This window comes from Sorex fumeus, unplaced genomic scaffold (assembly GCF_029834395.1).
Source record: "Sorex fumeus unplaced genomic scaffold, SorFum_2.1 ptg000041l, whole genome shotgun sequence".
NCBI lineage: Eukaryota > Metazoa > Chordata > Mammalia > Eulipotyphla > Soricidae > Sorex > Sorex fumeus.
This window is the reverse complement of record NW_026606098.1, coordinates 691,169-763,257: the sequence shown is the minus strand read 5'-3', so window position 1 is coordinate 763,257 and position 72,089 is coordinate 691,169. Positions and strand designations below refer to the sequence as shown.

The window sequence follows — 72,089 nt, the reverse complement described above, 5'->3', positions numbered from 1 at the left end:
TTTTTTGGGTATTTTGGGCGGGGGGGGGGGGAGAGTCAAACCTGGCAGTGTCCAGGGATTACTCCTAGTTATGTGCTCAGGGGTCACTCCTGGAGGGGCTCACGGACCACACGGGCTGCCGGGGAGTCAACCCTGGTCAACCTTGTGCAAGGCAAGCGGCCCCTATGCATTATACTGTCTCTTCAGCCCCTCACAGTTATGTTTTTTTTTTTTTTTAAAAAAAGGCACCGTCCCCGCTGTCCTCTCTCTCCAGCCCCGTGTTTTGCTTTCCTTTCCCTTTTCCGTCATGTCGCCATGATGGGCAGCACTCGCTAGACTGCAGATGACACTCACTCGCCAGGGACCCACAGCGCAGTGGTGCCCAGAAGCACTCAGCAACTCATGCATGCCAGCCATTGTTGTCCCCTAAGACTGCTGCTGCTGTACCCCGTGAAGGCCCTGCTCCCAGCCCCATACCTCAGGGTTTTTATCACTGTCCAGTTCTCCTTGTTGAGTTGGGCGTCGTCGTCATCCGGGAAGGCAACCTGGTCTGGCTCTTTGCTGTCGTTCAGCTTCCACAGCAAGATGACGGCATCTGCGGGGGGGAAAGCGGCCAGCCGGGGAGAGTCGAGGCGCCACTTGGAGTTCAGGCGGGGCTGGAGGCCCCAGGGCCACCCCTGACTTCTGAGCATCGGGATAGGAAGTCAGGTCTGCAGCCCAGTTGGCACCCGCTAAGTCACATCCCACGGGAGAGTGCCCAGGCCGGCCAAGCCACTGCATGCACAAATCTAGTTTTCCCTCTGACTGGCGGAGAAGGAAAGTGACTTCCAGGACGGGCAAGTGGGGTCATTTGGTCTTGATGCTGGGTGGGCAGCACATTCCCGGGGACTGCAGGAACGCTGGGCCAAGAGGCAGGAGGTACCCAGTCTCAGCACGTGGCACAGGGGACATGTGAGTGCAGGTTGGTAGCAATGCAGATGCAGCAGATACCCCAGCCCGTGGTCAGGATCCTCTGACTCCTCCCAAACCCCCAAAACACACACACACACACACACACACACACACACACACACACACACACACACAGAGGCACTAGGGATTGCACACACACAAATACACACAAAGGTACTAGGGATCACATACACACACACACACAGACACAGAGGCATTAGGGATTGCACACACAGAAATACACACAAAGGTACTAGGGATCACACACATACACACACACACACACACACACACACACACACACACACACACACACAGTGCCAGGGATTGAACCCAGGTCAGCGGCATGCCCTACCTGCTACTCTATCTCTATCTCTCCAGCCCTTTTTGTTTGTTTGTTTTTTCCTGGAGGGAGAGGGGTCAAGCCCAGCAGGAGTAGGGGCTCCTCCCAGCTCTTCTCAGGAGGGATTCATGCAGTGTCAGGGACCCAACCGGGGCCTCCGACATGCGAAGCACATGCTCAGCCCACTGAGCTTTCTCTCCAGCCCTGAAGTGCACTTTCCTCGGGGGACACAAGGAATCTTAAGGAAAGGCCACAAATACTCACCGTCGCCCCCCGAGGCGAGAATGTCCCCATTTGGAGAGAAGCGCACCACATTGACGGCTTTGGTGTGGCGGGCGAGATTGGAGAGAAATTCCACAATGGCCTTCCCGTCGGGCCCTTTCTCGACCTTCCAGATCTGTGAGTGCCACAACAGAAACACATTCGGTCAGCACTACCAAAACAGCGCTGGGCAGTTTCCGGAAGAAAGACTGGCTTTCCTTCTGGAATGAAAACGAAGGAAATAACTTCTGTCCGAAACATAGACCGATTCCCAGCTGAGGTCGACCTCCCCCCACCCTCTTACTGGGGCAAACTGTTTCCCAGTAGGAACCTAGCCCAGGAGTCTGGGTAAACGCGCCCCTGGTTCCATCAGTCTCGGGAGCACTGACCCCTTGCCAGCTCTCTGCTGCTTTCATGGCAGGCAGGGGATTTATTCTGGTTTGAGTTGCTGAGATTCACACTGCACTTTCTATTTCTCTCTTTCTTTCTGCAATATTGCAATTGCTATTGACATGAGCTTGCTTTATTTTTGGTAGAAAGCTCAGTGTGGGGAGCTGGAGCGATAGCACAGCGGGTAGGGCGTTTGCCTTGCATGCGCCTGGCCCGGGTTCGATTTCCAGCATCCCATATGATCCCCTGAGCACCGCCAGGAGTGATTCCTGAGTGCAGAGCCAGGAGTAACCCCTGTGCATCACTGAGTATGACCCAAAAAGCCAAAAAAAAAAAAATGCTCAGTGTGTACTTTAGGGGAGCAAACTCCACCCCACAACAGTGATCAGCAATGATTCCAGCAATGCTCAGGAGAACAGGCACAGTGCTGGGGACGGGACCCAGGCCTCCTGCACGCAAAGTCTGTGCTCAGCCCAGAGCACTCTCTGTCTCTGGCCCAGTTTGAAATCGGGGAAAGGGAAAGCAGCTTCCAGGCCTTCCTCTGGCCCTAGCCCCCACTTTACCCTCACGGTGCTGTCGACCCCGGCTGAGGCCAGGCGGTGGATCGTCCCGGCTGTTTCATGTTGGAAGTCCAGGCTGTAGATGGGCTCCTTATTGTGCCAGGCGATCTCACAGGTGATGACTTTCATCCTGGGCACGGAGGGGCTGTGGGGGCCAAAAAACAAAAGCCCAGGAGCCCTTCTTTTTCCAAAGTTAGAAGAAACCTACAAAGGGGGGAGGGAGTTAAATTAACTTTGCTGCAGGTAAGTCTGGTGACTGTTTAAAGGCGCCCCCCCCCCCCCACACACACACAAACATACAACCCCACCAGGCATGAAAGATACCCAAGGTGGAGCTGGACAGATGGGTCGGGAGACTTGGCTATGTATGCCACTGTTCAGGTCCCATTCCTGGTACCACACAGGGATGCCAGGAGTGATGGCTGAGCAGCAAGCAAGGAGTGAGCCCTGAGTGTGTGGCCCAAACTCCCAGATAAGCAGGTCAACCAGATGTGCTCCTGCAAGCACTTTACACTTGGGGTGGGTGTGTGTCTGACCCCCCCCAGGCATCACAATAACAACAAACAGAAGGGGATGGGGTGGGAGATGCAAGGAGGAACAAGAAAGTTAACGTGGGTCCTGAGCACCAAGCACCGCCAGGAGTGATTCCTGTGTGCAGAGCCAGGAACAAGCCGGGTGTGGTTAAAAAAAAACGAATTAAGAAGACAGGTTTAGTTCCCCAAAGGCCGCTGGGAACACCCAGACCCGCTTAGGGGATGGGGCGCGGGTGCACCGGGCGGGGAGGGGTCACGGCACGGGTCCAGGGGACACGACGGGGGCACTGCCCAGGGGCGGGGGGGGGGGTGGTCAGGGCCGCGGCTCCCGCGTCCCCGAGCTCGGCCCCGGAAGCAGGACGACCCGGGAGGGGAGGCCGCACGGGGCCGGGTCCTGCGGCGGGCACCGGCCTCGGAACGCGCGCCGCCCCGGAGCCACCCCAGGTCCCCGCCCGCAGCGACGGCCTCTCGCCACGAGCAGTCTTACCCGGAGAGCCCCGGGGAGACGACGGGTCCCGCGCCCAGGAGGCAGAACCTGCAGAGCCGCGGCCGATCACCCGCACCGCCCGCTCCTGCCGCCGCGTACAGTTTCCCGCGCTCCGTAGGCCCCGCCCCGGATGGGCGTGACCTCCGCTGCACCGCACCTCCGTGGGGGCGGAAGTCTCTAGAGCTCCGCCTCCACATGGGCGGGAATAGCCATCTCCCCGCCTCCTTGTGGGCGTAAGTCGCGGTGACTCCACCTTCTTGTGGGCGGGGTTTTTTTACGCCACGCCCCGCCTCCGGCGGTTGTAAAGGGACCTCAGAGAAGTGTGGTCCAGAGCTGATGGGTGGTCCAGAACTGATCCATGAGAGAACGGATTCATTCATTTCATCACTTCTCTCTGGAATTGCTTTGAGGTGTAGCTAAGAGTCTTTTCATTGGAATGGTTAGGGAGGAGAGGACAGTGGGCAGACCCAAACTTTGCATGTGCAGTACCCTATTTCATACCCGCCACCACAGGACCCCAAGGAGCACAGACGCGCCCCGCCTGGATGGTAGGTAGGCAGGTCAAATTTAGCGTGGCACAACCCACCCTCTGGACACCGCTTCAGAGGACCCCCACGCCCAATTTCTTGTGAAATCTGTATGGACTGAGCCCAGCAATATAGTAGACCCTATGCTTGCGAGGCATAGATTAGTGGACAGTGAGGTGGCCTTGGACTTGTCTTCAGGGCATTTAAAAGAAATGGATGATGGCCTTCCAGAGTCTGAGCCCCCAGCACCGCCCAGAAGAAGGTGCAACTCTAAGACACGCAACAGCAGTTCTTTGAGATCTGGAACCTGTTTCAGAATGACTATAGTTTCAAAGCAGTGGAATATGATGCAAACCTGATCAGGCATACGATAATATATATAGATATATAAAATATACTTATATATTTATAATATATAAAAAATAAATATATATAAAAACAGTAAAATAAATAAGTTTTGGCCGAAGGGTTGAGAAGCTTGCCTTGCATGCACTGGCCAGCTTAGATCCCCAGAACACCATATGGTCCTAAGAACCACTAGGAATGACTAGGAACGACTCCTGAGCACTGTAGGGTGTTACTCAGAAGTTAAAAATATATAAGGTTAGGGGGCTGGAGCAATAGCACAGCAGGTAGGGCGTTTGCCTTGCACACGGCAGACCTGAGTTCGATTCCCAGCATCCCATATGGTCCCCTGAGCGCCGCCAGGAGTAATTCCTGAGTGCAGAGGCAGGAATAACCCCTGTGCATTGCCGGGTGTGACCCAAAAAGCAAATATGTATATATATATATATATATATATATATATTTTATGAGAAACAGCCTCGTTCCTGATGCCCCATTCGCTCTCAACGGAATGACCATCTCCGAATGCAACAGCTATGTGTACCTAGGTCAAGAAGTCAACATGACAAATTACCTGGCACCCAAGCTGCGCAGAAGGGAGAGAGCAGCTTGGAATGCCTTCAAGAGTGTTGAAGAAATAGCGAAGAGGACAAAGAACCTCCAGCTCCGGGCACATCTCTTTGATTCCACTGTTCTTCCTGCATTAACATATGCCTCAGAGACCTGGGCCCTACGTAAACAGGATGAGAATGCTACTCGGGTCTCCCAAAGAGGAATTGAAAGAGCTATGCTTGGAATATCACGTTTCACTCAAATGAGAGAAAGAATCCGGAGTTCCGACATCCATCGAAGATCAAGAATCAGGGACGCTACACGAATAGCTAAAGCAATTCTTGGGAAAAAGAAAATGGGAGGAATCAACCTCCCGAACTTCAAACTGTACTACAAAGCAGTAATAATTAAAACAGCATGGTACTGGAACAAAGGCAGAACTGCAGACCAATGGAACAGGGTTGAATACACTGACATCTCCCCTCAATCATATGATCATCTAATCTTTGATAAAGGTGCAAGTAATGTGAAGTGGAGTAAGGAAAGCCTCTTTAATAAATTGTGCTGGCATCACTGGATGGCTACATGCAAAAAAATGGGCTCAGAACTCTGCCTAACACCATGTACAAAAGTAAGATCAAAATGGATTAAAGACCTCAACATCAGACCAGAAACCATAAGGTACATTGAAGATAAAGTTGGCAAAACCCTCCATGACATTGAGGCTAATGGTATGTTCAAAGATGCCACACCACTGGCCAAGCAAGTGAAAACAGAGATAGATAAATGGGACTATCTTAAACTAAGAAGCTTCTGCACCTCCAAAGAAACAGTGACCAAAATACAAAGACAGTCTACAGAATGGGAAAGGATATTCACCGAATACACATCTGACTAGGGGTTGATACCAAGGATATACAAAATACTGGTTAAACTCCACAAGAAGAAAACATCCAACCCCATCCAAAAATGGGGCAATGAAATGAACAGAAACTTTCTCAAAGAAGAAATCCGAATGGCAAAAAAGCACATGAGAAAATGCTCTACATCATTAATCATCAGGGAGATGCAGATCAAAACCACAATGAGATACCATCTCACACCTCAGAGACTGGCCCACATTCAAAAGAGCAAAAGCAACCGATGCTGGCGCGGATGTGGCGAGAAAGGGACACTCCTTCACTGTTGGTGGGAATGTCGACTGGTTCAGCCCTTCTGGAAAACAGTATGGACGATTCTCAAAAAATTAGAAATTGAGCTCCCATTTGACCCAGCAATACCACTCCTAGGAATATATCCAAGAGAGGCAAAAATGTATAGTCGAAGTGACATCTGCACTTGTTTGTTCATTGCAGCACTCTTTACAATAGCCAGAAACTGGAAGAAACCTGAATGCCCAAGAACAGATGACTGGTTAAAGAAACTTTGGTACATCTACACAATGGAGTACTATGTAGCTGTTAGAAAAGATGAAGTCATGAAATTTACATACAAGTGGTACAATATGGAAAGTATCATGCTAAGTGAAATGAGTCAGAAAGAGAGGGATAGACATAGAAAGATTGCATTCATCTGGGGGATATAAAGTAACAAAGTATGAGATTAATACCCAAGAATAGCTGAGATCAGCACCAGGAGGATTACTCCATAACTTAGAGGCCAGCCGGGTATCCTAGAGGAAAGGGCAGTTCAGATAGAGAAGGGAGCACCAAATAAAGGGTGTTTGGAGGATCCTCCCAGGAGGGGAGATGCATGTCGAAAGTAGACTATGGACTGAACATATTTGCCACTCAATGCCTCTTTTGCAGACCACAACACCCAAAAGGAGAGAGAGAACACAGGGGATTGCCCTGCCACAGAGGCAGGGGGGATAGGGGGATGGGGGTGGGGGGATATTATTCATGGTGGTGGAAGATGGGCACTGGTGGAGGGATGGGTATCTGATAATTGTATAATCGAAACCCAAGCACAAAAAATTGTAAATCTACAACTGTACCTCGTGGTGTTTCACTAATAAAAAAAAAGGGGGGGGGGGAAAGAATCAGGGACGCTGTCTCATTTGCCAAAGTCTCAAAAATCAGATGGGCTGGTCACGTAATGAGATTTAAAGACGACCGCTGGACTAGAGCTGTTACTGACTGGATTCCACGCGATGTCAAAAGACCGCGTGGCCGCCCACCTACCAGATGGTCAGACTTCTTCATCAAGATCATGAACGATCGGTTTGAGGCTCTTTATGTTCCTAGAGCGAACAGACGCCATTGGGCTACACTAGCATGCGACAGGGACGAATGGAGACGTTACTGGCGCCCATTCGAGCAAATCGATGATTAACGGGAAGTCAAGTGATCAAGTGATCAAGTGATATATAAGGTTAAAAGGAGCTTTTTAAAAGGGGCCAGGGACTGGAGTGATAGCACAGCAGGTAGGGCGTTTGCCTTGCATGCAGCCGACCCAGGTTCAATTCCCAGCATCCCATATGGTCCCCTGAGCACCGTCAGGGATAATTCCTGAGTGCAGATCCAGGAGTAACCCCTGTGCATCGCCGGGTGTGACCCAAAAAGCAAAAATAAAAAAAAAATAAATAAATATAAGGGGCCAGAGAAGGGCCAGAGCGATAGCACAGCAGGTAGGGCGTTTGCCTTGCACGTGGTCGACCCGGGTTCGATCCCCAGCATCCCATATGGTCCCCCAAGTACTGCCAGGAGTAGTTCCTGAGTGCACAGTCAGGAGAAAGCCCTGAGCATCGCTGGGTGTGACCCAAAAGGCAAATAAATAAATAAACATATAAATGAGGCCAGAGAGATAGTACAGGGGGATTAGGACCAGCCTGATAGGATTCAATCCAGCCTGCTAGGAGCCCTCCCCCATCCCCCCCAAAAAAAATTACTCAGTGCTTCTACATAGCTTTGAGGGAGAGGATATTTTGTATTTGAAGGCGTAAAGGAAGTCTGGAAAAGAGTGAGTGTTCAGCCAGGCTTTGAAGGAGCAGCTCCAGAAAATGGGGTTATGCAAACTCTAAAACTCAGGGGTGACGTTCAGTAGAGAGCACACACCTTGTATGTGTGAGGCTCTGGGTGCAATGCCTGACTCTGCAAACAACAAAAACCCTCCCTATTGGCAACAGGAGCCCACGAAGATGAGTGAACCATGAGCCAAAAGCCTGGGGGTGTGGGTGAGCAGTTCAGGTGATATGAGCATGTGAAGAGGAGAGAGGAGGTATTTGGTGGAGACTTCAGACTTTGCAACTGAACAAGCTGAACAAGGAAGTTCTATTTCAGTGACTAATTACAATCTTCAGGGCTTGGAATGATTCAGTTGACTAGAGCACATGCTTTGCATGTAGAAGGTCAAGGTTCAATCCCTAGCTCAGCTGGCTATGGTCCAAAAACCAATTCTTTTAAAAATTTTTTTTGTGGGGTTTGAGGGAGTTCTTGCACCACTCCCAGCAGTAGTCAGGGACCTCTTCTGGTGTCCTGGTGAGGTTTGGGGGACCACATGAGGTGCTGGGGATCGAACCTGGATTGGCCACATGCAAGGCTGATACCTAACCCATGCCATATCTCTCCAGCCCCTAAGTACAATTCTCAACCAAGCTTCAATGTGCACTAAACTAGTTTGGATCCCAACATTAGCTTTAGCAGGATTACATTAAGAGGATGAATGTGGGGCTGGAGCAATAGCATAGCGGGTAGGGCATTTGCCTTGCATGTGGCCGACCTGGGTTCGATTCCAGCATCCCATATGGTCCCTCAAGCACCACCAGGAGTGATTCCTGACTACAGAGCCAGGAGTAATCCCTGAGCATTGACTGGGTGTGAATCAAAAAGCAAAAAGCAAAAAAAAAAAAAAAAAAAAGAGGATGAATGTTATTTGGTTGCCCAGGAACTTTTTGTTTTTTTGGGAGCCACTCCCCCACACCCCAGTGTTCAGGGATCACTATGGTGGTGGTAGGGAACCATATAGGAGATTAAACCAGGGTCAGTTCCCTGCAAGGTAAGTGCCTTAACTCTTGTACGTCCTCTCCAACTATTCCCAAGAACTTTTATTAATTTTGTTGTATTTACTGTTGGGGACTATTCCTGGTGGTGTTCAGTGGATCATGTAGTGCCAGGGGTTCAAAGCAAGTTCAGCAAGATGCAAATCAAGTTCCCTAGCCCTAAAAGATGACTGGCCTCAAGAGCTTTCATAAAGTGAAAAGTAACAAATAGTAAATGGGGAATAAAAATACAGGGAGATAGCTCAAAGCACTGAGCACATACTTTGCATAAAGCCCTCGTTCCAACCCCAGTATTCTGAGCACGCAAGGAGCAACCTGTATCCCAGCAAAATACACCAAGAGTAGGGCCTGAGAGCCAGTGGGTGTGGCCCGGAAGCCAAAATAAACAAACAAACCAATAAAAATAGGGAATATATTGTAATCTGATCCAGGATACAGCTCAGGGATACAGCACAAGCTTTCTATGATAAGGTTCTGGGTTTGATTCCTGGAGTGTACGCATGCACAAACACATATGCACATTTTTTGAACCGCATTTTCTATAATTTCCTATGTGTGAAAGCTCTGGAAGAAACAGCTGAAGTTGGCCAAAGCAATAGAACTAATGGGATGTTTGCCTTGCATCTGGATGGCCCGGGTTTGATCCCTGGTATCCCATATGATCCCCCAAGCACCAAGATTAATTCCTGTGTACAGAGCCATCAGTAAGCCCTGAGCACTGTCAGGAGTAGCCCAAACCTCCCAAAAAACCAACCAAACACCATGGAGAGTAACACGCTGAGTGAAATGAGTCAGAGAGGGAGAGACAGAGGATGACTCTACTTATTTGTGGAATATAAAATAATGTAATATGAGACTAACACCCAAGGACAGTAGGGACAAGGGTCAGGGGAATTGCTCCAGGTTTAGAAGCCTGCCTCATGTGCTGGGGGAGAAGGCAACTGGAATAGAGAAGGTATCACTAAGTCAATAATGGTTGGAAGGATCACTCGGGATGGAAGAAGTGTGCTGAAAGTAGATAAAAGATCAAACATGATGGTCTCTCAGTATCTGTATTGCAAATCATAATACCCAAAGTAGAGAGAAAGAAGGAAAGTGCCTGCCATAGAGGCAGGGGGCAGGGGGTAGGGTGGGGTGGGGGTGCGGAGGGATACTGGGGACATTGGTGGTGGAAACTGTAACTGATGGAGGGATGGGTGTTTGATCACTGTATGACTGAAATTCAATCATGAAAGCTTTTTAACTATCTCATGGTGACTCAATAAAATTTAAAAAACAAACAAGAAAAATAACACCAGCAAGACATTTACAAAATAAAGTCACTGTCACTGTCCTCCTGTTGTTCATCGATTTGTTCGAGCGGGCCCAGTAACGTCTCCACTGGAGACTTTGTTGTTACTGTGTTTGGCATATCGAATACATCACGGGTAGCTTGCCAGGCTCTGCCGTGTGGGCGAGATACTCTCGGTAGCTTGCCGGGCTCTCCTAGAGGGGCGGAGGAATTGAACTCGTCGGCCATGTTGGCTGCATGCAAGGAAAACGCCCTACCGCTGTGCTATTGCTCCAGCCCGGACACGGACAGGATTGACAGATTGACAGCTCTTTCTCGATTCCGTGGGTGGTGGTGCATGGCCATTCTTAGTTGGTGGAGCGATTTGTCTGGTTAATTCCGATAATGAACGAGACTCTGGCATGCTAACTAGTTACGCGACCCCTGAGCGCTCGGCGTCCCCCAACTTCTTAGAGGGACAAGTGGCGTTCCGCCACCCGAGATTGAGCAATAACAGGTCTGTGATGCCCTTAGATGTCCGGGGCTGCACACACGCTACACAAAATAAAGTGCATGAAAAAAATAGCCAGGAGATGGTTTAGTGGCTAGTGCCTGCCTTTCTGGGGTTGGAGTGATAATACAGTAGGGTAAGGTGCTTGCCTTGCACGTGGCAGACCTGGGTTCAATCCCTGGCACCTCATATGGTCCCCAGAGCATGATGGCCAGGAGTGATCCCTGAGCAGAATCAAGAGTAAGCTCTGAGTATCTCCAGGTGTGGCCTTAAATAAAAGTGCTTGCCTTTCATACCCATGAGACCATGAGATCAATTCCCGGAGCAGCTCAGATGAGAAGACCAACAGTGCCAGCACCATTTGATGTTTTTGGCCTCACCAACAGCCAGGTGTGTGCAAGCACCCTAACTAAAGGATGTGAACCCAGCAAGCTCCACCTAACAACTACCACAACCCAGCAAGTGTGCAACTTCTGGTTGATTTCAGCATCCTCCAAGGATGTAAGGGAAGTGGGAAAACTGACAACAGAAATCAGAAGTTTAGGGGTCAGAGTGAAAGCACAGTGGGTAGGAATTTGTCTTGCATGCAACTAACTCGGGTTTGATCGCCAGCGTCCCATTATAGTGCCCCAAGGACCACCAGGGGTAATTCCTGAGCATAGTGAAGTGTGACCCAAAAAAGAAAAAAAGAAGACATCAATAGACGGTTGGAAAAATAAATGTTCAATTTTATCAGACTGGGATGGAGAAATGGGAGAAAAGGACATGAGCCCTGGGGCGCAAAGTGAACTACTGCAGCCTGAGTGTGCCCCTGCACCTTCACTGTCCATGGAAGCCTAATCCGCAGTGCCTGATTTACATGGGGGCTTTTGAGAGGGTAAGTTAGGTGATGGGGAGACGACCCCTGAGGAGGGGATGAAGAGGCCTTCCCACTCTTCCAGGGTGGGACCGATCACTGGGTGCCTTGCTCTTGGACTTCCAAGACTCCATACTGGGAAGAATAAAATGTTTCTATAGCCATCCTTGTCTATGACATTTTTCATACAAAAGCTCCAAGTCACAGATACTTCAGGGAAATTATATTTATTCACAATTTATTCTTAGGGGCGGAGTGATAGCACAATGGGTAGGGCATTTGCCTTGCAGGCAGTCAACCTGGGTTCAATTCCTCCGTCCCTCTAGCAGAGCCCGGCAAACTGCAGAGAGTATCCTGCCCGCACTGCAGAGCCTGGCAAGCTCCCCGTGGAGTATTCGATATGCCAAAAACAGTAACAACAAGTCTCACAATGAAGATGTTACTGGTGCCCGCTCGAGCAAATCGATGAATAACTGGAGGACAGTGCTACAGAATGCACATAAACTAACTTGTGATTCCCTTTATTATTTTGCGGGGTGCGGAAGGCAGGGTTTGGGGCCATACCAGACATGGCTCAGGGACCATGACGTGCCACCAGGATCAAACGGCTCTCCTGGCATCTCCTTTCTTTTTAAATGGTGACTCCAAACTCCATGACTGCACGCATGGAGTAACTTCATGGAGTTACATGGATGGTCTGAATTTACTGAGACCGTCTCCTTTGGTCTTGATTTTCTCCCTATGGGACTGTAGATGGAAATTAACTTTGTGACCAAGTCATTTAACTCTTCAAAGCAATGCATGTATTCCCTCCCTGCCCCCACCAAGCACACTCCTAAGCATTGAGCTTTGACCAGTTTCCACAAGAAAAATACGCAAATACATGAATTCAGTGGGACACTCATTCAAGTTTTTTTTCTTGTACTGAAGCTTTTATGTTGTATTAGTGTTTTCTTCATTACTCATTCAATTTGGTCTGTTGACAAACCACCCTACCAATACTTAACCTATGAATTTTCTGAAAGGTAGGGAATGTTTAGATAGTGCTTGTGGTCAGATTCACACAGATTTATAGCTTCTAATGGCAACAAGATAAAGAAAATAGAAAACAGGCAAAGGATGTTATAGACAGAAATTAAAAATGGTTAAGATATATGAAAACAAGTTTGCCCTGAGTGAAAGAAATGGAATCTGCCATTCTCTCGTTTATCAGCTAGCAAAAGTATAGAATGGAAAAACTGTACTCTTTTAATTTTTTGGTTTGAGGCCACACTGGGAGCTTCCCACATGGGGCCACAGCAGGGAGGACTCTTGCTCTGCATGCATGTACAGTCCCCAAAGCTGGCCAGAAGTGATTCCTGAGCAGAGTCAGAAGTAAGGCCCTGAGTACCACCAAGTGTAGAACACCCCCCACGAGGCCCCCTGGGGAAAAAAAAAAAGCAAACAAAAAACCATAAATCTGTAAGTGCATCCAAATAATCTATTTAGCAAGCAAGTTCTCTTATTAATCCTGAAAATTTTCACAAAGTCATAAACTTGGGGGCGGCAGGAGCTTATAGCTGAGGGTCCAGAGAGATAATACGGGTGTTAGGGCACTTGCCTCAAAGCACCACCAGATGTGGTCCAAAAAAAAACAAGAATATAGATAAGCAAAAGAACAAAATTCCAGAAAGAACTAAATACTAACTGAATTTAGACATGCTCTACATAACTAACCATTAAGATTTTCCTTAATGAAAACACTTATACAAAGAAAAACGATGAAGTGTAAAACTGAATACCCATACACCCTGAAGATGATTTCAATGCTGTTTCCCAATGGAACTAGTCTTAATCTTCTAAATGAAATCTGTAATAACTATCGTAAAATGAGCTCAACCTTAAGGTATAACAGTGTATAACAGTTTTAGGTTTCAAAATATAATTCTTTGGTGGTGCCAGGAATTGAACCAAAGTCCTCATACACGCAAATCAAGCACTCTATCACTGAGCTACATCCCCCAAGTATAATTTGAGCACAGAATTCTTTAAGAGCAATATCTGAAGAGATAGCCATACTTATCTTTATTTTATTACAAGAAACTTTAAAATTTGGGCAGATACAATTATGACAGAAAACCAGCTTCTTTCCAAAAATACACTTTCAATTACTTTATCAAGCAAATAAAAACAATCTTCATTTATTTGCTTTTTTTAGACATTAATGTGCAGTAAAAATTTAATATTGTATATGACAGACATGAAATTAGGCATACATACAAAAGAAACATGTACTGAATGTTCAGGAACAAAAGTAAAAATAAATAGCAATGATAAAACTTTGAAAAAATAATGCACATTTTAGTTGTGGAAAATATGGTTCTTAAGTATATATACAGTTATACTTAATAAAAAGCCATCTCTTTAAAATTGCACAAAACATGGGACCAATAAAGCATACTTTTTATGGCATGTAATACTTATAATCCTAGGACGGTTTGTTGCTTAATTCCAGGATATAAAACACTTAGATCTGTAATATAATAAAAGGTATGCAGTATTGTTCGAGAAAGATTGTCTTCCTCAACTCACGTTAAATTATCCTGTAGTAATCCTACAAAAGGCTGTACAGGAAATTTCACAAAAAGAAATATTAAACAATTACTGTGCCCACTCCACGCTGACTCAGCAGCCAAAAATGGGTTTCAAAGCAAATGTGGTGGGGCAACTATTATGATGCCTTTATTATTATTATATTATTTTTGCAGTGCCAGGGATCAAGCCCAGGGCCTCACACATGCAAGGCATGAACTCCACCAGTGACCCACCTGTCCCTGCCCTTATACTGCTTCTAAATACCGAAAATCCTGTATTTATTCGATAAAACACTTTGTATTCAAACATGATTGGCAACCTCAGCACAAGAAAAACCCTGGCAAAATTAATGGGAGTCAATTTCAGCTTACCATATTTTCATGAATAAAGTATTTCAGGAGATAGGAATTTATAGAAATCAAACATCAATGCTTAATCCAATTAAAACCTGTCTCATCAGGAGTTAATACATTTTTTAAAAATCCTGCTTAAAACATCTCTGTAAGAAAATCAAAAGTAACATTTCCATTTGCATTTATGGCACAGCCCTCAAGTCGGAGAAAAATACACTTTGGGGAACCAGAAAAGATTGCACATAGGTTACAGGCAACCTGGAAAGTTCTTGGTGAAAAACACAAGTCCTCTAGGGTAATAAAAAAATATGTGCAAACTTATTTACAAATATTTACATTTTTAAACAGAATGAGTTAGCGCTTTAGCTGCTCAATACCAATGATTCATAGATATTTCAAAGGGTGTGGTGATAATACGCCCACTACACTCGTGGACATATTAGAGTGCATAGAATTGTAGAGATCGTGGTTCTTCAGCCTGATACCTACCAGAACTGTGTAGAAAAAAATCTTTCTTTACATTCTGAAAGCTGTACAACCAAAAAGTATCGAGCAAATGTTTTTATTATCTTGCATAAAACAGATGTTAAGTACTACTTATTTCACTCATTTGTTCTACAACTTGTCCTAAAATCTCATCAACAACATCAACATCGTAGTTCACTTGCTGAAGGTCGAGATCGGGTACAATCATGGCCAGCAGTTGTCCTACATTAACTCGAAGAGATCGAAGTTTGAGGCTGTAAATACAAACAGTACACATGTTAGATAAGCATGATGGTTCGATCTTCATGTAACCTTGAAAATTTAAGTGGACCATCAAGATCAAATCTCTATAGAATGACACCATTAAAGTAAACTTCTAGAATATAGTAATTCATCTAATAATCTAAAGCATAAGAAAAATCAGTAATATTTATCTATTAAAGTAAAAAAAATTATTCTAAAACTAGTGCTCTATTTGGTTCCAACTAATAAAATTTTAACTTGAGACAAGAGAAATTTAGGAACCGGTAAAATACAACTATTTACTTTTTCTTGACTGGTCCTTGGGATCCAGGAACTCATCAATCAAGACTGCACTATACACACTCCAACACTAAGTGACTTCCTAAGCTCCAGTCTGAAATAGTTCTCACTTAGAAAAGAGTAGTGAAATAGGGTGTAGAGCAACAGTACAGCAGACAGGGCGTTTGCCTTGCATGGGGCTAACCCGGGGTTCAATTCTCAGCACCCCATATGGTCCCCCTACTCCATCAGGAGTAAGCCCTGAGACCGAAACAATGGTCTATAAATATCTCTTGAATTGGGCTTTCTTTTGAAAAAAAAAAAAAATACTGATTTCTGAAAATGTTATTTGAGATATCTACAAAAGTATTAACAGGAGGGGAAGGTTCTGTATTCAAGTCCACGTAAAAAAAAGACTGAGTTAAGAGTTGAAGATAGTCCCACTGTCCTCTCTCCACTCTACTTCAAGCTTTATACGCAGATTCTAATCTACAAATTAGGAGGTTTAGCCTGGTCAGAGAGATAATTCAGAGTAGGAAGCTTGCACAGAGCTAGCAGTAAGACCTGAGCACTGATGGTACGGCTCCAAAACCAAAACAAATAAAAATAATTAAAATGGTTCGGCCATACTGGAAAGTAAAGAAAGGTTCATGAGACAGCTCAAAGGGTAAGAGCATGTGGGAGCCAGGTTCAAATGTAGCTAAAATACCACAATTTCATACTACAGGGGTTAAAGGTGCTTGCCTGGCATATGGCCAACCCTGGCTCAGTCCCTGGCAGTCTCTTGATCACTGCTGTGACACAACTTTCCCTCCCAAAATATTGGGGGCTCGAGGATGCATGCTTCGTAGGCGGCCAACCCGTTTGGTCCCTACCAAACTTCATCCTTTGAGCATCACTGGCTATATTCCTGGAGGCCTCCTGAGTACTGCCTAGGTGACCCAGGCAATAGCCAGAGCCACAGGGCCCTTGCACTGAACTGCCAGCCCAGCTTGACCAGGGGCAGGGACCAGCTGGCAGGGGCCCCTGGTCTCTCGAGCACCACAGCATTTGGGAAGCCCCACCAGAATAAAAAAAAAAAAACCATCATAATTGAGTACTTTACATTCTTGCTTTTCATGTAGAAATTAAAAATCTAGCACGTATTTTGCACCTTAAGCATACTTCAATTCAGACCAGATTTCAAGTTTCATAGTCACAAATGGCTCCTGGCCATTTGGAAGGCAGAGGTCTAATTGATCATTAGGGGTTGGGTACAGATCTCTGTGGTAGAGCACATATTTCATATGGATGAGGTGCTGAGTTTACTCCCTGGCATCAAAAACATATAGTAAGTGAAAACAAACAGCATCACAAACTCAAAGCTCAGTGTGCAAGAAAACCATCTGGAAGACTCCTCAGGAAAGCTTCTGATTCAGTAATCGCCACTGGAAGTCCAAAAATCTGCATTTCTATAAGAAACATATTCTAGTGGTTCCCATTATTCCAGAAGGAAGGGCACTTCTCTGACCTTCTACCCCGCATAGGTGCTCTTTTACTCTATTTCCATCCAGAGACACAAAGAAGTCCTTTAAACACTTGAGTTAAACTGCAAAGCAATGATCAAAGTGAGGAGGGTAGCTTCTATCTGAAGGGTACCTAAATACAATGTATTAGGAAGCAGAGCCGCAGTAGTTCAGCCCTTACTGGCCAATTTTGAGTTGTAAGCCATCTATACACAACCAACACTTAATCGCCTTCCTATCAAAAATTAAAATCAGGCCCACCAGACCAGTCTTTCCACCCAGCCTAAAGCTACTGCAGTCTGGCAGTGCTTCCTGAGCCCCGAGCTAGGGTCGCCAGTGACTCTCTGGCCACCTTAGCCGAAAAAAAGGGCAAAATTAAAATATGACTTTAAATTTTACAATAGCGACGTGATGGGCAAGTCTAGAACAGCCACCACTGCAGCCACCAAAGAGCAAACAGATGCCATCACCACCTTCAGCCAGGAAGGAATGGTTTGGATGTCTTCTGGTTTTGGGGCCACACCAGGCTCTGCACTCTGGGATCACGCCTGGCAGTGCTTGGGGAAATACACAGGGTGCTATGGACCGGGGATCCAACCCATCGGCTGCATTAAACTACTGCACCAGCCCCAGGAGGGAAAGTATTTTTCAAAGACTCTTGTAAAAAAATGAATTCCAGGGCCAGAGAGAGCTAATATAGGGGGTAAGATGCTTGTCTTGGCACGCAGCTGGCTCACTTTGATTCCCCCAAAATAATACTAGAAATAACTGTAATAATTTCTTTTAAAGTGAATTCCTGATGCAGTGCAACGCGTGCGGGGTTGGTTGCTGATTGCCACTCAGCCAATCCAGACCCTGCCCCCGCAGGTGACCTCCACTGAGAATCTGAGCACCAGGCCAGCAGCGGCAGCCTGTCCACGCCTTGTCCACCTCCGCCGGGTGGTTTGTGCCAGGGGATCCACAGAATGGTGACCAGAAAGCTAGTACCTGACCCACACCCCACAGTCCGCCGTGAACAACGGCCCAGCTTTACCGCTTCCCCACCAACCTGGAAGGAGATGCCAGCCAAACTGCGGACATGCAAGGACAGGATCTTCAGACCATGTCCCCACCCTGCACAAACACCAGCAGCCACACCCACGCCCCACAGCTGCCACCATGCAAACTTCTCGACCTTACAACTATGCAGAGAGGATGAGCCTAGGAGAATCCCAGGGCCATGAACTTTCAGGCTGAAACTTCTGGGGTCCTGAAGGAGTGGGGGAGCAGCCTCTGCTCACCTGCACTCCTAGACTGAGTGAAGCCCCTCCCCCTGCCCCTGCAGTCCTTGCAGTGGCTGTAAAAACAACTGCCCGGCCTCACAGCTTCACCCAGGCCTCAAAGGAGATGTAAGCCACACCAACCACTGACACTCATTGCACCCACCCTACACATCTCGCCTTACCAGAGCCACCGAAGCCTCCCAATTCCACAGTACTGACAGCCCCCGAGGGAAGGGAGCATAGGGGGCTTACTAGCGACAAACCAAGCAACAAACAACTGAGGAACTTCAATGAGTTAGATGACCCCATTGTGAGATGTAACAATTTTCATTATGTAATGGTCCTGAAGAAAGAATATTTTAGTAAAAGAAACATTTTCAAGGCAGGAAGATAGCATAAGAATTAAGGCCCTCTGGCAGGCAGCAACCCTTCTTTTTAAAAATAAACATTTTAACAGACCCCGGTCTGTTGAGTACAAAGCAAGCACCCTACCCACTGTACTATCTTTGGCCTCCAGACTTTGTTATTTGTTGGGGGCCACATCCAGTGAGGTTTGGGGGTGACTCCTGGCTCTGCACTCAGGAATCACTCTGGGTGGGGCTGGGGTATCAGAAGGGATTTTGCAGTTCATGAATGGAAACTGGGTGAGCCGTGTGCAAGGCCAAGAGCCCTACCTGCTGCACTATCTCTCCCAGCCTGGAATCAATTAGAGTTGAATAGAATATCCATTTGTTGTGTGCTATGAAATATCACACAATGGGGAACTGTAACTGCAACTCCCCAAGGACAGCCATGGGGAGCCCTTACCTTTCCCCATCCACAAAATTTACAGACTCTTCAATGTTACTTGAAGTTGAAACATCTGCTCCAGTTTGTTGACTTGTGGATTTCAATTGCTGAATTTCCGTTTTCAGTTCTTCACACTGTGAATGGATTTGTGATTTTTCTACTTCCAGCAATTCAACCTGACCAAAAAAGAAAATTTGAGCAGAATTAAAACATTCTAATGCCAATTTATGCTAAGAAATATAGTTTATAATAAAAATTAGCATCAAGCTATTGACCAAAAACACCTAACAAAATAATCCCAACAGCTTTCTACAAATAATGCTGTTTGATTTGTTCCATCTCTACATCTTTAAATTTTTTTTTATTTTTTTAATAAAAAACAGCACCCGGCCCAGACAAGGTCAGACCCGAACACCTGAAGAACCTGCCGTCAGTACTCATCAATACACTGGCTCGGCTCTTCACACACTACCTGTCTGAATGCAAGGTTCCATCCCAATGGAAAACCAGCAGCACCGTACTACTGTTCAAGAAGGGAGACATCCATGACATTGGCAACTATCACCTGATCTGCCTATTGTCTGTCATCTACAAGTTGTTCAGTCGAGTCATCATGAATAGGATTGTCAGAACACTAGATGAAGGACAACCATGCGAGCAAGCCGGGTTCCGCAAAGGATTCAGCACCATCGACCATATCCACACGATAACCAAGCTCACTGAGGTTTCTCGGGAGTTCAAGATGCTGCTCTGTTTAACGTTCATTGATTTAAAGAAGGCCTTTGATTCTGTTGAGACGGAAGCGGTCATTGAAGCCCTAGCCAATCAGGGCATTCAAGCCCAATACATCAGGATCCTCCGTGAGCTGTATTGCGGATTCACTACCAGGATCTCACCATTCTACAAAGAAGTAATCATTGATATCAAGAGAGGGGTTCGGCAGGGTGATACCATTTCACCGAAACTCTTCAGTGCCACCCTCGAGAACATCATGCGACGACTGGAATGGGAAGAATGGGAGTGAAGATAGATGGTCGGCAACTACACCACCTCCGCTTTGCTGATGACATTGTTTTAATAACACCAAACATCAGCCAAGCGGCACAAATGTTGGCCGACTTTGACTGTGAGTGTGGAAAGGTAGGACTACAGCTGAATCTTACGAAGACAATGTTTAGGAGAAACAGCCTTGTTCCTGATGCCCCATTTGCTCTCAACGGAACGACCATCTCCGAATGCAACAGCTACGTGTACCTGGATCGAGAAGTCAACATGACAAATGACCTGGCACCCGAGCTGCTCAGGAGGAAGAGAGCGGCTTGGAATGCCTTCAAGAGCGTTGAAGAAATAGCTAAGAGGACAAAGAACCTCCGGCTCTGGGCACATCTCTTTGATTCCACTGTTCTTCCTGCATTAACATAAGTCTCAGAGACCTGGGCCCTACACAAACAGGGTGAGAATGCTATTCGCTATCCGGGTCTCCCAAAGAGGAATTGAAAGAGCTATGCTTGGAATATCACGTTTCACTCAAATGAGAGAAAGAATCCGGAGTTCCGACATCCATCGAAGATCAAGAATCAGGGACGCTGTCTCGTTGGCCAAGGTGTCAAAAATCAGATGGGCTGGTCACGTAATGAGATTTAGAGATGACCGCTGGACTAGAGCTGTTACTGACTGGATTCCATGGGATGTCAAAAGACCGCGTGGCCGCCCACCTACCAGATGGTCAGACTTCTTCATCAAGATCATGAACGATCGGTTTGAGGCTCTTCGCGTTCCTAGAGCGAACAGATGCCATTGGGCTACACTAGCACGCGACAGGGACAAATGCAGACGTTACTGGCGTCCACTCGAGCAAATCGATGATTAGCGGGAAGTCAGGTGATCAAGTGATTTTTTTAATGAATCACCCTGAGGTACAGTTACAGACTTACAAACTTTCGTGCTTATGTTTCAGTCATACAATGATGAGTACCCATCCCTCCACCAGTGCCAATTCTCCACCACCGAAGTTCCCAGTATCCCTCCCACCACCCTCTACATCTTTCTTACACTAGAAAAACATAAAAATGTTAATTGCAACATAACATTCTGGTATCCAAAACTTAAAGGGTATCTAAACACTAAAAGTAATTAATATTAAAAAGATTTTTTAAAAATGCACCAACTACGTTGACATTCGAGTGTACCGCATTTCATGTATTTTAACCTGCTATAGGTTAAAAGTTATCTTAGCACTGTAGCACTGTCCTCCCGTTGTTCATCAATTTGCTTGAGCAGGCCCACTAACATCTCCATTGTGAGACTGGTTGTTAGTTTTTGGCATATCGAATACTCCACGGGGAGCTTGCCAGGCTCTGCCGTGTGGGCGGGATACTCTCGGTAGCTTGCCAGGCTCTTCGAGAGGGACGGAGGAATTGAACCCAGGTCGGCTGTGTCGGCTGCATGCAAGGCAAATGCCCTACCCACTGTGCTATCGCTCCAGCCCGAAAGTTATCTTAGGTTTTTAAATGTAGTTTATCATCTAGCTTTTAAACCAACACATCAAAATAAATGTTTGAATAAGCACTGAGAGCAGCAACATTTCCAGGAAGGGTAGTAATAAAGCCATCTGTTATTTCCAAATTCCTTTGTGATTTTTTTTTGGGGGGGGAGGGAGTACTGGAGAAATTGGGGGCCATAGCCAGCTTGCAATTTCTTTTGGGTAGCACAAAGCTGGCTGTGCTGCCAGGAGACCATTGGCTGTGCCAGGGTCAGCCTAGAATTAGCTGAGCGCAAGGGAAGTGCCTAACCCCTGTAGTTCCCCTGCAGCCCCACAACTTGAGAATTGTTTTTTCAAAAACAAAGTTACTGAAAGCTTGCTCTTCAAGCCCAATTTCTCCCTTGAACATATATATACCTTGCTTGCTTGCTTTTCCCACTCTGGATAAGCCCATGCTCTCTCTTGAACGTGTACTTCCTCTTTCTCTCCCTCACATCTTTCTAAGTAAATTTAAATAAAAACTATCATGCTTCACTAAAAAGATTTCATAAAAAGCTACTGAAGAGTCAGACAGATAGTGCACAGGGCACTTGCCTGGATGTGGCTCATCCTGGTGCAAGCCCAAGCACTACTCATGGAGCCCTGAGCGCTCGAGTAGTGATTCCTGAGCACTGAGACAGGAGCAAGTCCCAAGCACCTAGGGCTGTGATCCAAATGTCCCCCCCTCCATCCAAATGAAAAAGCTGCTCAGGGGGCCAGAGAGACGACTCAAGGGCTAGAAGGTCTGGGGTCGGTCCCTGGCATTGCTGGGAGCCCAGCATGGCTCTGTGCACTCTCAAACCCAAAGCAAAAACCTCTGCAAGGAAAAGGAGAAGCATCAGGAGCTGAGGCCACTGCCTGCCTCCCGAGCCTTCTGGAGCCAGGGGAGTAGTTTCTGACAAGCAGCTCTCCAACCCACAGCCCCGCCCTACCCTGCAGCTTGGCTGGACCTGAAGCACTGAAGCAGTATCTCAAATCACTACTGCATGCAGAGAAGCAAAGCCACGGCACAGGAGGGCTGTGTGTGACCACTGCGCGGCTGCCACCTGCAAAGGAACCCAACATGACTGATGCGCGAGGCCAGCAGTTCCTCCGGGGACCATGGGAACCTGGCTAGGGCGGATGCAAAGTCCCTGCTCCCTTGAGTGTCTCAATAGCACTATCATTGCTGAACAGGAAACTGAGTCTGGAGTGTCTGGCAGTGCCCCGTGCGCTACAGGACACTCATGCATCCATTCACCCTCAAGTTCCCCAACACCCATATTATTAGGGCGCTCTTAAGAAGCAACACCTGTCACTATTCGTGTCTACACACTACCAGGCAGGCCACCACTGCCCAGGGAAGGAATAGCCAGGAAGTGGCAGCTGAGGAAGGAGTCCCCGCCACCGCCTCCTGTGACTACCCTTCTGTGGCGCCCCACGACTCACCTCGCTTTTATACTGGTCCCTCTCTGTGGTGCATTTGTCCAGCTGTCTGAACACATCGTCAAGCTGCACCACCATTTCGTCCACCTCGCTTTTGCTCTCGCTACCGGAACACTGACTGCACTCGGTCTTCAGGCGCTGCAACGTGCTACACTGCTTCTTCAGCCTTTCGATCTCTTCCAGCGCCTGCTGATACTGAGATACCATGTGGTCTGGACTTTCAGATTTGCCATTAACACTTTCAAGCAGAAATACCACATCGGTTTCAGTTGACTGGTGGCACATTTCCTTCTTGACGTACCTGGCGTTCATTTCTGCTATTTTCTGCTGTAACACTCTGATCTGCTCAGTCAACGCGTGACACTGCCTTTCATAATTCTCTTTCTCTTGGGTGGCCAGGGAGAGCTGCTTTCGCAGTTCGCTTAACTGGCAGCTGGCATCCCCCTTGGACTTGTCACAGGTCTCCTGAGCTTCCGGTTTCTTTCCTTCCCCTTCCACACAGGGTGGCAGGAGGGTCGTCTCGTTTCTCGAATCAATGGCATCTTCGATGGTCTCTTCCTTCTTGACGATTAGACCGGGCACTTCGGTCTGAGTGGCGGCAGAAGTTCCCTGATCACAGCTGGTCGCGGAGGTGCCCGCTGAACGAGTCTGCGTACAGGCTTCATTAGTCCCCACAGGCTCCGCCCGAGCCCCACTTTGCTCCGCGTGACTCGTTTCCGGTTTTACTTCGATCTCAAGATCCACAGAGGGCTTGGGGGTACTGTTTTCTTCTAAGATGATGACATCCTCATCGTCATCCTCTTTGTAAGTTGAATTTTCAAATGTTTGATTAGCCAATCTCCGATGTTTTGCATTCAAAACTGAGGGACTATGAGTAGGAGCAAGTCTCCGTTTCATGCTGAAAAAAAAAAAACCGTTTTCAGTAATATAAGGTTATAAAATACAGATGCAAGCAAAATAGATGACACTAAATATAAAAGTTTTTATGGTCAGTCACAGTCCTCCCGTTGTTCATCGATTTGCTCGAGTGGGCCCAGTAACATCTCCATCATTAGACTTGTTACTGTGTTTGGCATATCAAATACGTCACAAGGAGCTTGCCAGGCTTTGCCGTGCCAGCAGATACTCTCGGTAGCTTGCTGGGCTCTCTGAGAGGGGCGGAGGAATCGAACTCGGGTTGGCCATGTTGGCTGCGTGCAAGGCAAATGCCCTACCCGCTGTGCTATCACTCCAGTCCAACTATACTAATTTGTATGACTATACAAATGCCCATGCTCATTTATAAACTGATGCATTATATCAATGATTTGATTTAATGACGTTAAAGGACAAACTTGGTCGTCTTTTTGCTGGTTTTGTGCCACACCCAGCAGTGCCTAGGCATCACTCCTGGTAATGCTGGGGGACCCTGTGGGGTGATGGGGATGGAACCCAGATCGGCTGTATGCAAGGCAAGTGACCTCCCAGCTTCAGTACTATCGCTCCTGCCCCATGCTCCTGCCCCTTTACTTCTTTCTCCTTTTACAGATAAGGAAACAATGAGGCTGTTGGGACTTCTTTAAATGACCAGATTAGAATTTTCTTTAAAGATCAGATTTAGTCCCAGGCCAAGGAGACCATTCCACAGCCTGGAGCTGGGTCTGACCCCTCACTCTCGCACCACACACTGAACAGATTTACTTTTTAGATTTTTGTCTGAAACCATCTTTATGAAGAAAAGCCAAAATAAGTTTAGCTTTAAAACTTCACACAAGGGGCTGGAGTGATAGCACAGCAGGTAGAGCGTTTGCCTTGCATGCGGCCGACCCGGGTTCAATTCCCAGCATCCCATATGGTCCCCTGAGCAATGACAGGAGTAATTCCTGAGTGCATGAGCCAGGAGTAACCCCTGAGCATCGCTAGGTGTGATCCAAAAAGAAAAAAAATATTCACACAAGCACTTAAACAGCAAATTATTCCCAAGTTAATTTAGTTCCCCCAAATAAATTATAAACAGCAAACTTTTTAGAATATGCCTTCCTTGACATAAATGTACATAAAGGTAGAAATTCCCATTCTTTTCTGAGGCCATAAACTCCCCTGATGAAACAGGCTGGAGCAATAGTATAGCAGCTAAGATGTTTGCCGTGCACAGAGTTGCCCCCGTTAAGATCCCCAGCAGCCCAGATGGCCCCCAAAGTCTTGCCAGGATAGATGCCTCAGTGCAGAGCCAGGGTAAGCCCTGAGCACCATCACTTGTGGTTCAAAAGTCAAAATAATAAGATTCTGATAAAGTTCTACACAATCTCAGAAATCTGGCCCCACCTCTCTTGCAGAATCTGGTCTCCTAGTGTCTCTCAATATTTATGGGGTGTAACATTATCTGGTCTACTAGCAACTGACTTCCCATTCTTTCTTCCTCACCCGTGATCATTCCATTCCTTATGAATGGGTCTCAGTGGGACCCTACTTAGAACACTGCTTTCAGATTCCCAGGAGTCATCCAAAGTACAACTCGTCACAAAGTCATCCCTGACCATTCCGGTCAGAACTCTCAGCTATTAAAGTATCACTCATGCGTTTCTCTTTCGTGTTCATCTGTTCTTCCAAAATATACAGTGTGCCACTAAGCCATGTAAAGAATGTAGGCCTTCCACTTCTCAATATAGCGCTACACTGCTAAATGCTTCACATTTTTCTGTAGATTCAGATAATTTTAAAAGTCACTTTCAGGGGTCAGAGAGCTATTAGAGGAGGGAAGGTATTCGCCTTGTATGCAGCCTACACTGTCCCCCAAGACCAATAGGAGTAATCTCTGAGCCGAGTCAGGATTAAGCACTGAGCGCTACCAGATGTGGACACAAAACGAGCAAAAAAACTCAATAACAGTCATTTTCATACTGATTCTGAGACATAGCAGCTTGATCAAATTCTACAATATATGTTTGGGGTCATTCCCTGCGGGGCTGCTCAGGAGAAACTCCTGGCTTGGCTCTAGGGGACCACTGTTCTTGGCCCCATGAACCTACTGAGTTTTTTCTTGTGTGTGTGTGTGGTGGGGAGAGGAGGGGGTGTGCCAGGGAGGGGGGTTGGACACACCCAGCGGTGCTCAGGGCTTATTCTTAGCTCTGCATTCAGGGATCACCCCCGGTGGGCTTGGGGGATCACTTCGGTTGCCGGGGATCAAACCCGGTTGGATGCATGCGAGTCAAGTGCTCTGCTCACTGTACTACCACTCTCTAGCCTCTATAAAGGTAAAAAGGTAAAGGCCCTCCCGTTGATAGTCGATTTGCTCGAGCGGGCCCATTGGAGATTTTGTTGTTACTGTGTTTGGCATATCGAATACTCTCGGCAGCTTGCCGGGTTCTCCAAGAGGGGTGGAGGAATCGAACTCGGGTCAGCCATGTTGGCCGCTTATAAGGCGAACGCCCTACCGCTGTGCGATCGAGCTCGAGCTAGCCTCTATAATTTTTAAAAATTAATCAAGGGGCAGGCCAGAGCAATAATAAAGGAGGTAAGGCATTTGCCTTGCACGCTGCCAACCTAGGTTCTATCCCCGACATCCCATATGGTCCCCTGACCACTGCCAGGAATGACTCCTGAACGCAGAACCAGAAGTAAACCCTAAGCATAAGTGGACACAAAACGCAAAAGCATAAGTGGGTGTGGACTCAAAACAAAAAAATTAATACAGGGGCCACACCCAGGAGTGCTTAGGAGGCCCTGTGGTGCTAAGAATCATACTCAGGACCTCACAGAGGTGAGGAAGGTGCTCTTCCACTCGCGTTATCTTCCGAGCACCATCATATTCTTCCCCTGCAGTGCTGGGATCTGAACCCATCACCTCACACAGGAAAAGCAAGGTCTCTACTGCTGAGTTATACCTCTAGCCTACAATTAAAATCTGAAAATGACTGAAATTAGTGGCATCAGTAGACGATGTCTTGAAGGCTTTGTGCCTGCACCACAATTTCAGGGAAGCACATTACAGTCAGGAATTCTCAAGACTAATAATCCCCAAATGGGAAAACACATTTTACTCACAGACCTGCTGCTCTCAGGCTCAACCTGGGGAGAGACTCGGTGGTTATTTAAAATCCTTGTTGTGTAAGTATTTGAGACTTCTGAATGATGTCCTCTTGGCACACTTTCCTGCACAGACGAAAAGCCTGCACTCGACAGAGGAGGTGTACGAAACAATTCAGCATTAATCTGTTAGGGGGGGGAAAAAAAAACAAAGCTGATTTTTTTTTTTTAAATATCACACACCCTAAACCTAAGATATTACTCTTCCTTTCCCCTTATCCTGTACAGTCCTTGCGCCACACCAGGGAGTTACAAACAGCAAGCCAGGGAGTTGGTTAAAGCCTGTAGGTGAGGGAAGAAAGGTCTTAAATTTTATAGATATAAACAAAACAAAGAATCTGTGGGCAGGAGAGAGTTTGACTGGCTAGCACAACAGGTATGCACGGAGCCACCCAGGAGCAGTGCCGAAAGCTGGCCCTGAACGTGTGTGCCCTCACCCCCAAACGGAACACATCCCAAATCTGCAAGACAGACGCTGTAGTCCACAGTGCCTCAAAACTGACGGTCACCACTCAGATTTGCTGGCTTTGTCCTATACGTGGGACTTAACAAACTGAAATAAAAGAAAACCTTCAAATCTTTGAGAAAGTGCAAAATAAAGTCTCAAAGACAGTCTTCGATTTTTTTCTGTTCATTTTGTTTTGGGGCCACACTGCAGTGCTCAGGACTGACTCCTGGCTAGCTCATGAAGACCATATGGGGTGCTGGGAACTGAAGCCGGTAGGCTGCCCCACTAAAGAAAAACACACTGTACCCCTGGCTGCAGTATCTGCTCAGACAGAAGACACTACCTTAAAAAAAAAAAAGGGGGGGGGGCGGGAGCAATAGCACAGTGGGGGAGGACATTTGCCTTGCATCCCATGTGGTGTGTGTGTGTGTGTGTGTGTGTGTGTGTGTGTGTGTGTGTGTCCGTCCATCCCGTCCCGTGTCCCCCCCCCCCCACACACACACCACCAGGAGTAATTCCTGAGTGCATGAGCCAGGAGTAACCCCTGTGTATTGCTGGGTGTGACCCAAAAAGAAAAAAAAAAGGGTATGACCCAAAAAACAAACAAGGGTGTGACCCAACTTAAATAACAAAAACAAAAGCCCTACCCCTGAGCACCTCCAGGTGTAGCCCCAAAACAAACAAAAAAATAAAAAGAAAGCTACGGTTTTTTCTCCCCAATCTCATTCTTACCTCAAAACCTTCAGCCACTATATAAGAAAAAATTTCATTATAAGCCAATATCTGCAGCAGACCAAAACCTCTTTTGACTCTGGGCTCAAGGCATACTGCTGTTCTGTGCTGAGGAATCATTCCTGGTGGATCTTGGGGACCAGATGGGGTGCTGGACTGAACCCAAGTTGGGTGCTTGTACTGCAGGCACCCTACCATCTATATTATCTCTTTGACCCCAAAGACCAAAACTTCTATAAGAAGTACGGTTAGAATAAGTTTCTTAGCACTACTAAGTATTAAGAATGAAATAGAAGGGACAGGAACAGGAATTAACAAAGAGGAAGAAAATTGGTTTCTCTGGACCCTGGTTAGTAGTAGAATCAAATGTTTCTGGACAGTTTTCTGTCTACCCATCAATAACTTTCTTTAAGAACGTCTGTGTTTATATTGAAGATGCTCAACTGAACGGGAATACTCAACAGTGTGAGGCTGTTAGGCTCAGAAGTCAGGGTAGGAGAGAAGGCAAGGAGAGGAACAAGATGAAAATGATACCTCATGAATAAGAAAACTTCAATTTGTTATGCAACTCCTACATTCTAAACCTTAGCTACTGCAAAAATAAAATAAAATTCAGTTGTTTACTCAATTAACCATGACCAGATAAGGCAGTAGGTCCTCATCATTTTTTTAAAGACATTTAGTAGAGGTTGGAGAGATACTACAATGGGTACGGTAGACCCAGGTTCAATCCCCAGCATCCCACATGGTTCCTCAAGAACCACCAGGAGCAACTCCTGAGTGCATAGCCGAGAGTAATTCCTGAGAACTGCTGGGCATGACACCAAAACAAAGTCATTCAGTGAAAACACTAATGAGAAAAATCAATCTAGACACCTCTGGACAAAATTACATTCTTCATCTATATTCTTTTGGGGGGTTGAGGGGCGGTACCTACTGACATTGCTGAGGATAACTCCTGGCAGTGCTCGCTCAGACCATGCAATACTAGGGATCACACCCAGGGCTTCCGCATGCAACGCCCATGTGCTCCAGCCCTTGAGTGCTCCCCAGTCTCTCACTGGGCCTCTTTAACACATCTTTTTATTCAAAGTGGCAGTTTCCCAGAATTCAGCAGTGGTGTGACTGAGGACTTACAGCATAAAACAGCTATGAAATCAAAGGTTTAATTACCCGAGGGATCATATCCAGTTGTCTGATCCTGAATCTTTCCTTGTCTCTTGAAAAATAAAAGATTACAAAAATGAATATATTGAAACTTAGTCCATTATTACTTCTCAATGCTGTCTTTTCTGACACACCATTTCACAAACCAGTTCTATACAAATAATCTGTTTTTTTTTTTCCCTTCCCCATTATAATCAATGCTAGGTCTCAGGCAAAGTAATGTTGCCCCTACATCTCAGTAAATAGCTTTGTGCCTTCCATTCCCCTTGGGCCTCTAATACTCAATTCATCACCAACTGCTTTATGTTCTGTTGCTAGACTCTTTGTTTCTTAATAAGGGCCACTCCTGGCAATGCTCAGCTCAGAAGTGTAAGCCTGATAGCTCAGTGCTGAGACCTGGTGATGCAGTGCTGCTCAGGTCTGAGATGCTTGCTCAGGGAACACCGGGGCTAAGGCCACGAGTGCAAGGGTCAACCTCAGGCCCTCACACGTGCTGGGATGTGCTCTACCACTTCACCTGTTTCCCTGGCACCAGGTTGCTGGGTTTATCTTCCAAAACCGAACACTATCATAAACCAAAAGCACCTGGAAGCTTCTTCCTGTATACTTTCATCCTACCCCTCCCTCATTACAGAAACCTCCGCCTTTCCTGCTCCACCTCAACCTCTGGCCGAAGCTGTCTTCCTCTGCATTTCCCAACACCTTTGGACCACACTCTCTGTGGGAATTGGCAGCTTCTAATTAGGCACACACACAAGTCTCACAGTTCCTCTCAGACATTAAGTTCTTAAAGATAGTATTCACTGTGACTCGTCTGTGTGTGGTCCAAAAAGACAAACAACTCCTAGAACAGTCATTAGCCTGAGGTAGAAACCAACTAGACAGTGTTCTCCATCCTGACCATCCATCCCCTTGCAGAGTACATCTCTTGGGAGAAGCACCGCCCGAGGCTCAGGCGACACTGGTCAGGACCAGGCCACTATTCTCCCAATACACCCTCAACCATCACTCACTTCTTTTTGTAGGTTTTTTCATAGGTGGGATGAACCAAATCCTCATCTTCAGGTTCTTCAGGAACTTCACAATTTCTAGTCAGAAAGATCACATGGAAAGAACATGTCACTAGCGCCTTTTCACAGAACTTTAACCGTGCTTTCTGCCTTTCCCAAAAGGGTACTACCAACTATATGGTACCTGAACTGTGGGTCAGGGTTATTGGAGCAATACCATTTTTCTGGAAGTTGATCTATCCCATCTGGTAATTTTCGCCACTTTAGACAGGCATCACACTGTACCCATGTTTGATCAGGACGTTTCCTGTAACAGAACAAAAGCAAGTATTAGTATTAACAGGATAACTGCATGTGAAACACCTACAACAGTTCTACTCACTAACGGCCCTTACTATTATTAACTTAATCCCTGAAAATTTTGTGATTACTTCTGTTGCACATCAATTTGAGGTTTTTTCTTTTCCAGGTTTTGTCTTATTTGGGGGCCACATACAGCAGTGGTGCTTGGGGGTTATTTTTGGCTCTGTGCTCAGAAGTGTCGACTGGTGGTGTCCAGGAAACCATGCTGGGGATTTGAAGCAGGAATGGAAGGATGCAAAGCAAGTGACTTAAGTCCTGTACTACCCAGCCTTCAACGAAAAACTGTTAAGATGGTTTTAAGAAACTATCTACTAGCATCTCCCTCCAGGCAGCACTCAAATCAAACTCTGAAAATTCAAGTTTCTTTTCTTTCCCAAAAGGTTTAAAAACTAAAAAGACAACTTTGCTTACTCTGACAATATCCACAGTAACTGGCCATTTTCAGGTAAGTTTAAAGGCTGGAGCAGAGAGACGGTTCAGTGTATAAGGAGCTTGCTTCCCGCAGCCAACCAACCCGGGTTCAATACCTGGCACCACATTTACTGCCAGGAGTGATCCTTGAGCACTGCGGAGTGTGGCCCAAAAGACAAAAAGTATGTTTCAGGGGCAGAGAGCACAGGGATTGAGGTTTTGCTTGCAGCAGTGTGCTCCTTACACCCCAGGGAGTGACCTCTGAGCCAAGCTGAAAGCAGCCACCCCAGACCGCCAGGCATGGTCAAATCCCTCCTGCCCCACTCCACAAAAAAAGTGTTTTATTTTTGGTTTTTAGCCATACTCAGAGGTACTCAAGTGCTAGTTAGTGCGCTGAAGGTGAATCCTGACAGTGCTCAGTGAACAAATAATGCTGGGAATAGAACTCAGACTTCCTACGTTTGAAACCTGAATGCAGCACACCGGGCCACCTCAACAGTGCCTTTATTTTATTTTATCTATTTATTTTTTTCTTTCTGGGTCACACCTGGCGATGCACAGGGGTTACTCCTGGCTCTGCACTCAGGAGTTACTCCTGGCGGTGTTCAGGGGACCATATAGGGTGCTGGGAATCAAACCTGGGTCAGCCACGTGCAAGGCAAACGCCGTACCCACTATGCTATCGTTCCAGCCCCTCAACAGTGCCTTTAAACAGCATACTCTTAGGGGCTGGAGCCAGAGTACAGTGGGGGAAGATGCTGGGCTTGGACAAGGCCAACCCATGTTCGATCCACCACATCCCTCATAGACCCAAGCACCACCAGGAGAAATTCCTGAGCAAAGAGCCAGGAGTAACCCCGGATCATTGCTGGATACAGCTCAAATCTGTTCCCTGACACCCCTGCTCCCGGAAATACTACAACTAAATCTGTTCTGTAACAATATACATAAAAACTAAATATTTCAAACACTCTGCTCTAATATACAACAGCCCGCTATGTCAAATCTAGAATATGTGTTAATACAACACACCAATCCAACTATAGTAAACAGACAAGCTAAATCACTATGATTTAAGCAGTTATTTATATTATACTGCTATCACATACAATAACGTCTCTAAATAATAGAAGTTTTCATATCCCTTAGTTTTACCGTGTTTTCTACTGTATTTTGAAATGATAATGGTCCTATAAAGATCTCATTTAGGCTCATTTTACATAGGAAGAGTTCCCCTTGAAGGCAATGACTTCTGGGTGGGTGGATCTGGGCCACCCCTGGCAGTGACTGAGGGACAAAGGGGTACCAAAGATTTGTAACTGGTATCGGCGGCAGTCAAAGCAGGCATCTTTACTCCGGGACTATTCTCCAGCCTGGCTTTTTAATCTAGCTTGAAAAAAGTAAACCTTCAAACAACAGAAAAGTCTGAAGTAAATATAACCCCCTTGTTTCAGGGTATCCAGTTAATTTTTAAAATAGGGGTATACATTTCTGTGCGCATACACACACACACACACACACACACACATATATCTACACTTAACAGATTAGTAGCAAGGTACATCATTTTTATTTACTTTCATGTATCTCAAATATCTGTCTTTTTGGTTTTTTTTAGCCACGCCCAGCGACGTCAAGGAGTCTCACTCCTGGCAGTGCTCGGGAGTCCATAAGGGAGGCAGCCGACCAAAGCCGGGAGTCACACACCAGGCCTACACCTTAGCCCTGGCACAGCCACTCTGCCCTGACCTTAGACAGCTCCGTCAACCGACACGACCGGAGTTACTCAGAGCTGCTGCTCTCTGTGAGGTTACCGAGTGTTTGTCAGGTAGCACGTCTTTAGTTTTTCTAACTCCAAGAGGCAAATGCTGTTAATGTTCGTCATTTTATGTAAGAAGAAATGGATGCTAGTTGACAGTCCAATTTTTAGTGGTGAAATATTTTTTTGTTTTGGGGCCACTCCTGGCAGCGCTAAGGGCTTACTCCTAGCTTCTCTCCTGGAGTGCTCAAGAGGACCATAGGGGGTTGCCAGGGATCAACCTCGGGCTGGCCGCACACAAGTGCCCTACCTGCTGTACTACCGCTGTGGCCCCGGAACTAGCATTTAAGTGAAAGAAACGATCATGATGTGATAGACAGGTAAATGACAGTATAACCACCATACCCTCCAACAGCACGACTGAGGTACCAGTTTCTTTGTGAACACACTTACTGTATATCTTCAACAGGCAAATTTAGAGGGTATTCTGAGTTTTTCTTTACTTTCATTTCATTCCAGTAATCATTCAGTTTATCCCCAAGTGCTGCTATTGTAAGCCTTAAAAGACAAAGGATTAAATTCAAAATACCGAAAGATTAAGTCTTTTTCAAACACACAAAAAAGGGCATGAATAACCTAGTACTGATCCTATGGGCCCTGGGGACGAGAGGAATGACCAATGGCAACAGTCTTGGGCAGAGACTGAGCGTACAGCACTCCAGTCTGCTCAAAGCTATGAGCATAGGAACTCTCTTCTGTCTCTGCGGCTCCTGCACCGCTGAGATAAGTCGTTCTGACCGAGGTATGTAGGACTCATTAAATCATATTCAAGTTCCCACCTAAGCGTAAAGTTTCGGGATCTGTTTCCTATGAACTTTAGACTTCATGAATAAAGACTAGGGAAATTATATTTCTAGTTGTGATGGAATACACAAGGTGAAATGATCTAGGTCATCCCACAGACATGAATCAGACATGTGTAAGACAGAAAAACTTTCAGTAAAGGTGATAATTCAAGTATTTCTAAAATAACAAAGTCCAGAATTTAAAATACGCAATTTACCTGTACTCATTTGTATAGTCAAAATCTTGTTTATTATGAGTTGGCTTTAAAAAATTACACTCTATAATTCCAACGACTCCAACACCCATGTTGTTTGCCTGAAAAAGAAAATAAACTGGTATGTCAAGCGTAAGACATGATGTTCAAAATAATTACCCATACACAGAATTCTGCATATCGGCCTATAATTTATCTGTTAAAATTATAAAAGTTAGACTATAGTATCTGATAATAATTCATTTTTCTGGAAGTTTAATTCTTAAGTATTTTATTTTTTTGTTTGTTGGTTGTTGTTTTTTGGGACACACCTGGCGATGCTCAGGGGACCATATGGGATGCCACGGATTGAACCCAGGTCAGCCACATGCAAGGCAGATGCCCTTACCCACTGTACTATTGCTCTGGTCCCTCCTAAGTATGTTAGAAGTGTCTTTCACTTGTTCAAAATCATTTCAACTGCTGCCAAGTATCCCTCTGAAAAATCCTGTGATCATATTTTTACTCAAGGGAGTAAAAACCACTGTCTTCTAGGACACGATTTCTCAGTGGAAAATCACAATGAATTTATGTATCCACAGTTGCTACCAAAGGCTCTGCTACTTAATTCTCTGTATAAAGATCAAAGGTTTTTTTATCCAAACTTATACTACTAATGGTGCTAATAGCAATGGAATAAAAACTGAGGTAACTTGAATTTAAGCTTTTTAAAATCCATTGACTAAAATAGCTCAAAATATGAGTTATATTGTTTTTCTGAATGTGATTAAATATATATGTGCTCACAAAGTATAATTTTGGGTGTATACTCAATGACAAAGTGAAATATGTAATTTATAAAATCAACATTTTCATCAACACAATTCTAGGGGGAAAACAAGCAAGTCTAACCAAAGCTTTGCCCTATTAAACCCATCACTGGCTTCTCTCACACCATTTGGGAGGAGGCGGGTTTGGGTCACAGGGGTGACTCCCAGCTTGGTGCTCAGGACCACGTGCAATGCTTGGAACCCACTCCAGGTACCCCACATGCGAGCAGCAATTTGAGCAATCTGAGCCATCATCCCAGCCCAGCCCTCCCACCATCCCTCCCACCGCCCTTCTGACTTTCCTTTGACTTCCTCTGCGGGTCTTTTTCTTTCCTTTTCTAAAGGAAAAACCTTTGGGCTTGGAGGGACAGGTTTGACTTGGGGACCCTCATCCCATGAGTCACTCATGGACCACTGCCAGCTCTGCACTCAGGGAGTGTTTCCGGGGGTGCTCGTGGGAGCATGCAGCTCCCGGGATCAAACTCAGACCTCTCGATGCACACAAAGCTCACACTCTGAAGGGTTTGGTCACTTCTCCAGCCTTGCATATCTTTTTATTTTTATTTCATTTACTTATTGATTTTTTTGGCCACACCCAGTGGTTGCTCCTACTGGGTTGCTCCTCAGGGGCTGCTCCTACTGGGCTCGGGGAACCACTTGGATGCTGAGGATCAAACCAGGGTGGTGTGCACAAGGCAAGGGCCCTCCCTCTGTACTATCGCTCTGATCTCTGCATATCTCTTTTGCCACACTATGCAACACAGTGAAATGAGATTGCCATCAAACACCACTTCTCCAAGAAATCTTTTTGTGTTTCAGGAATGTACCCCATTCCTCTTCCAAACTGAGCTGAGGGCATGCTCTAAATCTTATTCGTTTATACTTAGCATCTATCCAGCATGACAAATAAAAATCAAGTATTGGACATATATTTAATAAATATTTATAGAGTTCACGAAATGCAAATGTTAAGCCCAGTCTGTTATCTGATAAAAGAAAATATTGAAAGTTTGATGTAATCAAGACTTCCCTTTTAAATAAATAAATAAATGAATAAGGCCAAATCTACGTAGAAACTACATGCCAGGTAAATTTAACTGGACTGGAAATGTGGACACCAAGTCTTACAAATCATAGGCATAGATGATAGCAGAAAACTTACATTTGACAGAGGCTACACTCTTTCTTTTGAACCCCAAATCACCTGAGAAAATCTACTGGTAAAAGTGTAGTTGCAAAATCGAATGAAATTCATTACGTTTAATAACAAGACTTTTGGTAGTGAAATATTACTATTTAAAGTGCAGTACTGCAGTCCATACTGTAAATTGCAATGTCTACTTTCTGATATCTCTTACACTTTTTCTAAATAAAACAATAATTAAAAAAAAAGAAAACCCAGGCCAGAGGTAGGGTGCTTGTCTTGCTTGCGGCCAACCCAGGTTCAATGAATGCCTGGCACCCCATATGGTCCACCGGAGCACCGAGCCCCAACAGGAGTGATCCCTGAGTGCAGAGCTAGGAGTAAGCCCTGAGTATTGACAGGTATGGCCCCCAAACCATAAAAATACAATAAAAATCATAGAGTTGAAAAAAAGAAGTATCTAGACTAGAAACCTCTACCAATGTTGAGTTCAGAATTTACCACTAAAACTCTTCACACCAAAAGCATTGTTCATGGGAACATGTGAATGAAAATGAATGGACAGAATGAGCAACATCTATGTGTCCCCCTGAACGAATTCTACAACGATGCAAGTATCTTACGAGGAAAGTTCTAAAGTATTTAGGAACTCAAGAGTAAATCACCAATTAGATATTGTTAAGTTAACACTATTATAAAAGCAACTGGTTTCATTCCAGCATGAAACAATCAGGAATCCATATTCAAATATAATCGTAAGATCGGTATCTATGTTTGAGATCCATATTTTTTTTTCAGGGGATACGTGTGGTTTGGGGCCATACCCAGTGATGCTTGGAGCTCACTCTTGGCTCTGGGCCCAGGGGTCATTCTGGGTGTTGCTCGGGGGACAATATGTAGTGCCCCCCGTACTATATCTCTGGTCCTTTTTTATTTCCTTCTAGTCCATTCTTAGTTGTAAGATCTGTAGGGCAAGTTATTTTATTAGCCCCAATTTCCTTATCTGTAAAACAGAAATAAAATTCCGTCTCTCTCATAAGATTATTCAGGGACAGATATTACTGACATTATTAATACAGATATTTAAAATTCATAAGGGTAAAAAAGCATAGTGAACGTATTCGACATCTGACCCAATAACATGTTACTTTACTCTTTTAAAAAGTACATTTAGGGATATGCCACTTACCCTTAACTGACATCCAACTTTTTCGTAGGCTTTTATAAGTCTATTTCTGTGATACATCATTATCCCATAATGATCTTTATTTCGGCAGTTGAATCCAAAAGTAATTCTCACTGTTTTAGTCTTGAATGTTAAGGTAAATTCTGAACACACCCTTTGACCCCACACCCCCAAATAATCTTTTCTGTTTCATTAGTTTTGAACCCATGAGTACAATAAAAGAACTAAGATGAAGAGGACTAGAATCCCTATCAGAAGAAGACAAAAAAGGGGAAAGTAAATATACTTAACTCCATATCATTCGATTCAGTATCACAGAAGGAAATACAAAGGATACTAAAAATTTGGGTCGATAAACATCACGTTCGATGTAGGCAAGACTCTTGGAGACTAACTGTGTCTTTACTTTCTGTCCTCGTAAGATGATCTGCATTCTCGGTTTCAGGTATAAAATACTGCAGTAAGCCTGTACAGATACACATAACAGCTCAGTCTCCAAATAATTATTTATGTCAATATTACTTACTCGTGGATTTAAGAAGTTACCAAAATAAATTCAAAATACTGTAGGTTAATACATGTTTTACAAAAAACAATCTACTAAACATGCTGTTAAATTAAAAGTTCTCAAATCACTGATATATCGTAATTAGAACACATGCCTGAGAAAGTTTTCTCATTCTTATTTCATGCATATATTGCTAAAGAATAACAATGAACTTTAGGCAAAAAATAACCAGCATAAAACAAAAGGAATTACTAAGAACTTGAAAGAAAAAACACTTCCGACAGGGGATGGACCTTGCAAGTGTGAGGCCTCCGGGCACCTCCAATACCACGAAAAGAAAATGTCGGTAACAATAGTATCAGTAACAGCACTTAACAGTAAAGAAGTTTAGCATTTTTCAAAACTGAGCACAAACAATGAGGAGTCATGTTTTTTCTTTTCACTTTTGTTGCATGAAAAGTTAATACTTCAGAATCCTGACCAATCTATAAAGCCTAAAACATGTTAAAATACTTTTATGTACCGACTCCAAACTTTCAAATCCTTTTTTGTTCTTTTTTTTTGGGCAACTCCTGGATTTGCACTCAGGGATCACCCCGATAGGGGCTGGTGGGGAGGGGGGCATAAGGGGCACCAGGAAGCAAATCCAGGCCAGCCATGTGCAAGGCTTAGACGAGGCCCACCCTCTGTACTCTCTCTAGCTCTGAAACTCAAAAACTCAAAAAGAAAACTGAAAAGTCAGAAAGGATAAACTATTCTTTATCAACAATTTGTCACTCAACTATTTCTGTGATACATCATTATCCCTGAATGATTTTTCTCTCCTGCCTCCTCAGTTTAAAATCAGTGATATGTGGGGGTATGGTGCTGCCAGCAGGTCAATCTGTACCTCTGAGGCAAGTGCATCAGCAGCCTCATGGCGCCTTCAGATTTCTGGATACCCCAAAACTGCTGCTGTGCCTTTGGCCAGACACCAAAACCTTGGGGCAAAGTTCACCAAGAAAGTAAACGGCCAAAAGTTAGGTATGTGGGAGACACACCCACAAGCCACCCCCGGCTCAGTTATATAATTGGAGGCATAGCCTCTCTGGTTCCTGAATGAACTGCTTAATGGCCATGATCCCAGAGACTCAGAAACAAATCTCAAAACCCAACAGCTTTTGGCAGAAATGCATCTGGTCCCTGCAGCAGGCTACAGGTGCTGGGCCACCCCAGGTGGGAATAGGTTTTGTGCCTTAGCCTGTTTCCCTGGTGGTCCGGTGGCCGTCATCCTCCAGAGGCCACTGGACAGTCAGGTTTGGACCCGCAATGATGAGACACATGGGGTCTCATGGGATGGGGGTGGAGCTGGCACTTTCCTCCCCGTGCCAACGAGACCCTGAGTCACCGCCCACGAATGGCCTCTCTGGCTCCTGATCAAGCTGCTTAATGGCCATGATCCCAGGGACTCAGAAACATATCTCGAAACCCAGCAGCTTTTGGCAGAAATGCGTCTGGACCGCGCAGTAGGTTACTGTCGCTGGGCCATCCCCTGGGGAAAAGGGTGCTGTCCCTCCGCCTGCTCCACCTAGGTGGCTCAGTGGCCGCCATCTTCCAGAGGCCATTGGACAGTTAGGTTTGGGCTCGCAGTGACAAGACATGTGGGGCCTCATGGGATAGGGGTGAATCCGGCCCTTTCCTTTCTGCCCCAACAAGACCACGAGTCGCTGCCCACAAACGACCTCTCTGGTTCCTGATCATGCTGCTTAATGGCCATGATCCCAGAGACTCAGGAACAGATCTCAGAACCTAGCAGGTTTTTGGCAGGAAATCTCTTCAGATTTAACTGTTAAAATTTCGAAATTTCAAAATCGCGCAGTCACTACTGCAACCGTGCAACATCATATATTATTCATGACCAGCAATAGAAAACAAACTGTCTACTGTTGCCTTTTCGGCAGATCTGAATGTTGGGGTAAAGTAAAATCCCAAATAATAATGGTGGGTGTGGTGTCAAAATATTGAATGTGATCAAAGTAGAGAGATAGAGAGAGAGTAATGTGGAAATCATCTGCCCCACAGGTAGGGGGAGGGTATGGGATGGGGGTATACTGGGGTTGTTGGGGGTGGAGAATGGGCACTGGTGAAGGTACGGGTGTTTCATTGTATGACCGAGACTTAAACTCAAAAGCTTTGTAACTGCCCTCACAGTGATTCAATAAATAAAATTATTAAAAAAATGGGGAAAAAAAAGTAAGGTGGAGTTCATGCAAAATTCAATCAGCTTAATCAATGGCTGAATAAATAGCAGTACTCCTACATTAAAAAAAAATCAGTGGTATGTCATTATTTACAAAATCTACTCATGATTATTTTTGGTTCTGGTGTTTTGTTTTGTCTGAAGGGAGAGCGGGGAAGGGGGTCTCCTTGGCAGTGACTGGAACCCTAGGGTTACTTCTGGTGATAGTTGGTCAACTCTAACCAGGTTGGATGGCTCCTTACAAGAGTCCAAGAGGCCATTAGCACTGTTTTGGCTGTGAGTTGCTGGGGAGCACAGCTGGCAGTGCTTAGGAGTTGACCAGGGTTTCCTGCACATGTGTGCCTAACCCTTATGCCATGTTCCTAGCCCCTGAGAATGGAATTTTAAAACATTTTACTTTGGGGGCTAGAGCTATCGTACAGCATGTAGGGCATTTGCCTTGTGGATGGCCAACCCACATTCTATTCCCAGCACCCAATATGGTCCCCTGAACCCCACCAGGAATGACCCCTGAACATGGAGGCAGGACTGTCCTGAGCACTGCTGGGTGTGGGTCACCCCCCACATCCCCAAAAAATACCCTCAACATTTTACTTTTTATTGCAATTGACTAAAGCCACACTATCTATTCTGACTTCTCTGTTTTCCACTTCAGCAAGATTTTAACAGCTAAGATATACTTCAATACGATATTGGGATATATCAAGGTACAGTAATATCTACCACTCAACTGCTAGGATCTTAGCTAATGTTAGTTGGTAAAGGTAAAAAAAGGTAAAGGCCCTCCCGTTGATCGTCGATTTGCTCGAGCGGGCCCAGTAACGTCTCCATTGGAGACTTTGTTGTTACTGTGTCTGGCATATCCAATACTCTCGGTAGCTTGCCGGGCTCTCCAAGAGGGGCGGAGGAATCGAACTCGGGTCGGCCATGTTGGCCGCTTGTAAGGCGAACGCCCTACCCGCTGTGCTATCGCTCCAGCCCAATGTTAGTTGGTATATCTATAAATATTGCATGTATCCCCAGCTTTGGGTAACTGGGTAACTTTAGCACAGAAAATAAAGAGAGAACTAAAATCATGCCTTATTATAAACAAAAGAATCATAATAAAATCGTAACATTGCAATATTGAGATATTTCTTTAATCTTAAAAACATACCCATTCCTAAGGTCATATTCTCAGAGATATTTACACTAAATTGTGTGTGTGTGTGTGTGTGTGTGTGTGTGTGTGTGTGTGTGTAAAATCTATATTGCCTGTAACCTAAAAGTTATATATTGCTTCAGGATGCCAATTAAGGTGAGTGTATGCATGTGTGTGGAACACAGAACGTTTTAAATTAAAAAGAGAAACATTCTAAGGTGGGTACATTTTTACAGACTACAACTCTTCTATGAGCATTTTAGCACATACTAATTTCCCAAGAACTCTCAATTCAACCTAACCACAGGCACAGAGAACTTGCAACACTGTTAAATCTAATGAACTGAAAATTAAAACCAGTAACTCATAAAAATTTGACAGTGATTCATGCTTGAGGCATGATCATCTAGAGAAGGCCACGAGGAATTCTGTTGGAGGGCCAGTATTAACAGACAGATCACAGTAACACAACTTTCATTCTTTGAGGACTCTCTCCATGCTGGGCTGAATACATACCCTCAGGGAGTAGTCACTCTCAGGAGCAATTTGATCCATTCTTTCTTGCTTTTTGTAGCCTTTCTTTCCCGTGGTCTCATCTAAATCTTCAGGGATTCTGATGTCATATTTATCCTTATCAAAATCAAACTCTGTTGCATTTTTGTAGCTACAGAAATAATTATTTGAAAAAGCTAAATTTTAACTCCATATCAAGATAAGCAAATACTATTCTCTAACACACCCTATACATGGCAGACATGCAGGTGGAGGCGGGGCATTTGAGCAAGGGGGAAGAGAAAATGAATCCGGGAAGATGCAGAAAACCCTACATGCACAGTTGTTGGGAAGTCAAACAGTCACTCTGGAAAACATTCTGGCTATTTTTTTTAGACTCTAAACATGCAACTTCCATATAATCCAGCAACTGCACTCTTGTACATTTGTATGAGAAAAAAATCAAGATTATATTCCCACCAAAACCTATCAAGGGGCTCCAGTGATACAGTGGGGAAGGTGCTTGCCTTGCACATGGCTGACCTGGGTTTGTTCCCCAGCACCCCATATGGTTCCCTGAGCCTGCCAGGAGTAAAGCCTGAGCACTACTGGGTATGGCAAAACAAAACAAAAACAAACAAAAAACCATACAGGGTCTGCAGCTTTGTTTTTAATAGTCCAAACTCCTCCGACAGACTTTGACGAGTAAACTGCTAAATACACAATGGTCTCTCCATACAACACCACTCAGCAAGAAGGAAACGAGATACCGAAAGCTGAAAAATATCTCGAGAATGAGGCAGGATGCAAAAGTCAAACCTCAAAGGCTTTATACTCAATTTTATTTTTAACATTCTTAAAATGACCAAGTTATAGAAACAGGGAACGTGTTAGGCATTGCCACTGAAAGTGGTTATGGACACGAAGGGTGACAGGAAGAGCCCCCCAGTGATGCAACTGTCCTGTACCCTGACTGTTGGTCTTGAGCAACAACGGGAGGGGGACTAGGAGATCCTCTAGTATTTCTTACAACTGCACATGAATCTACAATCATCTCAAAATCAAACTTGGTGGGGAAAAAAAAATGAACAATGGCAAAGGGAATGAGACAACGAAGCTCCGAAAGAGAATAAAAAGAAAATGGGAACAGGAGAGGTCAAGAAAGTAGGAGTATTTTAGTCTTTCCCGTATTCACATTATTTTCATAGTTCAATGTCTTACACATTAATTTTAAATATTTCACTGGCAAACAATTCTAACCATACCAAGATACTAATTTTAACAATACAGAAATCTTTCTTATGTTATTTTTCTTACTACAGGCCAAATCAAACTTGGTTTTAGGAACTAAGATTTCTTTTTGTAGTTTATGCAATTTGCAACCTGTTGGGCTTTTATGTTCTTTCCTTTTTCATTTCTGGTTTTTCTTTGGAGAATGGGGTGAATGGCAGTGAGACCAGAGCACTAATGGAGACTAACTGGCAGGGCTAAGAAATTTTTATCATGATGAAATCATCTCAAGCTGAAGTCAACGTGACCTCCAAAGACAAAAATTATGCCAAATACCAATGACTTTCAAAGTATTTCTATTCCATGTAACAATGGAAAACTGGAATAAAACTTTCTGTGCATGCACTTTGCTCGCCAATGGTTAACTAGCCGTGGTCTACATTTACCTTCTGAGATTCCAAATGATGATCCTTGTCCCCTTCTTACCCATAATTGCATCAAGTTCTGCCAGTAATTTCTGTTCCGTAGAAAACAAAGAATGTTCCAGAATTGCAGCAAGGCTTGCTTTTGATTCTGCTAAATTTATCATCTGTCGTATATCCTAGGTTAAGGACTTAAATCAGCAATGTAATTCAGAATTAAAATGTGGAAACTAAATCAAATATCAATACGAAAAAACTTTTCCCAGGACCAGAGAGACAGTAGAGCAGGTAGGGCTATACTAGGGCTGGGTTTGATCCCTGGCACCACATATGGTTTCCCTAAGTCTGCCAAGATGGATCCCTGAGTGCAGAGACAGGAGTCATTCCCTGAGCACCATCAGGTGAGGTCCAAAAAGAAAGGAAAAGAGAAAGAACACTATTTCCTAAATTATTTGCAAGATTTTAAAATAACAGTTAAAATAACAGTTCTACGTCTAATAAACACCAAAAACAAGTTTACTATTTCTAATTAATGTAACAGTTTCCAATAACTGAATGAATTTCTACATAAGATATTTTCTTAAAGACACCTTGCTTTTTGTGCTCATTAGTGAAAATTTCAAGGCAGATCACAATTTATGAAACTATAAACAGCTGAAGATAAAATAAAATCATCTAATGCTAAGACTATGCCTAATTACAACACAGAATATAAAGGTATAAACACTTATTTAGCTTTATATAGGATAAAGGCAGTGGATAGGAAGAAGTCAGAATGGAAAAACCTAATATATCTGGAAGACAAAAGTATGAAGGATTCAGATTATTTCTTTGGTTTTAATTTCAAAATCAAAAGGATATGGTGTTTGTTGAAGGCCACTATTGGAACAACAACATGTTCTGCTTTTATGACTTCCAAGTAGGTCTGAGACAAGAAGCCCACACTCATGCTTTCTCCATTTTTGGTAAAAACGATGGCATCTTTACCCAAGCGCATGGAACCTGACTTGAAGCCATTCCCATACAATCCAACTGGGACATGACCATTCATGGTGACTTTGTCACTAAAGCCAAAGCTAAAAAGAAAAGAAAGTTTCAGAGTAAGTGCAACTTTTTTTTTTTTCAAATTCAGAACTACCAAATAAAAAGCCTGCATTTGAATGCAGACCCCACCTTTCCTCACTATATAATCTTGAGTAAATTACCTAATTACCTTTCTTTCTTTCCTTTTTTTTTTTTAAAAAAAAAATTCTGGGTCTTATAAGCAGTGCCCCAGGGGTGCAAAGGCCACACCTAGTGATACTCAAGCCCAACTATGGGGCCAGATGGTTCAGCAGTGGACCTGGTGATTAGGGGAAACAGCTGCTCTGTTCCCAGGCCACAAAAGCCCACATACCCTAGATGAGTTCCTAGTGGCCCCCATGTACACAAGGGTAGTGCACAAGGGAGAAGCGGCTGGCAGTGCTGGGGATGAAATTCAGGGCCCCATAACAGCCAGGCTGGAGCTAGAGCCATAGTATAGAGGGTAGGGAGGGCACTTGCTTGCACATGGCCAACCAGGGTTAGATCCCTGACACCCCATTTGGTCCCGCATCCACCATGAGTGATTCCTGAGCACAAAGCTCAGAGAAATCCCTGAGCACAGCATGCTGTGTCCCCCAAAGACAACCAAAAAAATGCCAGGCAAAGGGTGGGAGAGATAGCAAAGCAGGAAGAGCACTAGCTTTGCATGTTGCCAATCAAGGTAAAATCCCTGGCACTCCCTGTGGTCCCTACATTCTGCCAGGAGTGATCCCTGAGCACAGAACCAGGATTAAGTCCTGAGCACCACCATATCTGGGCCCCAAACTAAACTACAACAACCAAAAGAATGCCAAGCATGTGATCCACTTATCTCTCTGGATTCTTGGACAAATTAGCTCTACTTTGATGTGTTTCCCAATCTCTGAATGGAGGAAAACAAATTTACATCAAAGAAGTTTGAGAAATAGGAAGAGCACAACATAAGTTGACTGAATTCATGGCCCAACACCCCGTGCCTAGTACACAGATCCTTGTTTGCAGGGTGGGCCTCAGCTGGCAGTGTTCGGGGCTCGCTCCTGGGTCAGCCACAGGCCAGAGAAATGCCCTACCAACTGTGCCATCGATCGCTCTGGAATCTATTATGTGGATTCTTCTTTTCTTTTCTTTTCTTTTCTTTTTTTTTTTGCTTTTTGGGTCACACCTGGCTCATGCACTCAGGAATTACTCCTGGCAGTATTCGGAGGACCATATGGCGTGCTGGGAATGGAACCCGGGTCTGCCTCATGCAAGGCAAACACCCTACCCACTGTGCTATCGCTCCAGCCCCCCATTATGTGGATTCTTAAGAATTTGAGATTTCACCCCACAGTATCTCCTGTTTTTTCTCTCAGCAAACCTACTGAAGATGATCACTGATCGGCATCAAATGAATTTTTCTGATACCAAAATATCCTTCTACCAGTACTCAGTGTTCTAGTTTACATTTCAGGGACATTTAACTTTACATTCACATCCTATTTTGTGATGCTACAGTTCAAAGTCTTAAAGAATACTTTATGATGCTTCCTTACCCTGAAATAAAAATACCTCCCCTCCAATGTTTTGTTGATAAGATTAATTTTCTGACTGAAATTAATTTTCACTAAATAATTGATCACTCCAACTCAAAAGGAATAGTGTTTAAAGAAGTTCAGGATGGGGCGAGAGAGACAGGACAGTAGGAAGGGGACTTGCCGTTCACGTGGCTGACGCGGGTCAATCTCGGCATTCAGTACAATTCCCCAAACCCACCAGGACTGACTCCTGAGTACAGAGCTAGGAGTAAACCCTGAATACTGCCATATGTGGCCCCGAACCCCACCCCACCTCCGTCATTTTTTTCCCACAAAATAAAGAATTTCAGTTTAAGCCTGACTTGGGGAGGGGTCATGAGAATGGCAGAAAATGCCTAATAACATAACAGAAATAGATAATGATTATTAGGAAGGCCAGAGAATAGTACAAAGTTTAACATTTTACATTTAAAAACAAAACGCTAGGCTATAATTATAAAACTTCATAATTATAAAACTTTAAGAAATGATTTTAAGAAATTGATAGTTTTACATACCTTAGCATTTTATGTAATTTATCTGAAGTCATTCCATTCCCATTATCAGTGAATGTCAAGCATATATGTTTATTTATCACTGTCTTATCAATCCATATCTGTTTAGCATTCACATCAGGATCATAAGCATTATCTAAGAAACAAAGTTTGAGAAGTTCTGATTTTGCATTTTGAAAAAGAGCATCAGTTCAGAATAATCCTGTAACAAGTCACAAAATAACAGACTTTAAGGAAAAATTTAAAGGTGAAATGTTAAAGAACTCCTAAAACTTGAAAATACATAACTAAATTCTGTCCTATCAATATACCCCTATGCCCTAACAATATACCCCTTCACTGACTTGATTCTTTCAAAGCCCTCCATTTATTAATGAGCACGAAAAAGAGAGCCACTATACTGACAAGTGTAGGGCCAAAAGAAACAGCCCCCTGCAGAGACAAAGGGAGAAGACATTGAGCCCCAGGAAGTAGCCCGGCTATCAGAGGGAAACAGAGATGAAAGTCAAGGGTACCTGGAATCAACACAGAAGAAAAACAATGCGGTTACTGAAAAAATAAAAAAATAGGATCAGTTTCTGCCAACCGGCAAACATAGGTGAAGGTTTACCTTCTACACAGTGTAGAAGGCAAACCACAAACTGTTGCCCTTTAAAATTTAACTAAAGCTGCCAGTAGCATTTTTACTTCTATTACCTTTGTATATTTCACAGTTTAAGATGCTAATTTATCTCCATGTTCTACTGAAGAATAAAATGGAAAAACGATGGGGCCGGAGCAATAGTAGAGCAGGGAAGGCGTTTGCCTTGCACACGCAGCCGAAATCGCTTCAACCCCCAGTGTAACACATGGTCCCCCAAGCACAGCCAGGAGTCATTCCTGAGTGCAGACAGGAGTAATCCCTGAGCATCACTGGGTGTGACCCAAAAAGATAAAAAAAAAAAAGAAGAAGAAAAGAAATATTTTCAATAGACAGAGTGACAAAATAAACTTAAAAACAATTTAAGATCTACCTTTACATACCTTCGATTAAAATAAAAAATATTTTTGGAGGCAAACTTGAACTTTTTATTTTAAATGGTTCTCAAATTAGCCTATAGTTAAAATTAAATAACCTTTTAAACAACCGATTTAGGAACAGCAGTGTTTTCATAAATATTACAACTGTACACCAAGCCAGAAGGAAGTCTCAAAGGACTAGAGCGGTCTGCCGGTCTGAGGCAGGGTTCCCATTCTGGCAGCGCATGATCACCTGGGCAACAGGAGCCAGGAAGAGCCAGGCACCGCAGAGGTCGGACCCCAAAAAATGAGGGTTAACAACAAACAGCCACAGAAGAACATTGTAACTCTCAGCTAAGGTGATCAAAAGGAAAGGAAACAAGTATGAAAGAAACAGTGTTTACTCTGGGTTTTAAAATAACAGGTGGAAATAGCTACAATGTTATAGAATACCCAGGTCGGAGTCACATTAGCCGGAAGCAGCCCGCAGAGTGTTGCCTTGCACTGGGTGGATCTGGGTTCAATTCCCAACACCCATATGGTCCCTGAGCACCAATAGGAATAATTCCTAGGTGCAGAGCCAGAAGTAACTGGGTGTGCATTGCTGGATCTGCCCCATCCCCCTCACCAAAAAAAAAAAAAAAAAAAGATACCTATAAAAGCATAGGAGCTGGGAATCTTTGGGCAAACTTTACCATAGAGTGCTCAGAGCTCTTTGTTTTTCTCTTACTCATTTTAGAATCTTCCTTGATATTGACTAAAGATAAGGACTACATTTCTGCTTACTATGTTTCGCAAATATGATAATATATATGCTTAACTTAAAAAATGCACGGGAGGTCAGAGAGATCGTACAGCGGGCAGAGTGTCTGTCTTGCACACAGCCAACCAGGGCTCGATTCCTAGCATTCCATATGATCCTGAGCCCCGCCAGAAGTGATCTCTGAGTGCAGAGCCAGGTTAGTAATCACTGAGCACCACCAGTTTATTTTGGTGTGATCCAAAATACATTAAAATGCGTGTCCAAACACCACCCTCTAGTCCTTGGGGCCAGAGAGATAGTGTAGCAGATAAGGAGCTTGTCCTGCACACAGCTGACCCCCTCTCTCTCACACACAACCCCCAAGTCCACCAGGAATGATTCCTGAGTGCAGAGCCAGGAGTAAGACCTCACCACAGGTGGGTGTAGTAGCCCCCAAACAAACAAAAACGAACCAATGGCCCCCTAAACAAAACAAAACAAAACAAAAAGATACTGTTCCTGGGGGGCTGGAGCTACAGCCGGTAGGGCATTTGCCTTGCATGTGGCCAACCTGAGTTTGATCCCCAGCATCCCATATGGTCCCCCAAGCACCACCAGGAGTAATTGCTGAGTGCAGAGCCAGGAGTAACCCCCTGAGCATCACTGGGTATGACCCAAAAAGCAAAAAAAAAAAAAAAAAAAAAGAAGAAAGAAAAAGCTGCTTCTGGTTGGGAGAGTGTGGCTCCGTGATAAACTACAAGCCTCACATGCATGAGACCTGTGTTCAGCCATTGGCACAATGAAACAAAAACAAAAACGGAACTGATTCCCTGAGTACAGAACCAAGTGTAAGCCCTGAGCATAGACACCCAGTTAGGTGTGGCCCAAAATACAAAGGGGAAAAAAAAAACCTGACCTTGACACAAATCAGCCTTTTGTCTCATGGTCACTAAAACACTATTAAAACACAATTCTAGCGGCCACAGACAGGACCGCAGGTAAGGTAGTAAGGCTTGTGTGTCCCATCTGGGTTTGATCCCAGCACTATATTGTTGCTTCCCCTGAGCACCACCAGCAGTGATCCCTGAGCAAAGAGCCAGAAGAAAGGCTTGAACACCACCAGATTTGGCCCAAAACCAAAAATGAAGTAAAATACAATCCTTTATCTTGGTGATTCTATTAAAAATTAGTCATACATAATATAACATAGCATAAATTTGCCTACTCACTAAACCAGAGAAATCCATTCTATGCTTCCTATACACTCTTGTATGCTACATACTACTTTCATACTATGAAAAATCTCTTTGTAATAGACCTATTCCTTTTATAATCTGAATAAAAATATTTTCAATGTAGTTTATGGTCTCAGCAAATAAAAAGTACTTTGATACAAGGCCGGAAAGATTATACAGGGATTAAGGTACTTGACTTGCACATGGCTGACCCTGGTTTGATCCCCAACACTGCGTACGGTTCCCTGAACACCACCAGGAGTGATCCGAGCTCAGGGTCAGGAGTAAGCTCAGGGAACGGCCAGGTGTGGGGCGAAAGCAACAGAACTGCTTTGATTGGGGCAGGGGGATAGTATAAGAGGTTAAGGTGCAGCAGAACAAATGCTTGTTTCCTGGCATCAGAAAGCTCACCGCGTGCATCCTACCTCGCAATCTCCCTCGCAATCTCCCGTCTGGCTTGGGCCAAGACTCACTGGACCCTGACCTCTGCTTGAGAGGCCCCAAAACAAAACCAATTTTACTGAAAGGAAAAACATTCTTGGACTTGGACAACAAAAGTTAGATCAGGGGTCAGAGACACAACACAGTACAGTGGGTAGGGAGCTTGCCTTGCACACAGTCAACCTGCCTTGCATGCAGATCCTGTAGGTCCCCTGAGCAACACCAGGAGTGACCCCTGAGTGCAGACTGAGCACTGCCAGGTGTGGCCCCAAAACAAACAAAACAGAAGTGAGGTCAGCAAGTGGGGTAAGGCAGGCAACAGCAACTAGATGAACACAGCACTTTGGTGGTGACAGGTGCGGTGGATCTACACACCAAAGGCAGAGAAATTATAACTACTGCAAAGCAGGTCACCTCTATAATGAATAAAAATACTCTGAGGGCTGTGGAACAGCACACAGGGCTGACTTATGCTCTGCAAAGAGGGAAGTCTGGGTTTGATCCCCAGCACTGCCTGAGTAACAAAAGAAGTAACCCAAAAGCACCAAGCCAGGGGAGGCCCAGGAGCCAACAAGTGTGGCCCCAAAAACAAAACTAAGTTAAAATACAAACTCTGAGAGAACTGAGGACAGAGCTCAAAGGGCTAACTAAGGTGCACACTCCGTATGTGGGTGTCTGGGTTCAGTATCTAATATCTCACACACCCTCAAGGCACAGCAGGGAACAAAGCCCAGAATCACAGGGAACAGAACAGATGGGTGTGGCCCAAAAACAAAACAAAACAAAAACAAAACCAGAAGTCTGATGATAGTGTAAAGTTGAAGTTGTGAATCTGACATTCATTTGAACTGTTATGCTAATGCAACATTTACCAGTGTGTTATCATTCAAGATCTATACTTTTTTAAAAGGACATTTGCATATCATTTCAATAAAGAAAAATTTAAACTTTAATTTCAAGCAACAAATTATTTATGAAATGTTAATTTACATACCTATTAATTCAGCAACTGCACTGAATGGCCAAGTGTGACTAGTAGAATTTGTATGTAAAAACTTCGGGCAAAGCTGAAATAAACCAATGATTCATATAAATTAATTCAGGTCTTACTTTTAAGTACCCAACACAACTTTCTACCCTGTGTTAAACAATACTGAAGCCTAGCAAAAAATGACTTAGATGCTTTCTTTGAGCCACAATTGAAAGATACAACGCAGACACATTCTGGAAGGTCAAGATGATCTTCACGCCTTCGCTCCTGGTGTGCACCCACCCAGAGCATGGGCACCGAACGGCTCACCCCCAAGTTCCTGGTCTGTAAATCCTACCTCGGAACTATGCTGCTAGACCCCAAACCCAAAGCTCAGCATTTCCTCATCTCCCCAGAGTGCCACACTGTGTCAGGGGTTTTTTCCTCTGGGGGCTTAAGGAACTTAGCTTTGTGGAGTACCCAACAAACAGTCTCCCCTGTGGGCTCTAGGAAAGGGACTCTTCAACACTGTGTTATTTACTCCTGTTCATTAGAGCTGATGTGGGCAGTAAACACCTACAAGCCCTTCTAATAGCAAGTAACTGTTCAAATACAACAGACATTCTTAATTTCTAAAGAAAGGAAGTAATTTTATTCACATTTCTACAGCAGGAAAGAGTTAAGTCAATTGCTCAAGTTAAGGGGCACATTCTGAACTCCTGAGTAAAGAAGACAACTGTATAAAAACATACAAATGAAGTACAAAATCATTTCTTTTACTTCACAGGGCTGCTCTCCTCTTGGAGATCAAAGCTCTCTCTCTTCAGTGTTTCCTTCTCTCTCTCCCCTTTCAATATAATGTCTTCACTTAAAACTGAAACGTGAGGGGGCTGGAGAGATAGCACAGCAGGTAGGGCGTTTGCCTTGCACGCGGCCACCCGGGTTCGATTCCCAGCATCCCATATGGTCCCCTGAGCACCTCCAGGAGTAACTCCTGAGTGCAGAGCCAGGAGTAACCCTTTGCTTCGCCAGGTGTGATGCAAAAAGCAAAAAAAAAAAAAAAAAAAAACCCTGAGGCGTGAAGCGTGAGGGCCAGAGCAATAGTACAGCGGGTACAGCATTTGCCTTGCACATGGCTGACTTGCATTCAATCACCAGCATCCTATATGGTCCCCCAGGACCGCCAAGAGTGACCCCCCTGAGTGCAGAGCCAGGAGTAAGCGCTGAGCACAGCTGGGGTCTGGTTCCAAAACAAAACATAAAAACTGCAGCTTGAATTTTTCATTCAGAATTTTTATGTAATGGAAATATTTCAATTTTCATTGCTTTGTTTGCTATGCCAGGAAGTGAACCCAGACCTCTCACTTGCAAAGTGTTTGTAGTGCCAGTTTGTAGCCGCCTACCGGGAACACATTCTCTAAGAAGGGAGAAGAGGTGCCTGAAGCTCTGAAGCGCAGAGCCCTAGAAAGTGCCTATCAGAAGCCAAACCAATTGCTGGTGCAGTGCCGGCCGCCGCCACACAGTGTCAGGGGAACCCACTTTTCCTCCTGCCATTCCCTTCCAGACTCTCCGCATCCCTCAAGTAAGGGGAAGTGCGCACTCTTTCAAATGGAATAAAGGGAACTAGGGCTTCCTGAGTGGAAGTAATTCAGGCTCTCTAAACATAACAAAAGAGTCTCCAATTCAATTTCCAGATCTTCTCCGAAGACTTTCCTTCACAAAAATTTACCTGAGAATGACCCGGCAGGAGGCCATCAACTAGATCTTTCTGCTCTGCCCCCAGACACAATCACCCATCCATTTATGAAGGCTCAGCAGATTCCTCACTCTACCGGCAAGTAAACCTCTGCTACCAAATGAGAAACGACTCAAACTGCCAGAACCCTTTCTTTGCTCCACTTGATGTGTTTGTTAGATATTAAGTCCAGAGCTAAACTGGAAAGAGGTAATCTTCCCGAAAGCGGTGGGGCACAGATGGAGGGAAGTGGACACTGGTGAAGACTACCAGTGTTGAAACATCATACACCTGAACCCTAATCACGAACAAGTTTTAAATTTCCCAGTTACTAAAAATTTGTAAACATTTTCTTTAAAAAAAAAAAAAAAGTAATCTGATTCTTGCCCTACTACTCTAATTTCAAGTATATGGCTGAGTATGGTGACGGCCAGCAGACTCTTTATTCATTCTTTATCTCACTACGAGCACATAAACCTCTACTGCCAAAATAATCATGATTTCATTTAGTGATTATCCCCTATACAGAGACTACAAATTGATATCACACAGTTCTCTAGTAAGAATCCCAGGAGGTTAAAAAAAAAAAGTCATTAGAAGATAAGGAGGGGCTGAAGAGATAGGTTTCCGAAAGGTTGCCTTGTGAAGTTAAAGTAAGTAAAGTAAAGGCCCTCCCGTTGATCATCGATTTGCTCGAGCGGGCCCAGTAACGTCTCCATTGGAGACTTTGTTGTTACTGTGTCTGGCATATCGAATACTCTCGGTAGCTTGCCGGGCTCTCCGAGAGGGGCGGAGGAATCAAACTCGGGTCGGCCTTATGAAGTTGATCCCAGTTTAATCCCCAGCACCACAAATGGTGCCCTGAGCACTGTCAGGGGTCACTCCTGAACCAAAGTTTGAGCATGCGGCCCAAACACCTCAAATAATGTTAAACAGTGGCTTTGGGTAAGTTCCGTATGAGCAATTATTTTCAGAACTCATCACTGGCACACATGTCCTTAATCAGAAAAATCATTAAAATAACCAAGCAAGGGGCTGGAGCAATAGCACAGCGGGTTGGGTGTTTGCCTTGCACGCGGCAGACCCAGGTTCGATTCCCAACATCCCATATGGTCCCCTGCGCACCACCAGGAATAATTCCTGAGTGCAGAGCCATGAGTAATCCCTGTGCAATGCCAGATGTGACCCAAAAAGAAAAAAAAATACAACAAAGTTTACATAAAAATAAATGGGGCAGAAAGAAAATACAGCAAGTTACAGTGCTTGCTCACAGCTCAATCCCCACTGTATATGGTTCCACTACCACCACCAGGAGTGATCCCTTAGCAAAACACTGACAGTAAGCCCTGAGCACTAAGAGTGGTCCCCAAACAATCAAAATAATAATAAATAAGGAACACCCTCAAGGTCCTCAAGAAGGAATTTTAAATGAAAATAAGAGGGTCAAGGCGACCTGGGTTTTATTCCCTACGGGTTCAATCCCCGGCATCTCATAAGGTCCCAAGCACCACCAGCATAATTTCTGAGCGCAGAGCCAGGAGCACCGCAGAGTGTGACCCCAAAACCAAAATTAAATAAAAATGAAAAGAAGGTCTGAATGCAGCAGGGAAGATAGAACACTGTATTCCACGTGGCTGACTGTATTTGGGGATTCCTTCTGACTTCGGGCTCTGCCTATCTATGGTCCTCAGAGCAGTACATTCCAGAGCAGAGAACCAGAACTGCCCCTAAACACCACTGGGTGTCACGCCCTACAAAACAAGGTTTGAAAATGGGAAGCATCAGGGATCGTAGTGGGAACGTTACTGGAATACAACAATTTTAACCGTGACTGCAAAACAGATCTGGCAGAAAAAAAGACTAGTGTTAAGAACTGGAGAGAGAATCCAGTGGACTCGCCTTGCACATGGCTGACCCAGTTCGATCCCCAGCACCCCACAAGGTCCCCAGAGCCCACTGGGAGTGCTGAGCACATAGACAGGAGTAAGCCCTGAGCACGGGGAGGTGTGCCTCTCCCCGCCCCGCCAACCGCCAACCGCAATAAAAGTAAAAAGACAAGTCTGTACCTGACCTGCCAGCCTTGCCCCTGAGGGCAAGAATCTGCTCCACCAGAGAGCAGCTTTTCTGTTTGGGTTAGGAGGGAGGAAAACTATCCAAGGAGGCTAGCCTTCATTGGAGCCAAGCATCAATTTATACAGCCGGAGAGATTTCACCCAGACAGAAGAGGACATCACAGGTCATTTGGGAAATATCTGACCACACAATCTAAAGTTAGCATTTAAGGAAACAATCCTCAAGGTTAGCCGACAAGAGTAGTATTGGACACCCCCTGCCCACAAACATTAGGTAAGAAGGAGAAATTCTGACATCTCCTGAACATCTTTGCTCCCCTCACCCTTGCAGGTGAGATTAATCTCCTGGTTGATCTCTTCAGGACCTTTCTGGAAAGGAAGGCAGGCAGAAGTTGAATCCTCCCCCTCAGGTCAGGTCCCAGCAGCCTCCCCCACACCCACAGGCCCAGCCCTACTCATCAAGTCTCACTGTACCAAGTTCTATTCCTGTCACTGGTGAAGATGGGCAGGGCAGGAAAAGTGCATCACCCAGCTTAATTCCTCAGAGACTCCAGGGGACTAGCGACATGGTCTGCCTCAGCACACCCAACAGGGCAGATGCGCGCCAAGCTCCATAAGCAAAAATAGGGACTGCCCACAACTAAGCAGCACTGTGAATGCTCAGAGAGCAACTTCTGTGTCATTTGGGGGGGGGGGGGTGTCTAATGATCTCAAAGACATGGTGGCACAGATAATCAGCAAAGCACAAGAATACCTGAGAGGGGCTGGAGCGATAGCACAGAGGGTAGGGTTTTTGCCCTGCATGAGGCTGACTCGGGTTCAATTCCCAGTATCCCATACAGTCCCCAAGCACCGCCAGGAGTTAATTCCTGAGTGCATGAGCCGGGAGTAACCCCTGTGCATTGCCGGGTATAACCCAAAAAGAAAAAAAAAAAAGGAAAAAAAAAGCAAACAAAGAACACCTGAGAGCCGAAATGAGCGAACTACAGTCAGAAATGACAGAAAGCAGACGCACAGCAGGTGTTACCTAAGAAACTGAGCAGAAAGGCTGAGCGGTAGAACAGCAGGAGCTGAGGAAAAGATGGGGAGCTTCAAGATGAGACGGAGGAAAACCCTAGAAAACAACTGAAGATGTTGTTTGAAAAAGTCTGAAAAGAATGAACAGCACCAGAAAACTATGGGATGGGTTTAGGAGAACAATCATCAGAGTCCCCAGAGAACATAAAGGCAAATTCAATGACGAATCACAGAGAAGTTGAGAGGGGATGGAGAGACAGTACAGGGCATGGGAGGCGTCCCTTGCTATGCCCACCTGGGTTGGATCCCTGGCTTCCGTTATGGTCATTAGTAATTACCAGGTGCAGAGCCAGAAGTACTGAGCATTGCAGGGTGTGGCCCCAAAACAAGTGAATGCGAGGTGGGAAGCAAGTAATAGATAAGAATTTTCCAGAATTGAGGCATGCAGTCATCCAACTAAGTGGACTCTCCTAGTGAAAAAACTCACATAGAAAAAAATCTGACATATTGAACTCAGCAGACAAAAGCCAGAGACAGAATACTGAAAACAGCAAGATCATGTAAGGATTTACAAAGTCAAGTTCCTAAGATTCGCAGCACATCTATTAAATGAGCCTCTATGAGCCGGAAAAGAATGGAGGAATGGAGTACAGAAACTCAATGAATTGAACATGGAAGCAAAAATTGCCTATTCAACTAGATTATCATTTAGATTTGAAGGCATGAGACTGCTTCATAGAAAGGCAACAGTTTAGGGACTGAAACCAATTTTGCAATTAGCATTAAAGGAGCTTCTTTAAATGACAAACTTCGTAGCACTTAGCACTGAATATAGCATTTAGTTGGGCTGGAGCGATAGCACAGCAGTAGGGCGTTTGCCTTGCACGCAGCCAACATGGCCAACCCGAGTTTGATTCCTCCGCCCCTCTCGGAGAGCCCGGCAAGCTACCGAGAGTATCTCGCCTGCATGGCCGAGCCTGGCAAGCTACCCGTGATGTATTCGATATGCCAAACACAGTAACAACAAAGTCTCACAATGGAGACGTTACTGGGCCCGCTCGAGCAAACTGATGATCAACGGGAGGGCCTTTACTTACTTACTTATAGCATTTACTCATGGCACAAACGCTGCCCTCTACTTGATTAAGAAAGGTCTGTTTCGGGGCTGGAGCCAAAGTACAGCGGGTAGGGCGTTTGCCTTGCATGCGGCTGACCCGTTTTCGATTCCCAGCATCCCATATGATCCCCCAGCCCCACCAGAGGTAATTCCTGAGTGCAAAGCCAGGTGTAACCCGCATTGCCGGGTATAACCCAAAAAGAAAAAAAAAGTCTGTTTAGGGTGGGAGAGGTAGTACATAGCTAACCCAGCAGCACCCCAGGTGACCTTCTGATAAGACAGGATTAAGCCCTGAGCACCCAAGGGTGTGGTCCAAAAGCAGGCAGGTGGGAGAGAGGGAAGGACGGAGGGAAGGGAAGGAAGGAGGGCAGGAAGGGAGGGAGGGAGGGAGGGAGGGAGGAAGGAAGGAAGGAAGGAAGGGAGGAAGGAGAGAGGGAGGAAGGGAGGAAGGAGAGAGGGAGGAGGAGGAAGAAAGGGAGGGAGGGAGGATTACTATCTTGCTAAGAGATTTCAAATGTTTTCAATAATGAATTGAAATGAAATGTTTCATTTACAATGAATGTTCTAATAGGGTGTTTTTATTTTTACATCCAGAGGGATTTTACTACAATCTTATACCTATTAATGAAGATACTTAAGCAGCATCTATTCTACAATATTTTCTAACAAAGCCAATATTCCCTTCTTAGGATAAAACACATTTTTAAGCAGATTCTGTCTTAAAATTTTCTTCTCCTTACTCTAATTGGATTTTACATTTGTAGGATTTATCTCACATAAATTCTAAAATTTATGTATTAGCACAGAATTTTAAAAACTTATAAACCTGTAAAGATTTACAGTTCTTGAAAATAATAAATGGATTCACAATTTTATAGAATTTCAAAAGTTCAGCTCTATTGTTTATATGTGTCTAGAGTCACCACTTCCACGGTAAAATTTTTAAAAGGATCTCTCCCATATGTATGATTAAAAATTAGAAAAAAATAAACCTGCAGGGCTGGAGCAATAGCACAGCGGGTAGGGCATTTGCCTTGCACGCGGCCAACCCGGGTTCGATTCCCAGCATCCCATATGGTCCCCTGACCACTGCCAGGGGTAATTCCTGAGCGTAGAGCCAGGAGTAACCCCTGTGCATTGCCAGGTGTGACCCAAAAAGAAAAAAAAGAAAAGAAAAAAGAAACCTGGTAAGGGGGCAATAAATGGTCAAAGTCATTCTAACCAAAGACTTTGTAGAACTAAACTACATGGTAGAGGGGTTGGGAGGGGTCCCTGGGCACTGGTGGAGGGAGCAGGGTGTGGTGATGGGGGTGATATTGGAGCCGGGTGCATACAAGCATTATTAACAGTACTGTAAATCCCAGGGCCTCATAAAACGGTTCTAATATATCCCAGGATCAAGGGGGTAGAACATCACGTGCTTCGCAGAACAGGCTCTGAGTCCAATCCCCAGCCCACATGGCCCCCGCCCCCCCTCCCACCACCTATACTGTCAGGTTCTGTGGCCCTGGTGGACCCAGCCCACGATACCACAGGCCCCAGCAGTGTGGAGATCTGCCTGGGAACAGCCACAGCTACAAGCATCTCTGGGATTGGGCCCCATTTTTAAAAAGAGGGCTAGGGGTACTAAATGCCCTCTAAAACAGAAGTCCTTGCGGTCCGAGAGAGCAAGTAGGACACTAGTCTAAGTGCTTTCCTTGACACAGCCTTGTATCAAAATTAAACTTTTATACATAACAATGTGCAAACAATGAGAAGACAGTTTGCTGACAGGAAAAAGTCTGTAATAAGCAGTTAATATACAGAACATATTTTTTTAAAGAACTGCAACATAAATCAGTAACAAAAACACAACACGTTCACAAGAGCCAGAATCTGGAAACAACCCGAATGCCTGGGAACAGATAACTGGTTCAAGAAACTCAGGTAAATCTACACAATGGCATACTATGCAGCTAGGAAAGCTGAAGTCACGGAATTTCCTTATAAGTGGATGGTCATGGAGAGTATCATGCTAAGCGAAACGAGCCAGAAAGAGAGGGAAAGACATAGAATGACTGCACTCATTTGGGGAATTTAAAATATAATATGAGACTAACACCCAAGGATAGTAGAGAAAAGTGCCTAGAAGAATGCTCCACGGTTGGAAGCCTGCCTCATGAGCCAGGGGAGAAGGCAGCTGGGATAGAGAAGGGATCACTAAGTCAATGATGGTTAGAGAATCGCTCAGGATGGGAGATGTGTGCTGAAAGTAGATAAAGGACCAAACACAGTGGCCTCTTAGTATTTGTATTGCAAACTGTAATGCCCACAAGTAGAGAGAGAGCAAGAAGGAAATTGTCTACCATAGAGGCAGGGGGAGAGGACGGATACTGGGGACATTGGCGGTGAAAAGTGCACACGTGTGGAGGGATGGGTGTTCAATCACTGTATGACTGAAACTCAAACATGAAAGTTTTGTAACTGCAGCTCACAGTGATTCAATTAACAAAAAAAAAAAAAAAGAAAAAAGAAACCACAAGTAATTTTAAAATGGGTGAAAGATTTCTCCAAAGAACAACTAAGCATATGAAAAGCAGAATAAAACTAACTGGTAGGGGAAATAGAAACCAAAACCACAGTGAGATATACCATCATCTCCAACTCATGAGGGTGTCATTGTTTTACTCTTCTGGGTTCTAGGCTGTCTGTACCTGGAGGTATTCAGGGTTTACTCCTGAAACAGTGCTCAAGGATCACTACTGGCAGAGCTCTGCACTGAGAATCACACCAAAGTCAGTGCATCCAAGACCAGTACTTTAACCCCTTAACCCACATCTCTGGCCCCTAGAAATGTGTTTTGTTTTGTTTTTAATTTAAAAATAAACCACAATAAACACCAAAACAAAAAAGGGTCTGGAGAGAACTCTAAGGGCTGGAATATGAGCTTTTTGTGATAGAGCCGTGAATTCTTTCCCCAGCACTACGCTCTACTGAGCAACACAAGCAGTGACCCCAGAGCAATGAGCTGGAGTAGCTCCTGAGCATGGGGTAGGGGGGAAGAAAACTGACAAGTGTTGGAGAGGATGTAGAGAAACTGCAAATCCTGAGCACTTTTTATATCCAATACAGTGGGGTAGAAACTCACAATTCTCTAAAATGGAAAACAGCAAGTGTTTCTCAAATAGTCAACGAGAACATCACCACAGGCTCTAAGCCTTTCGTGTATACTCTTGTATACATGAAAAAGAACTGAAAGTAGGATCTTGAGGAGAAATTTTTATACGTATGCTCAAAGCATTATTTACACAGCTAAAAGGTAGAAATCAGGGCTGGAGCGATAGTACAGAGGGTAGGGCGTTTGCCTTGCATGCGGCCGACAGGTTCAATTCCCAGCATCCCATATGGTCCCCTGAGCACCACTAGGAGTGATTCCTGAGCGCAGAGCCAGGAGTAACCCTTGAGCATCGCCGGGTATGACCCAAAAAGAAAAAAAAATAGGTAGAAATAACCTACCTATACATTGATGGGTGAATGGATAAACAAAATGTGGTACAGACCAGCTTTTCTCAACTGGAGACTAACTGGCCCACCTGTGAACCCTCAGGATATTCCACAGGTACAACTGCACAAATGGAAGCCATGATCCAGATTAGGGGGCCAACTCATAGAACATGGGTCATATGAAACAAGTCAGAAAGGGGCCACAATCAGAAACAGTAGAGAGATACACAAGCGCATAGTGAAATAGTATTCAGCCTTTAAAAAGGAAGAAAATCCTGACACATGCTACAACACAGATGAACCTGAAGGCTATTATGCTAAGTAAGTCAATTATGGAAAGACAAAAAAAATTATTCCACTTACATGAGGTACCTAGGATAGTCAAATATAAAAAAAAACAGGATGGTGATTATTAGAAGTTGAGGAAAAGGGGAATGGAGAGTTATTTTTTATGACTACAAAGCTATGAAGTTTTAGCTCTACAAAATGAAAAGCTCAAGCAATTGGTTATACTACTAACCTTCATTTTTATGTGTATTTTGCCATAATAAAAAAAGAGAGGCAAACTAAACAACGCAATACTTCTACTTCCTTTTCCCTGCTGAGCTCCCAGAAGAGCTGGTTTTTTGGATTAAATGTGCCATGGCGGGGACTAGAGTGACTGCACAGTAGGTAGGGCATTTGCCTTGCACACGGCCGACCCAGGTTCGATTCCCAGCATCCCATATGGTCCCCCGAGCACCGCCAGGAGTAATTCTTGAGTGCATGAGTCAGAAGCAACCCCTGCGCATTAGCGGGAGTGACCCAAAAGGCAAATAAATAAATGAATAAATAAATCATTATCACTGTCACCCCATTGTTCATCGATTTGCTCAAGCGGGCACCAGTCACGTCTCCATTCATCCCTGTCACATGCTAGTATAGCCTGATGGCATATTGGGGGCTCTTTCAGGGTCAGGGGAATAAGGACCGCCATTGTTACTGTTTTGGCATATCGAGTACGCCACGGGGAGCTCTGCCACTGGGGCAGGATACTCTCGGTAGCTTGCTGGGCTCTTCAAGAGGGATGGAGGCTTTTGGGGCAGCCTCTAATCACCTTTACAGGTGTTCCCAGTCAGGCATATATGCAGGCAGAAGACTCTCGGTAGCCTGCTGGATTCTCTGAGAGTGAGAACTAGACAATAAGAGGTTGCACGGCCGTGAATGAATGCAGCCTCGCGCTTCCAGGAGCTTGGTTTTATAGTCTCTGGATCTTGGCCGTTGATGGGGTTACACAGCAGTTGGTGGGTGTAACTGTCTAGCTACTGGAAGATGAGGGATCTGGGTGGAGGAGGCCCAGTCCTGAACCAAGCAGGCTTGGCGATCTCAGCCCCAGGTCCCGCACACCTGAGTTCCTCTGCAAGTTCCTTCTTGCGTGAGGCCTGTCCTAGTGTGTGGAAAGTGGTCTCAGCATGGCTGTGACTGGGTCCCGGAGGTCTTCAGCTGCTGGGGCTCTGCTCAGGGCGGAGAGGGAAACTCAACCCACCCCCCTCCAAGGGAGCCCGGCAAATAAACAAATAAAAATGTGTCACAGCAAGAGGCAGCTCTGTGACTCCTCTCTGAGAGATAGCACATTAGTTACTCTCTAGGCTCTAGAGAATTCTCTCTGGAAAAACGAGATTGTGTTGTTGTTGTTTCTGAGCCACACCAGATGTTGCTCAGGGCTTACTCCTGGCTCTGCACCCAGAGATCACACTCCAGGCAAACTCAGGGTTTGCATGGGGAGCCGGGAATCAAACACGGGTCAGCCGAGTGTGAGGCTAGCACCCTACCCACTGTACTATCAATCCAGGTCCAAAATGAGATTTCTTAAAGTTCTATTTGGTTCTCTTACAATTGTGTGAAGCCTTTCTGCATAGTATCTTATTTTTACTCATTTAAAAAATTATTTTAAAATTTCAAATACACTTTTACATATTTCAAACACACTAATTTTTGGACTAATGCTTCCATTTCTCAGGGTCTAGCAAATACTGACACTGCCTCCAACCAAACAGCCAGCTCCATTCTAACTGATCACCCGACTCTCACACCCATGAAGGACTGTCTCCATTCAGGTAGGAGCATCTTACCATCTATCAGCTCCCCCTAGCTCCCCTGAATATGTCAGCAAAAGGCCAACTCTTTACATATGAACGCATGTAACACTGGAAATCAAAAGCTAGCTACACAGAAAAAGAAACAGAGGCAATGCAGAGTAACAGAGAATTAGAGTCTATGATGAACAATAGAACCAGTGCTAAGAACAATTTGTCACAGAGGTTTCTTTGTTTTGAGGTCACACCTAGCAGTGCCCAGGGGTCACTTCTGGTGGTGTGTGGGAGCCCTTATGCTGTGCTGGGAACTGCACGCAAGACAAGCTCTCTCGGGCCCTGTGCACGGGAGCATTTAACAGTCATTCAAGAGTATTATTAGACTGTTCACAATCATTTAAAACAACATACATTAAAAAAAAAAAGAAGGGCTGGAATCTAGTACAATGTTAAAGCGTTAAAGTAGGCACCTCATATGTATAAAGCCCTGGGTGAGATTCATGCTACCAATTTCCCCACTCCCTGCCTCCCTAAAAAAAAAAAAAGAGGAGGAGGAGGAAAGAAGGAACATTTGGAAGAAATTCCCCAGAAGAAAAAAGAGAGAAGAAAAACAAGACTTGAAAACTTAGGAAATAAATTCATCCAAAAACTGAGAAAATATTGAAGAAACTAAGGACTTAGCTGAAACACCAACACAATGGTAGGGCTCCTTGGGGGGTGGAGGGGAGAGTTGGGTCACACCTAAAGGTGCTCAAGGCTCCCTCCTGGCCTTACACCAGGATCACCCCAGCAGGCTTGAAAGACCCACATGGGATGCGCTGGACAGAACCCAAGCCGGCTGCGTGCAAACATTCTGGTCCCCACAATGGCAGGACTCTGAATAAACAAAACCAGACTTGAAAATACTGAAAGATATTATTCAAAATCTAGAATTATAAATCCAGTCAAATTATATGTTCTACAAAGAACAGCAGAAAGACACACAAATTCCAAGAAATGACAAAAAAAAAATTGTTGTTTTCGGGCCGCACCCAGGGCTCACTTCTGGCTCCAAGATCAGGAGACCATATAATGGGTGCAAATGACTGAGCCCAGAGTGGCCACATGCAAGATGAGTGCTCTAGCTGCTGTACTATTTCTCCAAGCCTCCAAAATTGTTTTCCTGCCCATGTGCTCTGCTCTCAGAAAATGACCTGTCTGGGGAAGGGCGGATGGGTTCCACCAATACCAGCCATGGGATACATTTACTGAGCACTTATGGCAGGCCCAGCCCTTTACACCTACAGCTTATCTCATTTAAAATCGCCCTTGGAGGTGGGAGATTACACCATCCTTCAGACTGGCAATCAGGCACACAGCAGTGAAGTAACTTGCCCAGATGTCTGGATCCGAACCCAGGCCGGCTCAGTCATTAAGCAGGCTCAAGTCACCAATGGTTGACAGGGAAATAAAGCCCCCAAGGAGGAATAGTGGGATGGTAATACATCAAAAAGTGCCGGAGAGACAGCACAGGATTAAGGTTACCTGATCTGCAAGCAGCCGACCGGATTCCTAAAACCACATGTGGACCCGTAAGCACCACAGAAGTAGCCCCCTAAGACCACTGGGTGTGCTTACCACAAAAAAAAAAAAAGTGGGATGGGGTGAGAAAAATGATAAAAAGGGATGTTCCCAAATCAGAACTGAAAATACTGAGTGAGCTTAAATTCATCTGGAAAAAAATTTGCAATTCTATGGAAGTTTGCATAGACTAATAATCAGTAGAGAGAAAAAGCAAACAAACACAATTATTAAACTTCACTATCACTGTCCTCCCATGCTCATAGATTTGCTCGAGTGGGCCCAGTAACACTGTGAGACTTGTTACTGTCTTTGGTATATTGAATACATCCTGGGTAGCTTGCCAGGCTTTGCTATGCGGGTGAGATACTCTCGGTAGCTTGCCAGGATCTCCGAGAGGGGTGGAGGAATCGAACTCCACCAGTGTCACCAGTTGGCAGTGTCGGCCGCATGCAAGGCAAACGCCCTAGCCGCTGTGCTATCGCTCCAGCCCATTAACTTCAGGGAAAACAGAAAGCTGTACAAGAAACTACACCATTAGTTCTGGTTGGTTCTTTTTATAAATAATGTGAAGAGTAATAACATCATAGTAAAATTCTACTAAAATAAAAGACTACCATTGAAAGGAGATACAAAATCCAAAACAAGATTTCTAGAAAACCACCAAAAAAGCAGTATGGGCATTTTATTTAGAACTCCGGGGCATGGCCAGGGAGTCAGAACAAAGCAAATGCTCTGCAAGTGGGAAGGAAGCCCAGGTTTGATGCTGATGCTGGTCCAACCCCTACCCTGACTCTGGCCAGAGCAAGGGGGGAAAAAGTAACATAAAAAACACTGTAAACACTGTCCTCCCATTGTTCTCCATTTTGAGACTTGTTGTTACTGTGTTTGGCATATTGAATACCTCAGGGGGAGCTTGCCAGGCTTTGCAGTGCCCACGAGACTCGGTAGCTTGCTGGGCTCTGAGAGGGGCAGAGGAATCGAACCCAGTTTGGCTAGGCTGGCTGCGCGCAAGGCAAACACCCTACCACTGTGCTATCGCTCCAGCCCAACATAAAACATAAGGGGTTAAAAAAAAAGTACAAATTTTTTTTTAATTTGTTTTGGGGGTGGAGCACAGCAGGTAAGGCGTTTGCCTTGCACACGTCTGTTCTGGGTTCAATTCCCAGCATCCCATATGGTCCCCTGAGCACTGCCAGGAGTAATTCCTGAGTGCAAAGCCAGGAGTAACCCCTGTGCATCACCGGGTGTGACCCAAATAGAAGAAGGCCCTCGCGTTTTTCATCGATTTGCTCGAGCGGGCCCAGTAACGTCTCCATTGGAGACTTTGTTGTTACTGTGTCTGGCATATCGAATACGTCACGGGGAGCTTGCCAGGCTCTGCCGTGCGGACGAGATACTCTCGGTAGCTTGCCGGGCTCTCTGAGAGGGGCGGAGGAATCGAACTCGGGTCAGCCATGTTGGCCGCTTATAAGGCAAATGCCCTACCGCTGTGGTATGGCTCCAGCCCAAATAGAAAAAAAAAATGTTTTGGTAATAGTCAGGGCTTAGTCCTGGCTCTGAGCTTAGGGATCACTCCTGGTGAGGCTTAAGAGAGTATAGGGTTCTGGGGATCTAATGGGTTGACCTGTGCCAGGCCAACGCTCCACCCACTGTTCTATCACTCTGACCCAGTTCAAATAAATTTTTAAAACTTTTTCATCTCAAGTTCTATTCTGGTATCTCCTCACCTCATAAATACTTTAATTTGCATACACTGTTCTCCCTTTGTGTCCTAGGGTTTCAACTTGGATTCATGATTTTGGTCAAACATATAAACTCATTAATTCCATGTGCTTCTAAGTTTTTGAAAGCTCTCTACACACAAATAAAGGTGGGTAAATGCTGATGTACTTTAGTTTATGAAACTGATGTATCTCATGTCATTTTCACACAGCAAAATAGTTTTCTCTGATTTCCGACCCCACCGCACCCCACTTCGGAATCCTTTTTGGCTTGTGGTTCTTTTATGAATACAAGAAAGCATAATAACATCGTATTGGAACTCTACTAAAATGAAAGTGAAAACACTGGAGGGATGAAGGGAGATGCTAAAACAGCGGCAAGTCCAGGAGCTGTCATGTCTCATCTATCCTTAAAGGCAAAATGCCCAGGGCGCCACCCGTCCACAACTGCAGTTGGAAGATCCTGCCCTGAGGTTGCATGGGACCAAGATTTAGACCCTACAGTGAGGTTGCACGGGACCAAGATTTAGCCCAGAACAGCTGCGGCTGCAGACAGGCCGCCTTGGCCAGCACGCACTCCCTTGCTCCCTCCATCCCAAGCTGCAGTGGGACCTGGGAAAGGGGAACCCAGTTCTCCCCTCTTCCCACTTAGGGTTTCCGGAATTGGACAAAACCCGGGAGAGAACTGGTTTTAGGCTGAGATTTTAAAGTTAAACCAGGTCAGACCAGCCAAGATCTGAGATGATTTGGGAAGCCCAGGTCTGGGGAGAGGGCTGGTTGGAGAGCAAATAAACTATTTCCAGCCAGTGACAGATTTTTTTTTTTTTTAAAGAGAAGCCCAGATTTCACCCAGGACCGGGAGGAGAACAAATAAACTTTCCAGCCAGTGACAAGATATTTAAAAAAAAAAAAAAAAAAACGAAAAAAAGTGGCTATCAAACTCCAACTAAAAATTGGCTGAATAAGCCCAGCGAGTAGCCAAAGGACCTTTATTCAGATCTGCAAAGAACCTTTACAAAGCAACAATGTTCCCCCGTTAAAAAAAAAAGGGGGGGGGGAATAAAAGAATACAGAAAAGTTGGCCAATGATATAAACAGATGAAACTTGTATCTATTTTTAAGCGCTTCATCCCCCCCCCCCCCCAAAAAAAATTCAGATGCATGTCTTAGACCTCTCAAGTCGCCAAGCGGTCCTGGAAATACATGCAAAGCGGTGCGAATCCCGGGACACACACACACACACACACACGGCCAGGAGGGAAAGTTGCAGCCGGGCAGCTGGACACACAGACACACAGACACACACACACAGGGCCAGGAGGGAAAGTTGCAGCCGGACACACAGACACACACACACACACACACACACACAGACACACACACAGAGACATACACACACCCGGCCAGCCGGACACACAGACACACACCCGGCCAGGAGGGAAAGTTACAGACACACACACTGACACAGACACAGACACACAGACAGACAGACACACACACACACACACACACACGGCCAGCCCGACACACAGACACACACACACCCGGCCAGGAGGGAAAGTTGCAGGCGGCCAGCCGCGGGAATGAAAGGGGGCGGCACCCCTTCCCGGCCCAGTGCACCCGGCGGGGCCAGCGGGTGCTGGACTCTCGGGCCTTTCGGCGGCACACTTTTCGGGGAGGGGGGGGGACGCCCGGGGAAGGAGGCCACGCCCACATGTCCAGCACCGGGGAGTCCGAGCTCCTGGGGGGCACCGCTCCCCGGCACTTTCAGTCCAGTTAGACGAAACGCTAGGGGGTGGGGAGGAGGAAGAGGGGGACTTCCCCGAACCCGCCAACTCCCACCCAGCCCGGACCCGAGCCTGCGCGACCCGCGGCACCCCGGGGCGGACGCGGCGGGGCCGGTCGAGGGCAGCAGCCGCCGCGGGTCCCCTGCAAGCAGGAAGGGCACCCGTCCCGGCTGGCTCGCGCGTCCAGCGGGGACCCAGTGGACAGGCGCGGGGCAGGGGGTTGGAGCTCGGCGGCGGCGGCTCGGAACTGGTGCGAGCAGCGAGCGCCGGGGCCTCGGCCGAAGGGAGACGCCGAGGAGGAGGAGGAGAAGGAGGAGGAGGAGGGTAAGGGGAGGAGGAAGGGGAGGAGGAGGAGCCGCTGCCCCGGCCCGCCCCGCCGCTCGCCCCGGCCGGGGAGGAAGCGCCCGCCGAGCCCCGGAGCCGGCCCGGCCCGCGCCGCCCGACCCCGCCCGCAGCCCCGCCGCCCCGCCGCCCCGCCGCCGCGCCGAGCCGCCAGGCCGCCCCGCGCGCCCCGGCCCGCCGCCGCCGCCGCGCCGGCCGCCGAGTCGCCACCGCCCACTGCCCGCCCGCCCGCCCTCCTGGGACCCGGCCCGCTCCACCCCTCGCGACGGCTCACCGCGCTGAGGCGGATCCCGCTGGGTGGCTGCGCCGCCATCTTGAGCGAGCTACAAAGCCAGGACCGGCCTCCGCCGCAGCCCGACTGGGAGGCAGCGGGACGTCGCGAGGGGCCGCGCGCCACGCCCACTTCCGGGGCGGGCCTGCCGGGGCCCCGCCCACACACTTCCGCCTCGCGGCGGAGCCCGGGCGCGCTAAGGTGGCGCGGGTACTAGGATGCGGCTGACATCCCCAGCCCACCCCCGCCCACCCACCCACCACCGGCAGGTTCCCGCCCGGAGGGCAGGACTGCGGGAAATCCCCTGCTTCTCCCTGAGCGGCGCATGCGCGAGCGCGCGGCGATGCCGGGTCACCACACCCCCTCCGGACCTTGGGTGTCCCCAAGTTAGGAGGCGAAAGCGGCGCGGACAGGTGGGCCACAAAGGTCTGGACAGAAGCTGAATTAATTGAACGGTGGGAAAAGCCCTCCCAGACCCATCAACTGGTCACGGGACTTGAAATCTTAGGACCAACACGACACGAACATTGGTTTGTGACTTTGGGATCCACCTGGCTCGTTTACACCGGGATCCAGAGCTCTCTCGCAGGCCCGCGCTTGAGGTCGCCTTGCAGCTGGCCCTGAGCCTTAGAAAGAAACACGGAGTCGAGAATTGCCAGATGAGGCGTGACAGTACAGCTGGAAGGGCGCTTGCCTTGCACTCGACAGTCCCAGGTTCTGTCTCCGGCTTCCCCAGCACCACCAGGTGTCATTCCTGAGCATAGCAGGATGTAGCCCCAAACAAATGGAAAAAGAACTGTCGGGTGTTTCTGGTCCACAGAGGAGTGACAATTTCTGAATGTCCAAATTGCACTTTAAGGATGGAAAAGTGCTATATTTTCTTCGTAGAAATTTAAATGACCCAGAAATAGGTAGCACTTTTTAATCCAGTCTGTTTACCATGGCGCATTGTCCCAGACTTTGCAGGCACTGAACATTCCTTACAGTAAAGTGTTGCAAGTGATTGTAAAGGACCACAAAGACTGGGCACATGACCACAGGGGAGCATTAGGGTGCCACCACCCACCAGGAAGTTGCTGGGAGGGCAGGACTCATAAAAACTGTCTTGCAGGGAGGGAGAGATAAGACAGATTGAACACAGTCACCTGGTTTAGGTCTCAAGCATTATGTATGATTCCTCAAGTCCCTCCTGGAGTGATGCCTGAGCACAGAGCCAGGAGTAGGAGCTGGGTGTGGCCCAAAAAAATGAACAAATATTTTTTAAAGTTTAATATTTAAAAGACCCCAGGAACTTCACCACCGAGGTTTCCCAAGCTCAAGTATTTATTCTCGCAGGGAAAACATTTCTGGAAAAGATGTATAGTAATTTTATTTAGGGAGTACATGAAAGAGAAGACAAGGAAACATACCAGAGGAAATGTGAGCCTTTACAGGGAGAGGAGAGAGCCCCAGAAGGTAAGGGAATACACATCTCAAGTTGGAATGCAACTGGCTCCCAAAATGGAACAGGCAAAGGGAAGAAGTTGTATACTCAGAACAGAAGAGCCGAACTGTGTGGGTGACTCCCAAGATAGAGTGCTTGCCAGTACTTTACTAAACTGTTATTATTTGGTTTGGAGGCCACACCCAGCAAACTGGTTTTTTTGTTTGCTTGGTTTGGGGGCCACACCCAGCAGTGCTCAGTGCTAGGAATCCAAGTCAGAGATCCTGGGTGCAAAGATGGAGCTCCAGGTCTCTCAGATACCTACCTGGCCACAAAGCCAGTTTATAGGATTTTGCAGATTGTTCAGCTTGGGACCAGTTGCTAAGGCATTGTCAGGAAGAAGCACTGCAGATTCTTCCCCCAGTGGGTCAGCACCTAAGGTTTTGAGCTGGATTCCATCTGATGAGGGAGAGAGACCCCTAAGGCAGGAAGATCTCTACAGATCACAGTTTGGTTTAGGCTTTTGGAAATTACTGTGAAATTCACTGCCAACTGCACCCGTCTCACACACACACACACACACACACACACACGCAGCACAGTTGCCTGCTTCCACACAACTGTTTTTCCACAGTTCGCATTTTTGTTTGGGCTTTTGGAAATTACTGTGAAATTCACTGCCAAGCGCACCTGTCACATACACGCACACACACACACACACACACACACACCTCACTTGCCTGCTTCCACACAACTGTTTTTCCACAGCTTGCATTTTTGTTTTATTTCATTATTTTTTCAATTTGAGAGTTACAGGTGTGCTCATTTTTTAATTAACGAGAATGTGAATACTATTAGTAAATAACTATCGGTAAATGAAATGGTGTAAACTATGTAGGATTTCTTAAAACTCTTTTCCATTTGCAACCCCATTTTCCCACAAGACATTTTTAAATGGCCCTCATATAGAGATATATAAAATAGGTATGCATATCATTTAATAGTAATAAATTATAAGTTTCTTTTAGATCAGATGTTTAAGATTTTCCGTGACCCCATGTGGAGTGGAGTGCCCCAGTTTCAGCAGCCTAGATCTAAGTCAGAACAGGAGTAAATAGTACTTACTTCTCCAGGCTACATAACTGGGCTGAGGTTTTCTCCCACTTTCTGATCACATTGTTCTATTTGAGGCGCTTGCATCAACTTTATTGATCTCGGAGCCTGCTCTGTGGAAGCACTGGAAGGATATGGAGTTAGTAAGCAAAACTGAGTTTTCTGGGCTGTAGAGATGGCTGGAGGGACTGAGCACACACCTTGGTGTATGGAAGACCAGAGTTCGATACAGCACTACATGGTCCCAGAGCACTTCAGGGTGTGACCCAAAATAAAATGAAGTAAGGTAATGAGTTAGCAATGAGTTCTTGAGATATAATAAAGCCATGGATTTGGGGATTTGAAGAAGTGATTCTGTTATAAGCCCTAAAGTTTCTAAAAACCCATCTGGTGGACACAGGCCTGCTAAGATTTTTTTCATGTTTTTATTTTTATTTATATGATGCTCAGGCATTAATACTGACTCTGAACTCAGGAATTGCTCCTGGCATGCTTGGGGGGTACCATATGGGATGCTGAGGATTCAACCCAGGTCGGCTGTGTGCAAGGCAAATGCCCTACTCACTGTACTACTGCTCAGGCTCCCTGATAAACCTTTTAACTGGTGCCAGCAAAGACCCAGAGAATGAATACTGGCCCCTCTCAGAGAATACAGGTCCCTCCCAGAGAGAAACGCCTTCTTAAACAAAGGCCAAGGCAAAGAACATCAATGAGGATCATCAGAAATTTCAAACTCTTCTCTCTGACAATAAGGGTTCTCACCTAGGTAGAAAGCCCCGTGCGGGAGCAGCTTGGGAGAAACCCCATATACACTAACCTGGACAAAGGAAGAGCGGCGTGCGTGGTCAGGCCTTGCTGCCCAGGTCCATGCTGCTTAACACGTGTTGCCTGTACATGCCACCCACATCTCTCCCTCTTGAGAAGTTACCCTCAGCTCTCTCTGCCTCTGGAAAAGTTTGCATACTCTCTTTTTTTTTTTTGACTTAATAAAATTTTTATTTTTCAAAATGTACAGTTGGGACCTGCTCATGCATCTTCCCCTGCAACTGGGGCGTCCCCACCCTTGGTGTCTCTGGTGTAAATTACTTGAGCTCTGTGCTTTGAAACCAGCTTAATAAGTCCTTTACTAAGGAGCTCCTAGGGGCAGCTCTGGCCAAGAACCCCCAAATCTTCAGCCTCTCAGACACAATAGCAGGGGTGATAAGCTTATAGTTGGAGACTTCCTTGCAGAGCTTGTTGTAGGTGGCTTTGTCAAACAAGACAAGGTTATTGAGCTTGTCCCGAACTTTTCCTTTGGACCATTTCTTCTTTTTTGCCTTGCCCCCAGACTTATTCATGGGGTCTTTGTCTTTCTTGGCTGACTTTCTGGCATCTTTTTTTTTCTTATCATCTTTGGGAGGCATCTCGAACCTCGGAGGGCAGCAGCCAGCACTGCAACCACGCTAAGATGTCGGACATAAAGCTTACGTTCTCTCTTGAACACATTACTCTCTACCCCCTCCCTCCCCTTCCTGAAAATTTTCAAATAAAAGTTGTTTATACTTCATTGCTTGTCTCCTACTGCAATTCTTTTTCTTTGAGGGGAAGACAATGGACCCTAAAAGCCTGGGTAAGGTCTCGGACTGACTGTCCCTTTCTGCAAAAAGCACCTTCCACACTAGGTAGAAC

At 45.6% G+C, this 72,089-nt stretch overlaps 2 protein-coding genes and 1 pseudogene across 2 annotated transcripts in view; all 3 read right to left on the bottom strand.

Moving 5' to 3' along the window:
• Positions 1-3,612, bottom strand: part of CHAF1B (chromatin assembly factor 1 subunit B) — a 14,997-nt gene extending 11,385 nt beyond the window's left edge. The window contains exons 1-4 of the mRNA XM_056119635.1: positions 3,505-3,612; positions 2,488-2,688; positions 1,538-1,670; positions 457-574 (exon numbers count right to left, since the gene is read on the bottom strand). Coding sequence (XP_055975610.1) covers positions 457-574; positions 1,538-1,670; positions 2,488-2,613 — 377 coding nt within the window. The 5' untranslated portion in view covers positions 2,614-2,688; positions 3,505-3,612. The remainder of the gene's footprint in view (positions 1-456; positions 575-1,537; positions 1,671-2,487; positions 2,689-3,504) is intronic.
• A 9,994-nt stretch (positions 3,613-13,606) lies between these two features.
• Positions 13,607-68,016, bottom strand: MORC3 (MORC family CW-type zinc finger 3). Its single transcript, XM_056119531.1, has 17 exons — positions 67,889-68,016; positions 50,730-50,802; positions 46,322-46,454; positions 44,050-44,264; positions 43,213-43,360; positions 41,561-41,708; positions 37,494-37,622; positions 37,160-37,279; positions 34,021-34,118; positions 33,411-33,515; positions 30,609-30,731; positions 30,428-30,502; positions 29,421-29,466; positions 27,030-27,193; positions 23,006-23,900; positions 19,075-19,232; positions 13,607-15,232 (listed from the first exon to the last, which is right to left on the bottom strand). Exons 1-17 carry the CDS (start codon positions 67,925-67,927, stop codon positions 15,079-15,081), a joined length of 2,823 nt encoding a protein of 940 aa, XP_055975506.1. The 5' UTR covers positions 67,928-68,016; the 3' UTR covers positions 13,607-15,078.
• Positions 68,017-71,447: 3,431 nt separating this feature from the next.
• LOC130028702 (40S ribosomal protein S25-like) lies at positions 71,448-71,824 on the bottom strand (annotated as a pseudogene).
• Positions 71,825-72,089: the final 265 nt, after the last annotated feature.

What these genes read in the sequence shown, in the direction of transcription:
- MORC3 (XM_056119531.1), bottom strand. Translation starts at nt 67,927, where the DNA reads ATGGCGGCGCAGCCACCCAGCGGGATCCGCCTCAGCGCG. An exon ending in TTGCCTGTTGAAGATATACA is followed by an intron (nt 30,732 to 33,410) that starts GTAAGTGTGTTC and finishes GTTCTGTTACAG; the next exon opens with GAAACGTCCTGATCAAACAT. An exon ending in GTTGAGCCTGAGAGCAGCAG is followed by an intron (nt 23,901 to 27,029) that starts GTCTGTGAGTAA and finishes TTTTTTTTTCAG; the next exon opens with CATGAAACGGAGACTTGCTC.